This window comes from Muscardinus avellanarius (assembly GCF_963383645.1).
Source record: "Muscardinus avellanarius genome assembly, chromosome: 19".
NCBI lineage: Eukaryota > Metazoa > Chordata > Mammalia > Rodentia > Gliridae > Muscardinus > Muscardinus avellanarius.
In genome coordinates this window covers 10,952,902-11,024,990 of record NC_137805.1, presented here as the reverse complement: position 1 = coordinate 11,024,990, position 72,089 = coordinate 10,952,902, and positions in this window count along the sequence as shown.

Here is a 72,089-nt window from a genome sequence, read left to right as displayed (position 1 = left end):
TTGTTGTGTGTGAGGGACAGAAATAAGAGAGGCATCACAGGCAATAGAGGAGGTTCTAGCATCATCCCTGATGTCTGCCCATTTGGTGAGAGAAGCACTCCCCTAGCTTTGACAACCAAGAATGTCTCCAGACACTCGATCAATGTCCTCGGGATGGAGGGGTGTGGAAAACTGTTTTCGATTGAGAACATGGTCCTAAAGGATGTTCTCAGAAGAACTGGCCTGAGACTCAAAAAGTTTGTTTACTCAGCTAAAATTTTGAACTTTTCTTTTATGGCTTTTCTGACAAACTCGAAATTCATCATTCTCTATCTCTTAGTATTTTTTGCACTTATTTTATAATTATGTAAATAATTTACAGGTTTTGGTTGTCTTTAGTTTTAGTGTGTATCTGTAATATGTATTTTAATATGTATTAAATACTTTAATATTTTTAATATGCATTAAATATATATTTCATATGATTTCTTACCTTTTTTGGAGCTGAGAAGCTATTATAAATGCATTTCATCTAATTTCCAGGAGAGTGTATATAAGAAAGTACATCTTATTTAACCAGCAAACACCAAGTAGAAAACTATCCTTAGAAGATTTTTGCTTACTGACTGTGAACTTCGAAGTCAATTTGCCCAATACTGCCCAGCCAGATTCCTTCTACCCCCCACCCCAGCTATGGAAGTTGGTTAATTTTATTTGGCCAGCCTGGCCGCACTTGACTCCAGGATGACTCGGAAAGGTTTCATATTAGCACAATCTACCTATGTCATAGCCATAGGGAAAAATGGATGTGTCTATGTTGTTGGGAGTTTAGGAACAATAGATTGTGTCTGAGAGTGAGCAGAGGCGATTGGGTTGCAACCTGGTCTTAATTTGAGAAGTTAAATTACACAGCTCTAGAAGTAGCAGTAGGTAATGGAAAGAGAAGCACACTTAAAATATGAAAGGCCTTGGATGGGACTCTTTCCCGTTCTGCCCTGGGAAGTCCCTCTGAAGTCACGGGGAGGTCCCTGAGCCCAGCTGGGGCAGGAGCTGCCCCTAGGCTTCCATGAAGACATCCACTTGAGGGTGCTAAGTGGGGCCAGTGAACTCATTCCTAATAACCGGTCAACTCCTTTTAGTTCATTTTCCAGGGCAAGATTAGATCATGTTGGAAAACCTCACCAAATAACCTTATAAAAAGAGATGAACTCACTCCCAATTTTCATCAGGTTCTGAAGCAAAACCATAAAAACCACTATCCCACCTCAGGCTACTGGAAACAAATTTGCATTTCACTCGCAGGCACAGAAATATCTCTAGGCAAATATTTCAGTGAGAGAAGCGCATGTGTTTCTTGCTTTCTCTAGAAACCCACCTTGCCGGGCACTTGTTCTGGGGACCAGTCTGGCTCCTTGCCAATTAGGCTAGGCGGGCCTTTAAAGCAGCTCAACAAACTTACGTTCCCCGTTATGAAAGGCGTCATGGCTTTCAAATTCTTTCTTCAGATTAAGAACTGAACTGAGAGCCAGGCATGGTGGTGCATGCCTGTTAATCCCAGTACTTGGGAGGCTGAGACAGGAAGCTCACAAGTTCAAGGCCAGCCTCAGCAATGTAGTGAGACTCTCGGCAACCTAACAAGATCTTGTTTTGAAGTAAAAAATAAGAAGGGCTGGAATGTAGCTTGGAAGTAAGAAGCCCTTGTATTCAATCCTTAGTACAAAATAATAAAGAAGAAGGAGAAGGAGGAGGAGGAGGAGAAATAAAAGGAGAAGGAGGAGGAGGAGGAAGAGGAGGAGGAGGAGGAGAATTGAGTTTTTCAGTTATCTCCTGTCCAAGGTGTCTTCTTTAGGAAATAATTGTGGCTATTTTTCAATAGACAGAAAGTTCTTGTAAGCATAGCACTTACTGAATGTGGCAAAGGCCCTTGCCGGCTAGGTGCCGTGAGAGGGAGCGGTCCTGAAGGACAGGAGCACAGGGATCCTCAGGTTTCATTCATGTGACGAGCACCTTTTGAAACTTAACTTACATTTCATAAAATGCATCCATCCTAGGTGTACAGTTGAAGAGCTGCTGATGCGAACGCCTTCCCGCCCCACCTGGATTAGGAGGAATTGTTCCATAACTCCAGAAAATTCCTCTGTGCCTTTTCTGACCAGTCTTTAGTTTTCCCTCTAAAGTCAACCAGTGTTCTCAATTTTTATCATCTTAAGTTATATTGCCCTCTGGTTTGAATTGTATACAAGTTCTATCAACATAGTATGTATTATTTCTCTAGCCCTTATTTTTCAGCTCAGTATAATATTTGCAAGATTTTATATCATGGTACAATGTACATTTGTTGTCTTTATACTGCTTTTATTCATACTGTGTCATCTTATGACACTAACACAATTCATTCATTCTATTATTATTATTATTATTATTATTATTATTATTATTATTATTATTTGCGGTACCAGAGATGAATCCCAGGGGTATTCTACCTCCGAGCTACATCCCCAGCCCTATCTTTTATTCTTTATTTCGAAACAGGGTCTCACTGAGTTGCAAAGGGCCTCACTAAGTAGTAGCTGAGGGTTTCCATGAACCCGGATCCTCCTGTCTCAGCCTCCCGAATGCTGGGATTGCAAGCATTTGCCCCCACGCTAGGCCATTCTTCTATTTTGGCGGTTGAGCTTTCCTCTCATTTGGGAATACTTGTGAATAGTGTTTGCATGAATACTCATTTGCAAGCTATTTTGTGGGACATATGCCTTCATTGCTCCAGGGTAAATACCTACAGGTAAAATGACCAAATAATAGGGTAAATAAATATGTGCTTAATTTTATTAGAAAGCCAATGCATACATGGTGTATATGAATATGGGTCATGGGCCGTGGTGCATTTGATTATTTCTTATGCATTTTCTAATTCTCTCTCTTTGTCTCTCAATCTCTGCATCTCTGTCTCCTTTTTCTATCAGTCACGTTCAACTCTGCCTCAAGTTTTATTCTTTCTTTCTCTTTCTCTGTATACTATATTTTACTTATGAAGTTTAGCGAGTAATTTCAACCCTTCCCATACAAACTAGGAAGATAGAAACGTGGTAGTAGAAGCCCATAAATGTGAATTAGCAGCAAGCCATTGTTGAACTTTCGGAAGCTGGACTCCTGACCTTTCTGATTTTTTTTTTTTTCTTTTTTACAGTTTGTTTTTGCTGTTTCCTTGGGGGAATCACCTAAAATGGTTTTGACTCGCATATTACATAAAATTTCTCCAAAGATCTACTCTGCCAAGCCACACATAGCATGCTAATATTTTTCTCAAAAGACTTTAATATAGCAATCAGTCTTCTTAAAAAATAGCATGATTCCCACATTGAAAAGCATCATTGAAGCTTGTGGTAAATATAATTAAATAGGCCGGAACAGGTTTAAATGCTTAATGGCATGCTGGGCACACCAATATTTCCATTTCTAGGTGAGATTGGCTGATTGGACAAGTATATCTAACTTTGTGTAATTATCACATGCTGGAAAAGTTGTGGTTACATTGTATTTTTATAAATCAAACCATGTTGTAGAGGGGTGACTGGAGTTTGCTGTGTGAAGAAATCATCTGGTGAATTGTTATCAGTTTGTAATGGGTTTATATGTGTATTATTTTCCTTGTGGATGAATCTGGGCTATCATTACTGGGTTTATTTTAAAACTAGAGCACAATTGTAATTTACAAATTCTTAGGAGACATTATTTTCAGTGGAAAATAATGAAGGAACTGAAGTAATAAGCAGATGTTGAAAACAGAGAAAGTTCAAAATTACCTGTTTTACAGCTCTCTACAGCCCAGGTAGCGGCGAAAATAAAAATTAAAGATGATTTATCATTAACTTCTATCTTGTTTTTTTTCTCTCTCTCCCTCCCTTCCTTCCTTCCTTTTCTTCTTTCCTTCTTTCCTTCCTTCTTCCTCATAATGTGTTTTCTGAATTTTGGTCTCACCTTCCATGGTTTTTTTAAATAATTTTGTGAGGATTTCTCAAGATCTGCTTATGGAAGATTTCTCGCAAATTTCCTTTCTTGTCATCGTCCTTACTAGGGTTGGTTATCAAGATTATGCTGGTATCAAAAACTAGTTAGGAAATTAACTTTATGCTAATTTTCTTAAAGAGTTTGTCTTAAACTGGGCTTATTTCTTCCTTAAATATGTATAAAGTTTTCTGATAAAAAATATATGACCCTGCAATTTTTGAGGAAAAATTTTTAAACATATATTCAGTTTGTTTAACAAATATAGTAGTATTTAGATTTTAAAAAGTATTTTTAGTCATCTTATATGTTGTATTTTTTCGGTATTAGTACATTTTATATAAAAATTTAAAAGTGTTAAATAATACTTTTAATGAGTAAGAACAGTAGTTACCTTCTTTTTGTTTTTGATGTTGATAATTTGTGAATTTTCTTATAAATTGTATTGAGTTAGTCTTTTAAAGAAGTAGTTTATTGATTTTTGTTATTCAATTATTTTCTATTTTATTAACTTCTCTTTTTATCATTATTGCTTCTTATATTCTATTGTTTAATTTGTAATTATTTTTAACTATGTGGAATATAAGTTAAGATACTTTTCAACCATTTTTATTTTAAAAATATATGCAAAAAATCTGTAACTTTACCTCTTAATATGGTATTAACTGTAAAATTTACATATATTTTTTTTTGTGTCTTTGTGGTACTGGGGTTGGAACCCAGGGGCTTTCTACCTCCGGGTTATATTCTCAGACCTATTTTCTATTTTATTTGGAAACAGGGTCTCACTAAGTTGCTGAGAGCCTCACTAAGTAGCTGAGGCTGGCTTCGAACCCGTGCGATCCTCCTGTCTCAGCCTCCCAAGCGCTAGGATTACAAGCGTGCACCACCGCGCCTGGCTACATATATATCTTCAGTATAACTCATTTGAATATATTTTTAAGATTTTTTAAAATTTACTACATGACCTATAGAATAACTTAGAATATAACTTGATTTTCCAAAATTTACATATTTTGTCTTTTTTAAAAAATTTGTACTGATTTCAAACTTCATTACATTTTGGCCACAACATATTTATTTTAACTCATGAAATGCATGTACATTTATTAGAGGAACAAGATTCCTCTGTGTGTGTGTGTGTGTGTGTGTGTGTGTGTGTGTGTGTGTACATTTAGGTTACATTCATTAATCATGGTCAACTCTTCCGTATTTTTAGGCTACGTAATGGTCACATTCACATTTAGAATTGTTTTATTTTTTTAAATTTTTTTGAAGTACTGGGGGTGGAACCCAGGGGCTTTCTACTTCCAGGCTACATTCCCAGACCTATTTTATACTTTATTTGGAAACAGGGTCTCACTAAGTTGCTGAGGCTGGCTTTGAACCTGTGCAATCCTCCTGTCTTAGCCTCCCAAGCACGGGGATTACAAGCATGTGCCACCATGCCCATCTAGAATTGTTTTGTATTTCTGTAGTATCAGACTCTTTTAACCTTATAAAACATCCGTTTTCAGCCCAGAAACTTTTTCTTCGTAGGGTCTATTTTGTTTATTAGGATATCGAAGCCATCTTTCTTTTAATTTTGGTTTTTAGAATGTGTATTTTATTTGTACTTATTATAAACCTTCTTGTTCTTATAAGCAACATGTAGTATGGTATTATTACTGTTATTTTAAAATTTATTCTGATAATTTTGTTTGAATTATATTATTTGTTATTACAATGCATTAGTTATGTATTGTTGAGATAATAATATGCATTTTTGGTTTTTTTAAATCCACTAGAATTTATTATTTAATCTCTTAAGTTCTAGGATTTCCATTTAGTTTTTGATAAATTGTTAATATCTCCAAATTCTTCATTTTTAAATTCAATTTTCTTGAAAATATTAACCACAACATGTAAAAGTATTCAGAATTTTTTCTGACCTCTATTTTTTTTTTTGATCATTTGTTCTTATCCCATGATATGCTAAATAATTCTCGACTATATTCAGGAAAAGTATGAAGATAAATCGAGGTGATGTTAATTTCCTCCAAACAGAATTTATGTTCACCTCTAGCAAGCAGTAGGAAGAGATGTGGCTAAACGTTATCCAGGCTGGGATTGAGAGTCAAGCTGGGCTTCATCTTGGTAATGTTTTAATTTTATTATATTATTTTATTTCATTGTTTGTGTATTTGTGACCAGCATTAAAAACTAGGTTTTAACCTTTCAGGGGTCTCACCTGAAAGTCTGAGATGATTTCAACTCCCTTCCTCTTTGGCAAGCCCTGAGGTTTAAATTCTAGTATTTGCTCCTGGGAGACTACTAAAAGCATGACCCAGGGCAGAATCATTGAGGAGTGAGAGGACTTGACACATGGTAGGGAGAGGCAGAAACCTAGTGACCTTGAGCAGCAGGTAAAGGGGTAGAGCAGGAGCTAAGCCTGTGAGAGTTGGCAGGAGGAAATCATGGAGAGCCTAGCAGGTTACATTAAGAGTACAGATTGACTTGTAATGGAAAGCCACTCTAGGAGACATCTGGGTTGGTAAAGAATAAGACTGTATCCAGCAGGCCACTTTTATGGGTCTTACAATTATCCAGAAATTCTAATGATTTGGACTGTGTTAGAGATAGAAGCCACTGGAAGGAGATAGATCTTGGAGGAAGAACTGACAGGAGCTGAAGGCAGAAACTCCCAAGGTTATTCATTTGTTTACTCATTTCTTAGACGTTTGTGTATTCAATTTTTATGTTAAGCCTTCTGCTAAGCGATGGCAATGGATCTTAAGATAGTAAACAAATAAATATTCATCCAATTTTATTTTTAACTTGTTTTGAGAACTATGAAAGAAAAGTACTACGAATGAAAAATAGGGAGTTATGTGAAAATTTAGAGAACGTGAATCATGATCTCTAAGACAAGACCCAAAGGACATGAACAAGTTAGAAAACAGTAGAGGCCGGGTATGGTGGCACACACCTGGAATCCCAGTTTTTGGAAGTCTGGGATAAGAGGATCACAGGTTTGAGGCAAGCCTCCTCAGAAACTTAGTAAGACCCCAGCAATTTTTTTGTGTGTGTTTGTCGTGCTGGGGATGGAACCCACAGGCTTTTTACCTCCAGACCTATTTTCTATTTTATTTGGAAACAGGATCTCACTAAGCTGCTAAGAGCCTAACTAATTAGCTGAGACTGCCTTCAAACTGCATGATCCTCTTGTCTCAGCCTCCCAAGTACTGGAATTACAAGCGTGCGCCACCACGCCCAGCTCAGACCCCAGCAGTATGAAAATACCCTGTACAGACATCCTCAATAAGACCCCTAAAGCTCAGGATATAAAACCGAGAATCAATAAATACAATAGCATCAAACTTAAAAGCTTCTGCTCAGCAAAGAAAGTGATCAAAAGTCTGAAGAGAAAGCCTACAAAATGGCAAAACAAATCTTCACCAGCACCAGCTTCTCTTCTTATAGGGGACTAATATCTAGAAAAATGATAGAACTAAATAAATAGAAAGGACACCCCCCAAAAAAAAACAACAACAAAAATGAGGAACTAAATGGAATAGGCCCTTCTCAAAAGAAGCAATAGAAATGGCCAAGAAATATATGAAAAAATGTTCAACACAACTAGCAATCAGGAAAATGTAAATCAAAACTACACTGTGATTTCATTTCATTCCAGTTGAAATGTCAGTCGTCAGGAATATAAGCAGTTATAACTGCTAGCGAAGATACGAGGAAACAGGGACTCCTACACACTGTTGGCGATATTGTAAATTAATACAACCTCTATGGAGATCAGTGTGGAAGGTCTTCAAAAGGCTAAAAATAAAGCCACACAGGACCCAGCTATACCACTTTTTGGTATTTTCCTCAAATACTTAAAGTCAGAACACTATAGTGATACATGCGTACCCATGGTTTTAGTAGCAAAATTCACAAGGGCCAAATTGTGAAACCAACCTAGATGTCCATCAGCATATGAACAGATAAAGAAAATGTGGTATGCATACACAGTGAAGTTTTACTCAGCAATAAAGACAAACAAAATTATGTTATTTGCAGGAAAATGAATGAAACTTTAGAATATTATGCTGTTTTAGATCAGCCAATTAGAAAGTCAAGAGATAATAGGATATAAAATAACTTCAAATAAATGAGGAGAGATACCAGTAGAGTATTAGGAGGGGGGAGGAGATTGAGGAAGGCAAAAGTTCAAACAACGCTCCATCCAAATGAAGGTATCACTACCAACCTCACTAATATGTACATATGGTGAGGGAGGGAAAAGATCCAGGGCGGGTATACACAGGGAAATATACCAAGGGCTGTGTGCAGCTATGAATGTAACACTTTGAATTTCACTATGATGTGTAATTACAATACACCAATAGAGTATAAAAATAAAAGGACTGATGGTGTATCTCAGAGATAGAATGCTTCTGTTTCCATTACAATTCAGAAAGAAAGAAGGAAGAAAGAGAGGGAAGGAGGAAGGGAGGGAGGGAGGGAGGGAAGGAGAGAGAGAGAGAGAGAGAGAGAGAGAGAGGAAGAAAAAGACGAAGAAGGAAGAGTCAGGCAAGCAATAAAGAGTATCTAAATTTGGTTTCTTTTGGAAGTATATCCTGCAAGAAAGGTTCAAATGCTAGTAATTTTTGGGGGGTTGAATGTGCAAGAAAATACAAAATGGGGCATGTAGGCAAGGAGTCAATTGCAGGTCCATTATCAAGTACCTACCATTATGTTTAACTGGGACCTGCCTTGTGAAAAAAAGGTGGAAATTATTTAGAATACAGGCCTCAGGATTATATCATAATGGAGTAAGACATATCATTGTTTTTGTTGAGGACTGAACCTGGAGCGTTAACTTTCAAATCCTGAGGGTCAGAGTGAAATTCTCCCATTCTGAAGAAAGCTTTCCTATGGAGCAGCACATTCTGGAAGATGGAAGTCATATTGTCTCCAATGAGTAAAGGTGAAGGGATTTTGGTAAGTCATCAACAGCAGCTACTACTGAGGTTGAAAAAGGATCCCATGAATAATTGCTGCAAAGCTTTGAATTGGAACAAAGTTGTTGTAGTCTTGGAACGGAAATGTTGTAGTTTAGAAGGCAAAGGATACAGCCTGAAGAGAAATAGGCTGGACCACAGTAGAGGATGCTTTCAGCTGCATGCAAGAGAATCTAATACCAGTAACCAAAGATGACTTTTTCGTTTCACATAAAGGAAAGTGTGGAGCTAAGGACCTTAGAATGTTTATGGTCATTCTTTAATGCTGCCAAAGACTCAAATCCATTTTTCTGTGGATAGTGCTGTTGTTGATTTTAATGTGTCAGTTTGACTGGGTCATGAGGTGCTCAAATATTATTCTGGATGTGTTCTGGATGAACATAATATTTGAGTCAGTAGACTGGGCACCACAGATGACCATCCCTAAGATGAATGGGCCTCACTCAAGTGATTGAATGCCAGAGCAGAACAAAAAGGCTGAACAGAGAGTTTCTTCTTTGCCCCTGGGCTGAGATACTGGCTTTCTTCAAGGCCTGTTGGTTCAAAATGAAACAGTAGGGATTGAGCCTCTGGGTCTCCAGACTCTCTCTTCACCATTGGCTCTCCTGGTTGACAAGCCTTCAGATTTAGATCAGATCTAAATATTAGATGCCCTCCATCTCCAACTTGCCACAGGTCTTAGGATTTGTCAGTCTCTGTTACTGCATGAGTCTTTTCCTTCTAATAAACAAATATATCCATTTCCTTCTAATAAGTAAATACATTCATTTTACTCTTACATCTTATTTGTTATATTTCTCTGAATAACTCTGACCACTGCTTTTTGCATCCGGACATTATCCACCTGTATTCAACTGTTGAATGGCAGGCAGAGATCTGAACAGACTGTAATAACAACACCACCTCCTCCAGGAAGGGCTGCTATTCACCGAAGAGAGAACCAAAAGCCATGGATCCCTTCTCTTCTGATTTGTACGAAATCAGGTCAACCTACAAGTGGTTTTATAGTCTGTCGGCCCTTTAGGATCTATTTACTCCTCTGATGGTGTAGGAGGGGAAACACAAGCCTGGCCGTGGCTGCTGTCCAGGGGCACCTTGGGAAGGAGCCTGTGCGCTCTGCTGTGGCCAGTGATGGGCTAGAGCAGCAGCCAGGAGGGCCCTTCTGAATGCCCACAGCAGAGCTCTGGAGAAGCACCAGTGAGTCATAAGCATCCTGGAGGGCCGAGAGTCTACACGCATCGGTGCTTTTCGCGTGACTTCTGTTCCCATCTTCCCTATAAGCCAAGCAGCTTTTGTCTATATCATTCATCAGAAGTAAATGGCTCCAAGTGGTCGTGAAATTGACCTTGAACTTGTTTTTTGTCCTTATTGAAGGAGACAGTGAACTCTGCAAATTCATACCTCTAACAGGGGTTTTTGAGAGAATTTCAAGGACAGCCCACAGAATCTCTCCGATTGTTGTGTTTCTGAATTATTTTTTATTTTGTGTTATTTTTGGCACTGGGGATGGGGCCCACGACCATCCTACAGCTAAGCTGTACCCCCAGTCCTTTTTTGTTGTTGTTGTTATATTGAAACAGTTTTGCTAAGTTGCTGTGGGTGTTGCTAAATTTCTGAGGTTGGCCTTAAACTTCCTGTGATGCTCTTGTCTCAGATTCCTCCAAGCCTGGCTCCTGAATATCAATATTCAAACTACATACAGTGTGTGTGTGTGTGTGTGTGTGTGTGTGTGTGTGTGTGTGTGTGTGTGTGTTTGTATGTGTGTAACATTAACAGTGTTTTTGTGGGGAGGTTGGGTAGGTACTGGCGATTGAATCCATTGGCATTCTGCATCTCAGCCTTACTCCAAGTCCTATTGTTTTTTTTAATCTCACTAATCTGTGGCAGACCTCCGTAAATTGGTAAGTCTGGTTTTGATCCTTCTATCTCAGCCTCCCATGCACTAGGTTTACAGGTGTGTGCCACCACTCCTGGCTAATGTCAGGGTATTTTTTTTTTTTTTTTTTTGGCATTGGGGATGGAACTCAGGGGCATTCCACCTCCGAACTACACCCCCGGTCCTAGTTTTTTTATTCTTTATTTTGAACAGGGTCTCACTGAGTTGCAGAGGGCCTCCCTAAGTAGCTGAGGCTGTCCACAAACCGTGATCCTCCTGTCTCAGCCTCCCAAATGCTGAGATTACAAGTGTGCGCCACCACGCCCAGCTTATCGTCAGGGTAGTAAAGAGAATGTTATGTAGGAATCAATCTTGTAAACACAATGAACAATTATTATGAGGCTTCTGTCCAGAAATATACATGCATCTCAGGAGAACATTGGATTATTTATTATTATTGTAAGTTTCGTTTTCATTGCTGTCATATCTACTTATTTATTCCATGTGGGGGTTGAACCCAGGACCCTTGGACAAGCTGCACATGTGCTCTAAACACTGAGCTTTCTGTTCTTTCTTGTTATTTTAAGACAAAGGAAGTTTATTATTGCAGTCAAATGCCCCTAACAATGCTTAACAAATATGCAGTCTTATTCTTCTCAACTGTGTGCACATCTGGATGTGGGCTGGTGTACGCGCAATGTACATGGTCTTGTGTTTCTCTAGGTTATGTTCCTGCTGGGTATGGGTGCAGCCACCCTAAGATTCCACTGGCGGTTTAGCCTCAAGCGAGAATGTTTCCCAACTCTGCTTTTCCTGTTCCAGTCCTTAGAAGTGGGCGGGCAATTCCAGGCCTGTGAGACACGCTGACATTAATTTCTGGAAAATATCGAAAGCAATTGGTCCTGTTATATGAACCCGAGTGAGAGGAGCTCAGGAGAACATGGGAGCAAGCATAAAACCCATATAAAGGAAACTCAATCGACGATTGGGTGTTTCCAAAGAAGGAAGGTCAGGAAGGCGTCAGGGATGAGTTTGTAATAGTATGTCTACACAGACATGTATTTTCTTTACTCTTTCTTTTTTATTGCAGTACTGGAGATGGAACCCAGGGGTATTCTACCTCTGAGCTACACTCCTAAACCTATTTTTTTTTTTTTTACACAGTGTCTGACTGAGTTGCAAAGGGCCTCGCTAAGTAGCTGAGGCTGTCGGTGAACCGCAATCCTCCTGTCTCAGCCTACCCAATGCTTAGATTATAAGTGTGAGCCACCAGGCCCAACATTTCTTACTCTTTATCTAACTCACATATGCCCAATTTCCAAACCAAGATAACCTGACCCAAGCGAAGCCTGTGCCGTCTACTGTCCCAGCCCCTGCCACTCCGCCCATCTTGCTGCATTCTTTCAAAATTTATTTCATGCTGTTGAGCCACTAAGATAATGATAGAGAATAAACCTAATCAGCCTTGTTTAGAGAACCTAATTTGTGAAAATCCACGCATTCTATCAACGAAGAGTATGTATACAAATGCATTCCACTCAAATCACAATTTACCTACTATGTTTATAATGATAGGTATTCTCTGTCTGGTCAAAGTTGATTTTCAAACAGATAAGCTTTAATTTTATGGATTCTCTTAACAAGCTGCACTTCTTGCCCCGTTTCCTTGATTCTCTGTGCAGCATAATGAGTAACTTGATATCCACCTCATATTTTATGGGCATGTAATTCAGCCAGATCCAGATGCACGGGAGTTACTCCTGCTTGACTTCCCAACATCCCCTCCACAGCCTCAATTAGATGATTATTTAACAGCCAGTTGAATTCCCAGGCCAAGCCATCAAGGCCTGCATCTTTAATTGCCCAAACTGTTTGTTCTAACATGTGGCTTTTAAACATCCTGCTGGGTCAAGTTTAATTGAAAAAAGATGTCTGTCCCTATCCTGAGAAGACTTTACAGGATAGAGTACAAGCAGGGGTTGAATGAGATAACCCCCAAAATTCTAATGCACTAAACCCCAAATATCTACGTGTGTGTGTGTGTGTGTGTGTGTGTGTGTGTACTAAAGGGAGCCAGATTCTTTCCAGTTGGAAGGAGTTGGGAAACCAAATGAGTTGGCACAGGCCTATAATCCCAGTACTTGGGAAGCTGAGACAGGAGGATAGTTAGTTTGAGGCCAGCCTCAGCAACTTAGAGGGACCCTCAGCAACTTAGCGAAAACCAGTTCAAAAAAACAAAACAAGCCGGGCGTGGTGGAAATGCTTGTAATCCCCATGCTTGGGAGGCGGAGACAGGAGGATTGTGCAGGTTCGAAGCCACCTGTGCTGGCTTAGGAGACCCTGTTTCCAAATAAAAAAATATATAAAATAGGTCTGGGAGTGTAGCCCGGAGGTAGAAGGGCTTCCAGGAACCCCAGTACCACCAAAACAAAACAAAAAAAAAAAACCAAAAAAACAACCAAACAAAAAAGGGCGTAACTCTCCTTCTGAGACAGAGCTCAGAGGTAGAATGGCCTTGGGTTTCATCCCAAGTAACAAGTAAACTTTCTCCCCCCACTGTTGGGAGTTTTATTTCCTTTTGTACCAAGATCAACATTTGAATCATACTTTGAATTGATGAGGAGGTAAAATAAGTCTATGATGAGTTAAAAAATTACCTAACTTGTCCCGGTAGAAATAAATCTATAAGCACAGCCTAATACTGCAGATGTTGTCTTTCTAACCTCCACTAAATATGTGATCATCTCAAAGACAGATGTTAGCCTAATAGACACAGAGCATGAGAGAATTATAATCAAATGTCTGGCAGGTCAGATAAACCTGTTATTTTTTTTTTCTTTATGTTTTGATTCCGAAAATTTTAACTGAAACTATTTTGACAAGGTCTATGGCTTAGGTAATTACACCTCAAATTAATAAAGCAACTTACATTTCGTCTCTAGTTCTTCACTACTGTGTATCTACCCTATTTAACCTGGCCATGCTGGAGAGTTCTAGAGTCTCTTGCATGGTGTCCAGTGAAGCTTGGGCACTGAGATTCGTCAACGGCTGCCCCTAGAACACTTGATTCTCAATAAGCAGCCTTAGGGGAATTTAAGAAAAAGGCTTTTAATTCAATTTTTCTATCTTACAGCCTCTCCATTTCATGCTATATAAAATAAAACCCAGGCCAAATTCAATCCCAAGTACTTTTCAGAGGTATCTTAAAAATGTATTTAGAAAGCCCATATAATTTCCATTTTTTGATTCTTCTGTAATAGATTTCCCTCAGCTGCCCCATGCCCTGAGATCCACAGACCCCAGCCTCACATAGACTGAACCCAAGATCTCCAAATAACTGAGCAAATAAATCTTCTTTCCTCTAAATCGTGTGGTCCGTTGTTTGGGAGTACAGCAGTGAGAATGTTGATCAAAGCATATGCTTTTTATCTTTCTATTCTTCACTTTTGTGCTTAATCCCATGTATCATTTTATAAAAAAATAATAAAAATCAAAGTATTTTAAGCCAAATAAAGGCATGTCCATATGATAATATTATGTACCAGAAAGTTGTTCTGTTCTACAGTTGCTTTTTTGAAAATGTGCTGGGTTTAAATATTTGAAAAATATTTTTTATATGTATAGAATTGAGTTATATATACATAGGTATGTATATATAATAATCCAAATTATCTTCTCTGGTAGTATTTTATTTTGCACATGGCCTGTAATGCCCTGAGGATCAAAGTCTTATGGTTGTTCTCTGAGGGTTGAGAAAAGACCGGGAGAAAAACCAGATTCCTGGAAAGAGACACGCAAAGATGGTAATTTTCATATTCATATGTTCTATAGGTGTTCTTTTATTTTTTATCTTTAAATCATATAAAGTGATCTTAATTATTTCATTAACCTATTTTTCTGTCAAGAATAAAGTACATTTGATTATTTTTGCCCAAAGGCAAAGATGCAACATACAATTAGGATCACTTTTTCTAATATGAAATAGTGGTTTACTTATAATACTATAATGAAATAAAAACAGCTTTTATTTTATTTGTTAGGATATTATTATTATTATTATTATTATCATTGTTATTATTACTTTCAATAATGGGGGTTGAACCCAAGGGTGTTCTCTTAGCTATACCCCTAGCCCTACTTTAGTTTTTATTTTGAAACAAAGTCACACTAAAGCTGTTGAGAAGTAAATATTTAACTGTGTCTTGGTTCTTTGAGAAGTGGCAATACCTACCCTGGGATATAGAGAAGCAAATGAAAATGCTACCTAGCTGGAAGGCTATAATGGCATTCTTATGAAAGTTCTGGACAACTTCCAAAAAGACCTTGGAAAAGATAAAATAAAGACTTAAATAATATTTATCAGTTATTCCCTTATGTGAAAGAAAACCAAATAAGCAGAAATTAAGCCATTTCAAAGTCACTTAAACTGAACTCTCAAAGGCACAAGGAAAGATCTTTAATCCTAGTGCCCATCAGACATACTTCCTCTGCAAACCTGAAGAAACACTTTTGTCTTTAACTTCATTTTCCTGGGTTTTGAAAGGAGAAGGACTGGATTTTGTTTCCTCAAAGACCTTGAAGAGATTGATTGCCCAGTGGTTTCTAAAGACCTTTGAAAACCAGAGGGCTGAAATGTAACATACTATACGTTTCCCTGCCTTGATCATGACACATCTATTAATTTCTCTGTAATTCATTTTCCACTACATTTTGCTCTTTAACCCACTGGTTATTATTATTATTTTTTTTTTTATTTGAGATGTGTTTTCCTGAGAAAGGGACAGAGCAATCCTCTGCTCAGTACTTTTTTTTTTTTTCCGGTGGTACTGGGGTTCCTGGAAGCCCTTCTACCTCCGGGCTACACTCCCAGACCTATTTTTATATTTTTTATTTGGAAACAGGGTCTCCTAAGCCAGCGCGCGCGGCTGGCTTCGAACCTGCGCAATCCTCCTGTCTCTGCCTCCCAAGCGCGGGGATTACAAGTGTGCGCCACCACGCCTGGCGTGCTGCTCAGTACTTTGAATGGGACCACTGGGCTTGGGCCATTTTCTAAAACATGCTACTGACTTCTATTTCTTTTTTCTTCTTTTAAATTTTTCTTTATTTCTCCTCCTCTCTCCTCCTCATCCTCTTCTTTCTCTTTCTCCTTCCCCATTTTATGAAATATTTCAAACACAAAGAAAATTAGGACAATGTGAAACTTCCCATGCCTGCAGTCATGACGCAGATGTCACAAGGAACAATGTTCACCTGGATCTTCTTCAGATCTATATTTATTGAAAATAAAATGCTGCCTACAGATGAAGCCTACGGGCCTCTCCTGATTCCCACTGGCCTCCTTCCAGAGCTAAGCTCTGCCTTCAAAACTATGTCTCTCTTCCAATGAGGTTTTAAATTCAATGTGATTATATCAGGGAGTTTAAAATGTACATAAATGGTATGGTACCAAATAAATCATCTCTAACTCGCTTTTAATTCAACAGTAATATATATCAAAGTTTAACTCATATGCTGCAGATAAACTTGGTTTGCTCATATGAGTGCATATTGTTTCCCTGGATGTGCTAGAATTCATCTTCTTTCCATCTTGATAGCTATTTATATTTTCATAAAATTTCACTATTAAAAGCACTATAATGAAAACAGTTGTGAACATGTATACGTTTCTCTAGCATGTCCCTTTGCAGAGAAGTTCTTGAGTCATACGCAACGTATATTCAACGAATTTAAATTATTTTTCAGAGAGGTTATAGTGCTATCAGATTATTGGATTCAGTTTCTCTGATTCTTAAGATTGTTATTTTCTTTATTGTCGCACATCTGGGAGATATTATATAGTGCCTTATGTTTTATGTTTTTTTTTTTGATCCTGAGGTAAATTTGCATATACCAACAATCACCCTGCTGAGTATACAGCTTTATGAATTTTCTGAAAAATCCATGCACTTGTATAAACACCACCACAATCAAATATAGATATAAATAAAAATATAAAGCGTGGTGGTACACGCTTGTAATCCCAGGACATGGGTGGCTGAGAAAGGAGGATCGTGGTTCAGGGACAGCCTCAGCTACTACTTAGTGAGGCCCTTTGCAACTCAGTGAGACCCTGTTTCAAAATAAAGAATAGAAAAATAGGGCTGAGGGTGTAGTGTGGAAGTAGAATGCCCCCGGGTTCCATCCCCAGTATCAATTATATATATGTAACATGTCCATCATCTCAGGAAGTTTCCGTTTGCCGCTTTATACCCAAATCCTCTCCAGTCTTAGAATGGCTTATCAAGTTTTCAAATAAAATGTATTTATAACCTTACTGGGCAAAGATCTTGATATCTTTTTGTATCTGTGCTCTGAGTTTTCCGTTCATGTCATGCATCCAGATAGAATCCATTTGCATATAAATACTAATAATAAATAAATGCAGTACACTAATGTTTTGATCTATGACATATCTCATATACAATTGTTGTCCCATAAATTCTGACACCTTGTGACCCCACGGCCATCTTGATTCATTTATACAACACTATCATTTTTCATAACAAAATCATCTAAGATGCATTTCTCAGAAGATATTCCTGTCATTAACAAATGTATGACTAATTAAAATGCATATATATGCATATAAATGCATATATAATATATGCATATATAATTAAAACCCTGATTATATATATGTGTGTGTGTGTGTGTATATATATATATATATATATATATATATATATATATATATATATATCAGGGTTTGAATTAAAATTTGGTTGAGTTTGATGGTGCATACCTGTAATCCCAGTACTTGGGAGGCTGAGATAGGAGGATCACAGGTTTGAGGTCAGCTTCAGCAATTTTACTGAGGCTTTAACAACTTAATGAGGACGTGTTTTAGAAAATGCAGCTGAGATGAGCTTTGAGATACCATCTAAGAGTTTTCCAAAAATTATTTAATTTTCTGAGCTAAACAGCTAATGATTGGCAGTGAGTCAAAGTTATTATCTAGAAACCATGTTTCTTTTTTCTCCTACCCTTGAACTATTTTTCTTTTTTCACCCTCAAAAACATTGTTTTAGGATGCAACATGACTGACAAACATTCAGGCAAGATGTTTATATGCAGGATATAGAGAATACTGTCTGCAGCCAGTTCTCTTGTCAAGAAAGTGATAAAAAGCCACCTTTGCTCATGCTTCAGTTTTCTTGGTTAGAATTAGCTGTCTGTGTCTGTGAGCAGGTGCCAGAGAACATGACCTCCAAGCCTTCTTGGAAGATAAATAAATGCACAGAATAATGTGGAGAAGTAAATATGACACGCCACTAATATACTCAAGCTGTTTTTATTTGTTTTTTTAACCAAGTTTTAGATTTCCCCATGTATAAAAATATTTGAGCCGGCATGGTGGCGCACGCTTGTAATCCCCGCGCTTGGGAGGCGGAGACAGGAGGATGGCGCTGCTTCGGAGCCGGCCTCGCTGGCTTCAGAGACCCTGTTTCCAAATAAAAAAATATAAAATAGGTCTGGGAGTGTAGCCCGGAGGTAGAAGGACTTCCAGGAACCCCAGTATCACCACCAAAAAAAAAAAAAAATGTGTGAAAGTGTTGCTTAATTTATAAGATATATTCTTACATAGTTTACATTAGTTTTCTGGTACCAGTAAACTATTATTACATTGAAAAATTAATATTCATATTTACTGAACTAATACACTATGCTAAATTATCTGAAGAAAATCTTGAGTTTTTTAACCACTCTCTAACGTAATAACAATTTTATTCTTTAATAACTATTAGTCTTTATTTTTTCTTCCTTCGCACGTTCTTTAGTTCCTTTGTTTTCTCTCTTTTCAAGTAATGATCGCAGCCAAATTTATCTTGTTCTTCACTTTAAAGGAAACAATTATAAAATGACTCAAAGCCCGGCATTCTCTTTATGTTTTCATAGATATTATTTGTCCGGTGAAAGAAATAACTTGTAGCTGGAGATGGTGGTACTCGCCTGAAATTCCAGTACTTGGGAGGCTGAAAGAGGAGGATCGCAGGCTTGAGGCTCTTCTCAGCAATTTAGAGAGGCTCTTAAGAACCTAGATGCTATTTCAAAATAAAAAATGAAGGTAGAAAGCCCCTGGATTCAATCCCCAGTACCACAATAAACAAACAAACAAACAAATCAATAAATCAATAAATAAGAAAAAAATAACACGTGTGTTCTTTTGCTAATAGCTTTTGACATGCATAGGGGCTAAAATGTATCAAATCATTTTCGGTGTTCATTGTATTAATCACATGAATTTTCATCTTTCAGTCAAAAAGATTAGATCAATACATTTTTCACTACCGTCATTTCTGCATTTACATCTTTATGATAATTATTTATCAATAAATAACATTTTTAATGCAGTTTGTTAATATTTTAATAATTTTGTGCTTTTGTTCCTCAGCAACTAGGTCCAGCCAATCAGAGCTTCTTTTTTTTAACCCTTTGTATATCTCTCAAACACATTTATATATTTCCCTCATTTTATCTAGAAATGCTATATACAGGGTCATTTTATGAGATTTTTTTTGTTAAATCTTTTATTACCTGAGATGTTTTCATTAGCTTGCTTTACATTTTCAATTATTTAGCCTTTGTAGGAAAAAAAAGGCTACTTCAGCAGAATTATCTAGACTTTACGAGACACCTCCTCCAAGTTCTCTGATTCGGATTGTATGGAATCCATTTATAGTTCCATGAATGGTACATAACTGGTAGCGACTCAACGTAATTCTATTTATTGGCATATAAACTCTGTCCTGTATGGTAGGAGTTCAGTTGACTTTCCTTCCCATGATGAAAAACCCTTTCTCTGCATTTTATACATTTATTTTAGTATTTTTTTAATCTATGAACCTGTTTTTTGCATTCTAAAGTCATTATAGCGTCTTTATATTTCTCTGATTAATTCAATGAACACTTAGTCATGATTTACCTTTTTCTTTTGTAGAACAATATCATTTGACAGCTTTTGCTCTTGTGTGTACTATGTTCTCGAGTCTTATTGTTTTTCTCCCCATATTGGGTAGGTGGATTCTTTAGTTCATTATTGCAGATTTTATTGGAGGTTCCCCCAAAGGCTCACGTATTGAAAACCAGGTGACCAGCAGGTGGCAGTGTTGGGAGGTCGTATAAATTGAGGGGCTGGGGCCCAGCTGGAAGAGATGGGTCCCTGAGGCTACACCTTTGAGCCCCTGACCCTCTGCCTCCTGTCTGCCCTGAGATGAATCCCTCTGTTCACCATGTACGTCAGCCATGATGTTCTGGGCCTGATGTTGTGCCTCCCTTTGGGCCCAGAAGCAATGGAGTCAGGTGATCACACAATGGAATCTCTGAAACCGTGAGCAAAGAGCAGTTTTCCCTCGACTACTACGCTAATTTTTCACGTATTTTGCGCCACAGTGATAAACTGCTGGTTAACACAATGGTGCTTTCTGTTTTTTATTTTATTACAATTGGTTCAATTCAAATTGACTTAATTGTGCCAGTTCTTGTCATTCTATGCCTCCAGCTTGATGTGTCTTCTGTCTTTCCTCTTAGGAATATGATTTTTTGTTTGGTTTGAACCTTCTAATTTGCTATTGCCTTATGCACAACTGCCTTTATGGTAAAATTTCTATCTACCTTGGACTGGAAAGGACTTTATGGAATACTTTATTTGTATTTGTTAGGGCATGGGTATTTTTTTTTTTTTTTCGTTTTGTGGTACTGGAGATTGAATCTAGGGGGATTCTACTACGAAGCCATATTCATAGCCATGTTTATTTTTTATTTTGAAACAACGTCTAACTCGGTTGCTGAGAGTCTGGCTAAGCTGTCCAGTCTGGTTGCAAGCCCTTCAGCTTCTTGTCTGAGCCTCCCATGTACAAATGGATACCACCACGCTCAGCTCTGGGTACCTTTCTTTTCTGGTTCTGAACAGGTAATAATCCTGAAGCTTTGGCTTATGGTTCCAATATGTGAATATGGTGCTGGCCTAGGACGTCCATTTCTCGCAGGATAAGATGGTGATCCTGGGTTGGTTACATGTTTTCTTATTGCTTCTCAGATATATCCATCAAGGTTTATTTTAAGGATCAGAAAAGAGTTTAATACGGTGAATTAGAATGGAAGAATCGATGAAGTAGATTGTAGACATGGCCCCAGATCAACAAAGTCACACTCTGCATAACGTCAGTTCTGTGGTAGACTCAAGAACCCAGCTCCACATCCCCTGCTGCTTCCGTCCCTGCATCTCCACTCCTTGTAAACTGTTGGACAGACACTGGACGGACTGCGGCTGCAGAGCATCCCATGACCCCACAGCCTTCCCTACAGAAGAGGCTGAAAAATAACTCCAACTCTTACCATTCAGTCTCCTAGCAGTGCATCATTTGAATAAATTTTCCTTCAGACCCCTAACGGCACCGAAGTGTAAAAACTGTAGTTATTTTTCTTTTATATTTGGCTTGTTTTAACTTTCTCTGGGCATCGCCAATTAGAATAAGAGTGTGACAGAGCTTAAGTAATTCTGTGTGTGTGTGTGTGTGTGTGTGTGTGTGTGTGTGTGTATGTGTTAGGAAGTGGGTGATACTGAGGATGAAAACGAGGGGCCTTTTACCTCTGAGCTATACCCACAGGCCTACTTTTTTGGAAACAGGGTCTCACTAAGTTGCAGAGGGTCTCACTAAGTGATTGAGGCTGTCTGTGAACCTGTGATCCTCCTGTCTTAGCCTTTCAAGTTCTGAGATTACAGATGTGCACCCACCCTTATGCCTGGCTTGAGTAATTCAATCAATAGGGGCCACAGCTGGACTAAGAGGAGAACTTTATTTCGAAGAATTGGTTCTAGCTGGCCACTTCTCAGGTATCAATGGGAAAGTGCCATGTGAATCATCTTGAAAGCAGATGATAATTTTGAGTCAGAAGCAGATTTATTGGGGGCAACACTTCTTAAATGGAAAGAGGAAGAACAAATTGGGTGAGTGAGCAACAGGATTTCAAAAGAGATCTCATAAAGTCTCTTCTCAGGAGACAGGAAGGGCCAGGGCAATGACAGCCCATTGAGGATGTCTACATTACATAGAGAAGGCCAGGCCCTTGTGTTGCAGGCTGACTCAGTGGTTGTCTGGGTGTATCTCTAGGCTCTCAAGCTCAGAAAACCTGATAGAGTCAGTATTTTGAGTTAGAAGACATAATAGTGGTGACTGAGAGAGGGGTGTGAAGAGGAATCTTAGAGCCACAAAGAGTGTAGTTTAAGCAGAATGTGTCAGGAATGGGGACTTGGTAAATTCGAGCTCGTTTATTCTCGCTTCTCTTTCTTATGTCCTCTTTTTTCTAATTGTTGAAAAAGCTAAGCTATTCAGTAGTATTGTAAAAAGATGAGCTGTGGTATTGTGGTTTGGAGGTGTTGCTGATGCGATAGTATTAAGAGGCAGGATCTTTGACGGCAGGAGGTTGGGTCATGAGGGTTCCTCCCTGGGGAAGGAGTTCAAGTCTACCTGTTAGAGTCCTCCCCCGGCCTTCCGTCCACTTGCATATCCACCTTGTACCCGGGACATTGTCATCTTTCTCCCCTTGGTTGATGTAGCAACGGGTACCATCCTGGAGGTAAGGAGCCACCCACAGCAGAGGACTCAACCCGCTGGCACCTTCATCTTGCACTTCCCAAACTTCACAACAATGCAAAAACTCTTTTTTTTGTCCTTAGAATTATTTATTCAGTCATGAGTATTCTACTTTTCTGTTTCTGTGGATTTTCCTATTATAGACATTTTGTGAAAGTTAAACATATACTCTCTGATCTTCTGTGACTCTTTTTTTTTTTTTTTTTTTTTTGCCGTACTGAGGATGGGACCCAGGGCCATTCTACCTCTGAGCTACACCCCCAGGTCTATTTTTTATTCTTTTCATTTTGGAAACAGAGTCTCACTGAGTTGCAAAGTGCCTCGCTAAATAGCTGAGGCTGTCTGTGAACCACGATCCTCCGGTCTGCCTCCACACCCAGCCGGCCTTTTTTATTTAGCATCTTTGTGTGTGTGTGTGCGCGCGCGCACGCGCGTGTGCCTGTGTGTAGTACTAGGGGTGGGACCTAGGGACATTCTATCTCTGGACTATACCCCAGCCCCATTTTTTAAATTTTTGATTAAAAACAGGATTCAGCTTAGTTTCTGATAGCCTCATTCACTTGCTGAGGCTAACTTCAAATCTACGATCCTTGAGTCTCAGCCTCTCAAATACTGGGATTATAGGCGTGTGCCCCCACGCCCAGTCATTTTGCATCTTCTAAAGGTGCATTATGAGGTTGCATGTATTAATACTTGATTCATTTTTATTACCAAGTCATATTCCATTCAATGAATATATCGTGGTTTCATTATGCAGTTATCATCTGTTGGAAATTTAGATTGCCCCTGATTTGGGGGCTATTATGAATAATGCTGCTGTAAACATTGGTATAGTAAAATGAAATAATAGTGGCATAAAATTTTTGTGTAGTCACATATTTTTCTTTCTCTTGGGTATATAACTGGGAGGTTGGATTACTAAGTCGTAATGGTAAATTATATCATTCATCAAATGAGTTCATATCAAATCACCATGTCATTGCTTTTGAGAAAGTGCCAAGTTGTTTTCCAGAGTGTCTACGACATTTCACATTTACACCAGCAATGTGCGGGCTTTCGATTTCTTCGTCTCCTCTTTCTGTCTCTCAGTTCTGTTATGCCATTCCAGTGAATGTAAAAGAGGACTTCATGTTACTTCAATTTGCATTTCCTTGATATCTAGCGATGTCGAGCATCTTGTCATATGCTTAGTGGAATGTATTCCAGTGTACAGAATTACATCCTACTATATAGCTGCAATGGAGGAAAGTAAAATAAAGAGAAAGGTCAGGTTTGGAATCAGAGAAGGTAGACTCATCAGAAATTAGAAGCACAAGTTTGAAGGAGTCTTCTAGGATGTAGAGTTCCATCATACCAAGGCATGATTTCCTTGCAGTATGACTGTCAAATAGCTGTTTCTGTTATATTTCAATGTAAATCAATAACCTAAAGTATGCTTGGAGGTGTTCCTGAGGTATGGCTGGAACACCAAAAGTGTTCCTAAGCTTCCACTTCTATAAAATAAGTGAGAATTTTGTGGCATATTATAGTACTTGATAATTCAAAAAGTTTTATTGGGAGCCAGGTGTAATCCTAGTTATTCAAGAGGCTAAGGCAGGAGGATCACAAGTCCAAGGCCAGCATAGGCCTCTTAGTAAGATCCTGTCTCAAATATATATATATATATATATATATATATATATATATATATATATATATATATGAAGGATTGTGAATATTGCTCAGTGATAGAGTTCTTGCCTAGCATGTGTCAGACCTTGTGCTACACTCCTACTACAATAAGCAACATAAAAAGCTTTTGGTTATTTTTAACTTTTATTTTTTTACTTTTTCATTTTTTAGTGGTACTGGAGATGGAACCCAGGGGCCTTCTACCTCCGGGCTACACTCCCAGACCTATTTTATATTTTATTTGGAAACAGGGTCTCTTAAGCCAGCTGATGCTGACTACAAACCTGTGCCATCCTCCTGTCTCCGCCCCCCAAGCGCGGGGATTACAAGCGTGCGCCACCACGCCTGGCTAACCAATACTTTTAAATAAGATTAAAAAAAAATGGTATTCTGGACATGAGAGCACATTTTGAAATATTTTCTGTGTAACTCAGGTTAAGAAATTACCTGAACTTTCTCTATTGCTTTAATGCATCCTTGAACTAGGGGAAAGTGATTTGTGTATTTTCTGTCATTGGTCTAGCTGGAATTACAGAATTTTCTCAATTGGGGGGTATTGTTAAGAGCACAGTTATCATCAGCCTCCTCAGCAGCAGCAACATAATTTTGGGCCTAGAGATTATGTGCTTCATAATTTATCAAAATTGATTGTGGGCTGCTAATTACAAAACAATGATAATTTGTCTTACTCTAGGGAAAAGAAGTTTGAGCTGACTAAATTATTTCTCAATATTGGAGGTTTTGCTGCAAGTGTGGATTGTAAGCGGCTTGCTCCTTTGCGTATGGTGTTGTGTGTGTGTTGTTCATATATTTATATGTATTTCTATATATGGCTTTGCACACCTTCACTGAGAATTATCCTTTGCTGAATAAAATTTTATGGACCTTGAAATTTTCCATTTCTCTCACTCCCTTTTCACCTGGTTTCCTGTTCAATGACCTGATGTGCGTGACCAGGTGTGTGTGGTTTTCTGGTTACATTCACTTGTCATGCAGAATTTTGGACAGTGGTATGTTTTGTGGGCTGATCCATATAACTCTAGTCTTTATGCAAAATAGTTAATATTTATGCAAAATAATTAAATACATTGGCTTGGTCCTTACCAGCTCTTTCCTCTTAGTTTTACTGGATATTTTAATCACTTACTTAAGGTGTTTGGTGATATATCTCTGCAATGGCTTAGTTTTGGAAAAATATCAGAAAACAGGTTTTATGCAAGCCAATAAAAGGAAGGAAAAATATAATTTAAGAGAAATTTAAACAACTGATAGCATAATAGCAGGAGTCAACGAAAAAAGGGAAGCCAGCATATTTCCTTTGAAAATTTTTACTACTTCTATGTTGTAGGGAAAAAAAGTAAAACATCTGTTTATTACTTAGAGTGTATTTTTGTTTAAAAGAAATCGTTTTGTCTGAATTTCACCTAGGGACATTTAGCTGCTTCTGCCTGACTTTATATGAATCAGAGCTTCCTCTTTTTTTTAACTAAAGATGTCTAGATTCTCAAATCATTTGTGTAAATGAACTTTTATGGCTGATTTTCATGTGTGTTGTATAATGAACCTACTGTAGAAATTATCTTTTATATTTCTCACTCTCTTATCTTAGGTACACTCCCATTGTCTAAAATTATCTTTCCTATTTCTCACTCTCTTATTTTCTCAGGTACACTTCCCTTGTCTACTACTGCAGCATACAAATAAATCAATTTAGTAAGAGGCACAGAAAAGAGAGGACATCTGGTCAAATCACAAAGTCTAGAATTGTCCTCCATACTCTTCTACTGGATATTATACACTTTTGTGCCTCTAAAAACACTCTGCGTTTGATTACATATTATCCAGTGAATTGGTTAAGCTTATTGTTATTTTTCCTTAGGAGAATTCTTATGTCTTCATTGTATGTGTTTATCTTTTCTTTTATTAAGCTGGAAATCACTCCAAGGAACTTGGTCCTTCCTGTGGTTAAAAGAATCAGCACTTTTGTGAGCTATGAGCTGCTTCTGTGTTGTGATGAATGACAGCTAGCAAGTGTAGTTTTTCTAATTTTGGGCTAAGCTGGTGGATTCCAGACATTATCCTATGTGTGATCTCCTCCTGATGTCCCTATCTCCATGTGTCCCATCTTGGATGCTCTTTGGTAAGAAGAGAAATAGGTGATCTTATGCGGAACTAATTCCTTCAAGTTTGAGAATGCAGTCACAAAAGTTCAGTAGTTTTGAGTGCAAAAAAAAATTACATTAATGAGAACGGGAGGAAAAGATTGAGGTCAGCTTGAGCAAAGGTCTAGATGCTTGCTTTAATCATAGTATTTCTGGTAAGCCTTTGAACTCATTCAGTATGTGACTGCATATATCATGGTGGGTACGAGATGCATAACATTTCTTTTTCAAACCCCTAACTGTTAAGGCAGTATACATGTGACTCTCATCTAACAAGTGTAGGAAGCACAAAACATCAATAAGTGGTCTTGAAAATGGAAATTTCTCTCAAAGGTGATTTCAAGCAAATTTCAGCATGTTTTAAGTTATGTTTTTACCCCTGTTTTATTGTTGCTCATCCAAATCCTCACTTACTTGCTGGTTCTCATCTTTCCTAGAATGTTCATATGTTATAGTAAGTAAAATGCCTGGTTAAAACAAACAACCCAATCAAGAAATGGGCAAATGAACTGAATAGACACTTCACAAAAGAAGAGATACAAAGGGCCAAGAGATACATGAAAAGATGCTCTTCATCACTGGCCATCAGGGAGATGCAAATCAAAACAACACTGAGATTCCATCTAACCCCAGTCAGAGTGGCAAGCATAAAGACATCAAACAACAACAAATGCTGGTGAGGATGTGGGGAAAGAGGAACTCTTTTACACTGTTGGTGGGAGTGCAAACTAGTTCAGCCACTATGGAGATCTGTGTGGAGATTCCTAAGAAAGGTGGGAATAGATCCACCATATGATCCAGCTATACCACTCCTGGGTATCTTTCCAAAGGGGTTGAATTCAGAGAAATACAGCAACATATGCATACCTATGTTCATAGCAGCACAATTTGTAATAGCCAAAATATGGAACCAACCCAGACCACCATCAACAGATGAATGGATAGCAAAACTGTGGGAAATACACACAATGGAATTCTATTCAGCCATAAAGAAGAACAAAATTATATCATTTGCAAGAAGATGGAAAGCCCTGGAGAGCATTATGTCAAGTGAGATCAGCCAAGCACAGAAGGAGAAGGTACATATGTTTCCTCTAATATGCCCAAACTAGGGAACACAGAGGATACCAGTGGGACTCCAGATAATGGAGGGGAAATACCAGCAAAGTTTGAATGGAAAGATAGGAGAGGAGGAAGGCTGATCTTGATTAATGAGGGTCTACATCTGAACATGTGTAAAATTATGAATAAGACATGGTTAACCTGGACAACCATTGGTGGGAGGGGGGAAGGGAAAACGGGGGTGGGGGGGAGAGGGCACCAAATATAGTTTAAATATATACTATTTATGTTCAATAAAAAAATTGTTAAAAAAATGCCTGGTTAACCAAAGCTACTAATCCAAGAGGAAGACTTTCAGGAGAAAGCAGTTCTAAAATGAGTTAGAAACAGAATGAGCAAAAACTCTTTACTGGCTGAGCAATTTTTTGGGCCACAACTTCTGGAAGCAACACATAACCAAATTTATAACTTTGCAAGGTTTGGCTTTAGAGCAATACACATCTATTAGTAAAGCTGTGAGGCTGGCGATCAGGTGATCCTCGGCATATAGGCGTGTCAGTCCCAGAGGTGAGATTGTATGCCCCGAACTCCATATAACAACATGAAATGAATCACTAATATTTTAAATTGTTTTGCCCCAATTTAGAATAGCTACTGACTGTCTTCTCAGTCAAGGATATTCTAAAAGCAATGATAATAATAATAATAACAACAACAATGATCACTTTTGGGGAAGAGGTGAGGTGAGTCATCCCAAAATAAATTGCAAAGAAGTAATTTATTAACCAACTTCCTTTTTAATTTTTAATCACTTTGTCGTGAAATATAAGTAGCATGTTTTTTGCCATGCTCATCAGTTTTGAGTAACCATTTCAGCTGCAGTCTGTGTCTTCACATTGCTGCATAAACATCATTGCCAAGGTTTTCATCTCCCCCACCTTGCACCAGGTTAACCACAGCTCACTGGTATTCTCTTCCACCAGCCCCTGGAAATACCCGGCTTCCTACTTTCTGTCCTGTGAATTTGACTCCTCTAGACACTCTGTATAAGTACGATCCTACTTATCATTTATTAAAAAACATTTATTAAAAAATAAATGTTTGCCCTTTTCTTCACTGAGCCTAATATCTTTAAGGTTTATCTATGTTGTAATATATGTCCGAATTCTTCAAAGGCTGAGTAAGATTCTATTGTATGCCTATGTCACATTTTGCTTATCCATTTATTTTTCTCCAAAGTCATCTTGTGCCTATCTGTTGGTTAATATGAGTAATGCTATATGAACTTCATTTTGAAAGGAGAAACCCTCACCCAAAGAATTATCACTTCAGCCCAGTGTTTCATGGTGTATTTGGGGACCATGGAGGAACTGAGCTCTAGACACAGTGTATTGAAACCACAGATAATGTTTAGATGGTCTATAAATATGCCTTGTCATGCAGAATATCTACTCTCTCGGGTGGCTAACTTGTATTCTCTTCTCTGTCATGCTTTTTGTAATTATTAAATACATCTAGTTAGGGCTGTTCCATGCAGGTGTTGCTCCTGATTTGTGATACATACCTTTCTTGTTCATCATTTTGAAGTGTTTGATGGAACTGAGATTTGTATGATCTTTCCCAGAAGGCAGAGCCAAGTATTAATTGGGCATGCTTCATTGGTGTTTCTGGAGCTACTAACTGTGTCTGTTTAAAAGTGAAAGGTCATTGCCTTATCTTCTGGAATACAGTGATGTATGCTCTATTCACCTGTGATTTTATGGCAAAAGAACTCTGATCCAGGGATTTGGGGTTTTATCAGGTCCTCCTCAATAGGATGCCTTTTAATTGCTTGACATAAATTACTCCTTGAGGTATGGTGCTATTCTCAAGTGTCCAGCCAAGCCCCCTGGCCAGCCCTACTCGAAGCCACAGTAAAATTGGCATCCATCAGTAGAGAAGGAAAGCTAACATCCAGACCCCAGAGAGGTAATTTGGTCCAGAATGCAATCCAGCGATGTTTATGTTTCAGATAAAGTGCTTACAACACTCTTGCTGGCCTTTTGACCCCATTCCCTTGTTCATGTGCTTCTAGAGGAAAGTGATACTTAACTCAAATCTTCACTTTTATTAGCTTTCAGAGTTAACTGGGAGTCCAGTCTAACATTATCTCTGCTATAAACATCCTGTTACAATCATATCTCGCATACCTTGGGGAAAATGATTAAGTATACTTCATCATGGGAACAGAGGGAGGGATCATAATTCCTCCTTCTTCCCTCCCTCCCTTCTCTTTCCTTTTCCCTTGATTGTTTCTTCTTTTCTTTCCTGGTCCCTCTCTCCTTCCTTTTCCATCTTGTATTCTTTTACTCTCTCTCCCTTCTGCCATCTTTCCCTCTTTTCCCCTTCCTTTCTTTCGTTCCTTCTTTCCTCTCTCCCTCGTTCCTGGTTTTTCTTTTCAAATTCATGAGTGTATAGGTTGTAAATTCAAGACAATGTATTTTCATAATTTGTAGTATAAAAAGAATATTCTTCTCCTAACAATAATATTTAGTCCGCTGATACTTCGTGTCCTTTGGCAGTTTCGTGAGCTTTTGTTTATGACACTCCCTATCTGTGGAGTGTTCTCTTTATTTACTTTTATATAGCTAATAACTGTCATCCTTTCTAGTCATGTTGGAAAATATGGTCTAGGCAAATTTTAATTTCAGATGCCATTTGCTCTGTAAACGATTCTTTAATCTGTGTCCAGTGAGTACTAGACCTACTGCTGGAGCTCTCCTCCCATGCTGTTTTGCCACCAAAGGATCCATGTGGGGCCTAGTGGGAGGTCCTAGGTCGATTGAGAGCATAGTATTGAATGGGATTAAGGTCTTTCTTGTTGGTTAATTCTCCTATAGGGATGCTTATAAACGCCAGAACCTGGCTGCACCCATTCTCTCTTTAGCTTTCTGAATTCCTTGCTGCTGAATGTTCTTCCACTACTGCCATCCACCATGGTGCAACACAGCTGAAGACACCCTCACCAGAACTCAGATGATGTAGATGAGCCCTTTTACCTCCCAAGCTGTAAGCTAAACAAGCCTCTTTCATTTTTAAAGAAACTTGCCTAGGGTATTCTGTGATAGTAATGAAAAGGTGACTAATGCATGTGTTTTGTCCTTTTTCCTCTGAATATGGTACTTGCATGTTTACTTGACTTTTTGTCAGCAGGCTACAGACTACAGGCAAGGGTTGTGTGATGTTCTATTGTGTATCTTCCATATTTAGTAGGGTGCCTGCCATCTGGGAGGTAGTGAATAAATATGCATTAAATAGCTTAGAAAAAATAGGAACTGTACACATCATCAAAGGGATCTGATATTATCATCATATTAGAAAGTTATGGAGCTTCTCCTTGCCAAAGATTATGTTATAAATATAGTTTCTAATCTTGAAAATGCTTGAAAGAGAATTGCCCCTAAAATAAAAATAGGAAAACTGAGATTGAAGGAGGCAAACCATTATTAATTAAAAGTAAACACAAAAGCAAGGAATGGAAGAAGGACAGAGCTCACCAGGATTTATTACTAACATGTTCCTCTAATAAAAGGCCTTAATTCACCAGGCGTGGTGGCGCACGCTTGTAATCCCTGTGCTTGGGAGGCTGAGCCTCACAGGTTCGAAGCCAGCCTCAGCTATTTAGTGAGGCTCTTAGCAACTTAGTGAGACCCTGTTTTCAAATAAAATATAAAATGGGTCTGGGAGTATAGCCCAAAGGTAGAAAACCTCTGGGTTCCACCCCCAGTACCACCAAAAATAAATAAATAAATAGCCTTGATTCATCATGGGGATGAGTCCCTTATGACCCAAATATCTCATAAAGGTCTCACCTCCCAGGACTATCACAGTGGCAGTGAAGTTTTGCATGGAATTTCCAACCCTAGCACTGAAAATCAAATGCACTTTTTAATTGTGAGTGTTGTCAATTGCAACAACAATGTATTACAGTTGCATTATGACAATTTGATATCCCCATGTTTCTCAAGTTAAATGTCATTAACTGATTCTAACACTTGGAATGGAGGATATCCTGTTAGGTGAAATTAACAATCTCGAACCCAACTCATTCTGAGGCTCTTAGCAGTAGAAATGGCCTGTTATCTGACATTCAAGAAGATTGGTTTTCCCCAGCCTGAAAACCAGATGATAAATGTAATTGGATTAGATGCCTTATTAAGTGATGTTTAATCTCTTCAGGTAAACCCTCTGATAAAATCAGGATTAGTTTAAGCATTTCTCCTTAGACCTGAGCCCAGTGTTAAACTTCCTCAGTGGAGAGTACCGGAGGGACATCATGGGAGAATGAGGCTAACTTCAGTTTGGGGAGAGTGGGTTTGTCAGTGGGTATGTGAAGGCAGCACACCAGAACACAATATGGCAAATGTGCCTGCCTCTGGCCCAGCAATTTCATTTCTACTTATCTACCAAAGAGAAATGAGTACATGCTTCTACAAAATACCTTGCACCAAAATGTTCACAACTGTTTCATTCATAAAAAGCCAAGTAGTAAAGAAAACAAAATAAATACCCATCAATGAAATGGAAAGCCAAGCCACGATTCCTACGAGGAAATGTAACAGAGCAAACCAGTGAAACTAGAGAACAAACTAGTGATATATGTACAGTGGACTGAATATTAGTGGCCCTTATTGCAGATTCCCTGTTAAAATCCAGCCTCCCAAGGCAATGGTATTAAGAGGTGGGGCCTTTCCAAGGTGACTGAGTTGTGAGGATACAGCCCTCATGCAGGAAATCAGTGCCCAGGTAAAAGGCTCTCAAGGCCTTGCTCCTCCTGCCAGGTCAAGATATAGCGAGGTGGCGCCATCTATGAGCGAGGAAGAATACCTTCACCGGACTCAGAATTTGCTGGCACCTTCGTCCTGGACTCGTCAGCCTCCAGATCTGGGAGAAATAAACTATTGTTGCTTATAGACCACTTAGTCTATGGTATTTTCAGTGGAATAAAGCAATATAAAATGGCATGAATAAGTTAATTTAAAAAATTAACATTTAGTGACAAGTATGCCAGTCATTAAACTTGACATACTGAAGGATTCCACCCATCCAATGTTGGAGAACAAGCCCAACCAAGCAACAATGACCAGAAGTAGAATCGTGGGTACCTGAGGCTGAGAGCAGTTTAGAGGTTGATTAGGAAGGGTCATGAGAGACCTTTCTGGGACCCTAGAAATGTGCTTTATCAGAATGACAAACCATATATATATATATATATATATATATATATATATATATATATAGTGTCTCAGTAGAGCTATACACATACTTATGCACTATATATGTATATATTATTATCATCTAAATAAGTGAATGAGTAGATAAATTCATGCATACTTACTTAGCATCAATATAAAATACTTGCTAATTGCTTTCTACTACTACTGCTAATTGTTATCTTTAATTTTACTGCTCATTGTGTTTTTTCATACTGGATGCCAAATGTGTATGTCATAGCTTTAATTAGGAGTGGGATATCATAGAGTGAAAAGATGATGATAGCCTATAGCATTTACTATGATTTCTGGCTGCCCACTGTGGTTGAAGCCAGGCTCAGCTCTTTGCTGGCTCTGTGAATTTTAGCAAGCAACCCTAAATTTTCTCATCCTTCATTCTCATTACTAATATATGTCTAAGAATTGCACATCCCATAATTTTTAAAAAAATTATAGCATATTAAAATACCCTGTAGTATTATTTATTATTTTTATTTTCATAATTTAAATCCTAGTAATTATTGGCAGACTATTTTATGTAGCTGCAAGTTAGATTTTAGTATTTATTATATATCTATAGTCCTGCCTAATTTTTTTTTTTTTTTTTTTTTGGTGGTACTGGGGTTCCTGGAAACTCTTCTACCTCCAGGCTACACTCCAAACCCTATTTTTATACTTTTTTATTTGGAAAAGGTATCTTAAGCCAGTGTGGCTGGCTTCGAACCTGCGCGATCCTCCTGTCTCCGCCTCCCAAGCACCCCAAGCGCGGGGATTACAAGCATGCGCCACCATGTCTGGCTAAGTAGTTTTTAATATTATTGTACTTACGAGTTTTGTAAAAAAATCACTTTTATATTAACTTATCTTATTTTTATTACTATTAGTGTTTATTCTGGTGATTAGTTCTAAAGGTTATTGTTACTATAAACACTATTGGTATGATCTTTTAAGAAATTAAAAGCTTATTATAATAAGATAGAGGTGTTTGAGATAAGAATTTTACTGTATCTATGGTGATAACCATTTATTTTGTACATAATCTAACATTTAGTAAATCCTAACATGATAAATCAGTATCACATCAATAAATTAACATATTTGGCAAACAAATCCTACTTGTTGGGCCTGTAACATGCCCAAACTTTCCATTTGATAATCAAGAAGACTGCAATATGCCAGTAATTATGCTTCATGAAATACACCAGTGGTTTCTAAAATAGAAGTCTCAAATAAGATAGTTATTGTATCCAGAAAAGGGTTTTCTACCTGGGTCAGAAATTCTTTCCCTTGCTGCACCAGACTTTGTGTGATGACAAGATGGCAGCTTTTGGACTCCTACACATTTCTGTGGAGTCAGATTATTTTTCCTCCAGGATTGTAGTTGTTTGAATGCAGCTCAAAATTAATACCACTCCTGTGTGCTTCTAACGCTCTGAATTTTCCTTTCTTCTTTTCCCATTTTGATGTTAATGGAATTTTATCCAGTGCTTTACTTCCACAGTAAATTACAAAATTCTGACTTAAAATCCAGCCGCAGATTAATCTGGAGGGGTTCTGGATTAAATTTCCTGTTGAACGCATAATTGAAATTTTAGTTCTATAGAAGTACTTAGACCAGTGAGTCACATGAAAAACAGGATGAATTGTAAACTACGTTAAAAAAACAAATTTCAAATAAGTTTATTTTCACAGAATGAAAACTAATGAGAATGAAAACTAATGAGGAAAGTTTAGGTAAAATAGTCCTGGAGACTGAGCCCAGGGGCATTTTACCACTGAGCCACATCTTCTGTCTCCCACCCTTTTTTTTTGCGGGTCTGGGGATGGAACTCAGGTGCATCCTACCTCCGAGATACACCCCTTGCCCTATTTTTTATTCTTTATTTTGAAACAGGGTCTCACTGAGTTGCGGAGAGCTTCACGAAGTAGCTGGGGCTGTCTGCAAACCGCAATCCTCCTATCTCAGGCTCCCAAATGCTGAAATTACAATGGCACACCACAACAACTGGCCCCCACACCCTTTTTAATTTTGAAACAGGACCTAGCTAAGTTAGTACATGTTGGCCTCACACTTAAGATTCTCTTATCTCAGCCTCCCAAGTACTTGTTTTACAGATATGCACCACTGTGCCCTGCTTGGAATTATTTTTTATACTATAAATTGTATGAAAAATTATAAAATCAGATTGTGTACATAACTATCTGTACAGTTGTTCATTTAGGAAGGCATTGCCTGGCCACCCACAGTGGGATTCGGGGATACATGAGGGGTATGTTTATTATTTGGTGAAAAATGAAGGCGGGGATATAACTGGAAGTGAGCAAATATAATATCATAGGTATAATTTTATAATACATATTTAACATATGATACTATATGTACATGTATGTTTATTTGCACATACTGATGTCCTTTTTGAGAAACATGGCATTATGAAAATAGTATTTTATATAACGTTGAAAATCACATTGTGTATAACCACAAGGAAACTAGCACGAAGCCTTCATTGACGGTCACTCCACAGAGCATCTTACGTTCCCTAGAAATAACAATTTGACAAATACAAGAAAAGTTAAGGATTAGTGAGCACTAAAAGAGAATAGAGTCATGTCAGTTACGATATGAAGTGAATGATCCTGGGTTGATCTTGTATCGCTGGGAGAAAGAAAAAGCAATATTGGGACATTTGGCAAAAGACTTTGGATTTTATATTTCATAATAGTATTATAATTGTCAAATTTTCTAATTTTGATCATTGCTTCACGATTACGTAAGAAAACCATTTTGTTCTTAGAAAACACATACTAAAATATTCAAAGATGACGAGTACTGGTGTATGTTTGTGGATCAAACACATAAGACATAAGAAGAAGTCCAGAATATGTATACCCACCTTGACAGTGATCCCGGTATCCACACCTATACCTATCTTTAGAGAGGAAAAGAAATAATGGAAAAACATGATAAAATAGTAACAATTTGCTATGCTAAATAAAAAGTATCTGGCAATTCACTGTATTCTTCTTGCAACTCTTTGTGTAAATTTATTTTAACAAATGGCTTTTGTTAAACAATGAAATTGAGAAATAGTTTCCTTACATGCGGTAGGCATAGCTAACATCACAAACCTGTTCATGAAACAAAAAAAATTGCCATGTGATACATTCATCAAATTGTTTTAGCTAAATGTTCTTAGAATGGCTGATTAACAAGAGCAGTGGTGTTTCTAAGACTACTCCCCCAAAAGTGTCTCACCAGCAGTGTTTATAAAATCTTCAATGATACATCTACAGGAGTTTGAAAGGGCTGTTAAAGTTCAAGTATAAAATTCTAAAAGTGGTTGTTGTCCACCTTGACCAATATAACAATAGTCGGGTTGGGCTTCTCAAATTCTGAAATGCTTCTGGGACTCATATGACCTATTCAAACAGTTTTTATCGTCAAGTTGGATTGAATTTACCTTGGAGTTATCCTCGTACTTGCCCAGTGTAGACTCGACAACAAATTTCTGATTGATGTTGATTTATAATTAAGGTATTTCTGCTTTGTGGCTATGAGAAAGCAGTCTTTAAATCAACGTATTTTGTATTATAGTGACCTTTCTCTCTGTTCCTCTTCTCTTTCCTTCGGTGTCTGTTCTAATGTCAGCACCTGCTCTTTGCACATGGGTAAAAGTTTATTTGAAATGTGTCTGTCACTTCATGCTTTCTGGTGTTTGGTGAAAATAGGTTCCACATATGACCCTTGCCCGTGTCCCTGAGATGTTGTAGCCTTTGCAGTTAAGGGTAATTGAAAGTAGAACACACTTTGTTCTGTACAGTTAAAAAATGGGCTCCTTTGTTTGGCCAAACTTCATGAACTTCCGTTTACTTCAGTGGCAAATGAAACATTTATGTAAGAAAGAAATATTGTCTTCGATGGAAAATGCATTCCATGTGTGGTATATTTCACGTGATGACAAATTTTTCTTGAGCTTATACTATTTTTATTCACAGTGTGAATACAGAATTTTTTTTTCCCCCCCAGGGATTGGTATTTGAAGGCAACCATTATTTTGCATTTATGGGAAGAGATGATAAATGTTAAATATTTTTTTTAGAGTTAAATATCATTTTTAACTCAAGTTACCAAAAATACATCCACCTTTTTTTATATGAATTATCTTTTAAGTTAAAAAAATTATATGCCAGATTTCGTAAAATACAAGAGCCAAAGCTGAGAAATGGATCCACGGGTCTTGACGGCTCATCAGGGCTGTGTCCTTCGTCTTTGGCGTAGCCTTACTTTGTAAGTGCCATTACGTGCACCAGGGTTCAGGGAGAATATGTTTAGTGGCATCTCAAAGTGGTTTTGCATACTTACTATTTGGAGAATTTCTGAGCTTTGGGACAGAGTCCTAAAAACTGCCATTTGCAGTGAGAAATCTTATAGTTATGTGTGTCCCGGAAAGATGAGGCGATATGAGTTAGCATGAAATATATCTGTGAGTTGTCATCAAATAGAGCTGCAGAACATGCAAAAGGTAGAGAAAAAGGAGAGATATAACAGACCCATTCGGAGACTCTGATGAACTTTGCGGGTTATCCCATCAGAAGAATGTGTGGGCGTGCGTGTGCGCACACGCGTGACTGTTAGAGGACTTCCCTGATCCCTAAGGACTATCTATGGGCCGTGTGCTTAGACTCTCAGCAGGTGACAGTGCACTGGCTAATGGTCTGGAGAGGCCTCTGGCCTTTCAACCTTCTGTTTGCACTCCTTTCTTCTTAATGAAGCATTACCATCTTCCCAGTCCTTGTAAGAAGCCAACCCCTAGCCCTTTGGGACTTTATTAAGTACAGTAATTCCATTGCCTTAAACATAAACCCTTTGACACATCCCCTGACACTAATCCATCCCTTGCAGAGCTAGGGGCCTGAGCAGCCACAGCATGTTTTCATTATAAAGCTCTGGGCTTCCTCTTGTCTAGAGCTTTAAGTATTGAGATCCTGTAAGTTCAGCCACGGAACGAAAACTGCATTGCAATCCTGGGCCCAGCTGCTCTAAGTGAGGACAGCGTCCTGCGCTTACCAAGCTGTATCTAGAAAATCTTGAATTCAATAGCTGCTGCTCCCCTTGTTAATTCTCCACCCTCCACTAAGAGATCCTGGACCTCTTATCCGAATTATTTTAGTGTATATCTGGAAGGTTGAACACCATTATCCAGAGAGGGCTTAGCATTTATTTAAATTCAGCCATCAGGTGGGGAAGTGGCCCATGGTATGGATTCTGTGTGTGTTCCAAACAGCGTTCCCACTGAACTGTCTGTGCCCTGAGGGTGTGGTGCCACCCCAAGGGTTCCTCAAAGCCCGTGGAAGCAGAGGTCTCTCTCCGAAGCTCCAGAGACATGCACAGCCTTGGACTCTGCACTGATCCAGATCCCACTGCGTCCGTCTGCATTCTCCTTAAGTCCTCTGAACTCTAAGACGCTCTGGTTAGAGAGACTCAGTTGATACCTCTGAATTCCTTTGCCTCTGATGTAGGGACCCAAGAGACTTATTTTTAAACCATACAACTTACCATACAATGCTATTGCTCAACACAAAAGTTATTGCGATAAATGGAATTGTTTTCTTAGTAACTAAGTTAAAATTCATTTGGGAAATTCCTGTATTTCTTATGTTGAAATGTTAAATAGAATGAAAATATTTTTTCCACTAGTCGTAAGTCTTTATGAAGGATCTGAAAATCCAGGCCCTTAAGAGAGTCCCAGTGATGGGACGTTGCTGTGAGCGTGCCCTCGCTCAGTGCCAGCAGGAGAGTCTTGTTTGTATATGTTCTATATGAAAAGAGGGGACACCATGCAGCCAGGGGGCTCACCTAGCACAGCACTCAGGGCCAGCGAGAGGCCAAGGAGTGCACCTAGCACAGCACTCAGGGCCACACCCAGGGCTGTTTTGCCACCTTTGTTCCTTCTCCTCTTCCCATGATTCCTTACAGAAGACAATTTACAGAAATAAGAAGACTGAAATTTCAAGCTGTTCATGGTGGGCACGCCTGTGATCCCAGTACTTGGAGGCCTGAGACAGGAGGATCACAGGTTCAAGACCACTCTCAGCAACTTAATGAGTCTATGAGCAGCCCAGGAGACCCTGTTGAGGGAGAAGGCCCCTGGCTTCAGTCCCCGGCAACACACACACACACACACACACACACACACACACACACACACACACACAGGGATTTCAAGCAGCTGTCTAGCATAGGGCTTCTAAATCTCAAAACTGTTGACTTTTAAGATTGAATGATGATAATGATGAAGAAGAAGATGATGATATGGTGATTTGTACTGGGAATTGAACCCTGAGTCCAGAGTCATTGTACTTCCGAGCCATACTCCCAGTCCTTTTTGATTTTTTGTTTTGAAACATTCTCTCTTAGTTGCTGAGAGTTTCATGCTGAGCCTGTCCTCAAACTTGCAATCCTCCCGTCTCAGCCTCCAAAGTGCTGGGATTACAGGCAAGCGCTATTGTGCCTAGTGAAACTGGCTCATTCTTTATTGTGAGGGTCCATCCCCACCGAATGCCAGCATCTCAGCCAGCCCCTCAGCGCCACTCCACCTTGTCCTTTCCTTCCAATGCAACAACAAAAATGTCTCCAGACTCTGGAATAAGTATCCCCTGAAGGGCAAAATAGCCTCCAGTTGAGAACCACTGACTTAGAAATGTGCACGTATAGTTTGACTTTTCCCAGTTTGACTATTCCGTTTCAATATGGTCGTCCTCGTCAGCCTATTGGTCCTGAGTAACCAAGGCTTTATGCCTTCCACGCTTGATGTCTGTTCATTTGTTTCTACTTTCTAAGAGTTCCATATCATCACAGAAATAAAAGAGGGAACATTCAGCATCAGGTTAACTGTCTTGACAGGTGTTTCGCGGGTTTATACTTTTCCGTAGTGGCTGGCTCCAGGGAGTCAGCGAGATGTTCTCATGGTGGAAGGTCATCAGGCGCTTGAGCCAACCATGCCCTCTTCTGCTTCCCAGCTGTGTGCTCTCGGGGAAGTTACCTTGACTTGTTTTCAATGCAAAAGGGAGTTCTATCTGATAAAGCGGTTTTGAGAATTAGATGGCATGTCCCATCGGTTCTAGTTAGAATCAGCACAGAGAAGCCCAATAGTTGCTGATTACTGCTACCCCCTTTGGGTTTTCTCTCTACCCCAGGATCTTGTCAGAAACAGAGGGAGGCTCAGGCTCCCTACCTTAATGCACATTCTGTACTTACATATGATACTGTGGCTTATGGATTTTGCTCAGAATAAGGGTTTAGCTTATATTTGACATATCTCAATTGTATCACATATTCAATTTCTATCATGAAGGTGAGAATATAGTGAATGGATTAATTGTTAAAATCAGCTGCCCATGATTCAACTCAAAAGGATAAAACAATGAATGGAACAAACCTTATGAAAGAAGGTTGTTTCAGGGGGAGGATTTGGATTGCAGGGAGTAAGTTAAGGGATCCCAGGGAAGCTTCTGGGGGGTTGTTCATGTTGTATTTTTATTTTTAACCTGGAAGCTATTCACATGAAGATGTGTGAAAACCCTTTGAGCTGTTTACTTATGATTTAGACCTTTATATGTCAGTAAAATATCAAACATACACACAGATCAATTATTAAAAAAAAAGAAAAACCCTGTTTCACCGCAAAGAGTATTGTTTTGAGGCAGAGACTCCCAGAAGTCCTGCACTTTGAGTACTTTGTTGAAATTTTCTTGTGTAATTTGTAGATTTTGTTGTCTTAAATGGCTTTAAAAACTATTGTTCATAGGAGATATTATGTCCATTTATTTCAGATAAAGGAAAATAGGTTTACTTTATATCTGAATTCAAAACAAAGTAGTTGTATATTTTAACATTCAAAATTGGGATTTCCCAATGTGCCACATCACTAAGGCAAACCCTTCCAGCCCAACAGACGCCAGGCCGCTGACTGGTGATCTGTGTATAGTATATAAACATGTAAAAATAGGTTGTATTTTACTCTATGTGTGATGCTAATCAATGAACACTTTATTTTACAGAGAAAACTTATCTCTGAACTTTACTATGTATCTGTTTATTTTATTATTTTTAATAAACAAGGGGGGTTTAAATGCTATGCAGTCATTAGCAGAACATTTTTTTAGTGTTCTGCCCGCCTTATAACTATCGGAAAGGACCTGGCAAGAAATAGAGAAACTCTGACGTGTATCCAAGTAAAGTAGCTTAGCTAAAGAAAGGGACTCTGTGGCTCTTCTTTTCACGGTCATGACTGGTTTTTAAGACTGGAACTCGTTTTTAGATTATCCTTGCCTCTGTGACTTTGCCACCGGCCCCTGACTTGGAGGCCCTGGCTTGGTTTGCATGGTGAATTCACCCACCCACAGTAGAAATCGCCTCTCCTCCCTGTCCCCGAAGCTCCCACAGATATCCTCCCTTTGTGTCTTCTGCAGCAAAGAGAAATGCATTGAAGGGTGGGTCACTCCTGTCTATCCAGCTTCAGGCCTTTATGTTGTTTAATATACAATTATTTCAATATAGAAACTGGATTTATTGCCAGACTATTTTTAAACATGTTTTAACTCTCATATAAACAAACTGTCCAACTTAAGTTTTTCATAAAATTAAACTTTCTTAACGTCAAATTTGTCTCTTGCAATGATGTGATGAGTTGCCAAATAATTGAGATTATTTTAAAATGTTTTGCTTATATTATTGCTTTCTAATTAAAATTTACATTCAATGTGTGTGTGTTTCCTTAACTCAATATAAGGTGGATATTTCTGTCATTTTACATGGTTTCTTACTAAGATTTTATATAGAAATTATAAAATGTTTCCCTAAATATAATTTGTAGAATTCATATTCTAGAAAATCCTGATTTCATAAGCCCTGCCTGCGCTTATGTTAGAAATATGGGAAGGAGCATGAGGATGGGTTATTATTTGCTGGTTTACATTAACATAGCCGGACACGAGCCTATCTTATTTTTAATCCCGTCATAATATGGACAAGTACTAGTTGGATGACTTCAGCTGTATCTTTAACTTCTCGTGCTATTGTTAATGAGAAAAGTATAAAACGAAATTACAGGTCCTCCATTTTTATAATGGGGCAATTTTATAGCTGTCACAGAAGTTGTGTTTCACACTTACCATGTTTACAGTGGTACGTGGGCACTAAGGTTTATGAGTTTTTCATTGGCTTTTCCCTCCTTAGCTAGAGAGTTGACATAGTAATGATTTTTTCTTTCTTGCAAAGTTGTCAAAATAAGTAGAATACACAGGCAAAGACAAAGAAATTTAAATCCCAGGAGAAGAAGGGATGGCACTTATTTTATAAGCATGCATGGTGAATAAAAAAGCTAGGTTGTGGATTGCCGTATAAGTCCAAACCTCTTTCAAGCCAAGAGTTTCAACTTGTCACCTTATCCCCCGCCCACAATGGCCTCTGATGAGTCAGTCTGGTTCACAGGGGATCCATGCCTCTTTGTTGCAACTTCCTTGTTTCATATGGAAGAACCAAAGAGCAGAGAACAAAAGGGAAGAAGTAGGCCATCAAGCAGGTGAAGGATAGATGGAAGGAGACGTTGCACCCCGCTTAAACCCTCAGTAAGACAAGCAGTCTATAAAGTGGTTTAGAGTAAGCTGGATGTGGTGGTACACACCTGTAATCCTAGTACTTGGGAAGCTGAGACAGTAGAATTACAGGTTTAAGGCCATGCTCAGCAACTTAGCGAGACTGTCAGCAATTTAGTGAGAGCCGGTCTCAAAATTAAAACTTAAAAAATAGGGCTCGGGGTGTAGCTCAGAGGTAGAATGGCCCTGAGTTCAATCCCCAGTACCATACACATACACACACACAAAAGGTTTACAGTAGACTACTTGTGAAAACTTAGCAGAATGTGCTAAGTTTTTCAGGGAAAAACTTCTGTCCATTTTTCAGGGAGTATAATTGTGCAGGACAATAGAGAAAGCATGATTCATAGTTCAACAAAAGCATTCTTCAATGGCATGAAAAGGGTGCTTCTGATAGTAAGACCAAAATGACCTGGTCTTTTAAAAATTACGTTCACACTTAAGAACAGAAGATTTTAATTTCCATTTTTTATAACTTGATATTATATGTATTGATATATAATATCAATATAGGCAATATTGATTAATTTCACCCATAAATAGAAATCATTGCCCACTTCCGAGTTGATGATACAGGTGAAAATTCATTAATGTTGTTCCTCTTCTGAATCAAAGCCATGGTGCTCCCCCCAAAGAGGATGGGGGCTTGGCATGAAGGATTCTCATTGGTCTAGCCAAACAAAATTGCCTTTTTTGTTACATTCCAGGAGTGCTAAGCCAGGCCTTTTCAATGCCTTCCCACAGAGGAAGACAGAGGACAGAGTGTTTCGTAAGGACTTGAACTCGGTTTGCCTTGGGTTCGAAGGCTCAGTACCAGCGTGGTCCCGGAGTGGAGGGTGGGGCTCTGGTGACGGTACCACTCAGGTCTTTCTTTCTTCTGCTCCCTCAGTCTTTTGAAGAGTTCTCATAAATGCTATAAACAAACATGGGCACAAAGCATAACTGCAGAGCTCTAAGGAGACTCAAATAACAGAATAAACACCAAAGGGAGAATGTGAGACAGCCACCATACTGAAGTTAGATACCTTGGGTGAAATTAAATTGTCAAGGGGAGACATGTCTTGGGGGGGGGATTGGAAGATTATTTCTCAGTTTGACATCAAAACTGTGAAGAGATCAGGATTCCGGCTGCGGACACATCCATCCCATTAAAAATGTCCACACTGGTGAGATGTGGATATGCATTTGCCCGCAGAACTAAAGAAAGAAAACACCAGAACAAATGTCTACAAACCGCCATGTCAAGCTAGAGTCTTGGCAGGGAGAATATTGCTAATACATACACCCAATGACAAATCCTTCTCTGGTGGGACCGTGCCAGTTGCAAGGTGAGTGTGTATGGCATCCCCGGGAATATTCCCTTCTAGACCCCTTCGTTCTGTCCGTTCTCAGTTCAGAGCTTCCTCATCCCTGAGAGAGGTGATGTTGCATTTTATCTCTAAAACTAAGTGCCAGCGTAAAAGCAGCGAGGCCGACATGAGATGAACGTTCGTCCTGCATTCAGCTCCTTGGCCATGACCTGCTCACGTTTGGACCGCTCATGGTCTGCGGCCCGCCAGCCCCTGGAGCTATCTCTGTGAAGCTCAGTAACCTCTGTCTCCTCCTGCCAAAAGGCTTCTCAGTTCTCTGCTACTCTTGAATGACACTCTGTCATTATACTATATTTAGGCCATGAAAGTTGTAATTAGCTTTGTTCTGCTGCAAACTGACCCGCCTTGTATGCCATATAAAAGGTAATAAAGTAGGTAGGCAGATAGAAAAACCAGAGCAAGCCTCATCTGCAAGAAAACGCCATGAGTTCCCAACTGAAGAGAGGGAGCTTCTGTGACTTCAGAAACGGAGGAAGAAGGCGATCCGGAGCTATCTAAGAAGCCACACCTAGCTATGGCTTGCTTGCAAGAGGAGTTTGAGTCAACCCCACCCCCAATTATACCCCATTTCACCCCACTCTCACCCACTGCAGGGCCTGATCTGTAATTTAATACTATTTGGTGGAAGCTGTTTTTAATACCGTGTCTCATCTACCTTTAAGAAACAAGCTTTCTCTAATAAAAAGTATGCCGTTAGAACTTATTATACAGTGTTTGTGCAATGTCACTGGAGTCTCTGCCATCTATAGTTTTATGACACAGACTTGTGTGTTTGCAGGAACTGATGTGGCCTATGAAAAAGAAAGCTGGTAGGAAAGTACAAAAACATGAAATCAGCTGTGCCTGTCGCCACCACGAGGAGATGTTAGCCCCTGTCATTCTCCAGCTCGGGTATAAATACTTTAAAGCTAAATCCTTCTGTTGCATCTTTCACGGGTTTCCAGTAGTTACTGGCCAACTGTAGGCTATTAATAAGGCCTCATTGAGTCATGAAGGAGATGGACTTAGGGGTGAAAGAAACACTTTTGTGGTACTGGGGGTGGAACCCAGGGGCTTCTACCTCCAGGCTCTACTCCCAGACATATTTTATATTTTATTTGGAAACAGGGTCTCACTAAGTAGCTGAGAGCCTCACTAAGTAGCTGAGGCTGGTTTCGAACCTGTGGGATCCTCCTGTCTCAGCCTCTCCAGCGCGGGGATTACAAACATGCGCCAACACGCCCAGCAGAAAAACTTTTTTGAAGACTCAACCTAAACATTTTTTCATATGTCAAGTATGTTTCATTATCAACTTGTTTTTAAATTATTTTATTGGTGCATTGTAGTCGTACATCTTAATAGGGTACAAGATGGTGGAGGCATGCATGCACACATCACCCAATTAGCCCTTACCCAGTTCCCGTCCCATTCCCTTCCTCTCCCTCTTTCTCATGTTTGGTCATCATCAGCTCTTGACAGTGATTTTCAATGTCACAAATGACTTTGTAGACCCCTTTATATCCGTCAAATTGATCAATGGGTTGATGTTAAAACAATAGACTTCGAAGCATAAGAAAAGATTTCCAAAGAGAAATAAATAGAAACTGTGTGTCTACAGAATTAGAAAAAGGATGAAGAAAAAAAGAAAAAAGATTCAAAGCAAATAATAAAGTATGTTGATAAACTGGGCCTTGGAACATTACAGTGAAGTTGAGGGTCACAAGTTCACAGTTCTCATGTTGGCTTCAGGAATGGGCCAAGAGATGATGTTAATTTTTGTGTTTTGTGGATAATGGGAGATGGGAGGTGAGGTGACTGAGGAGGGGCTACTCATCTAACTTCAAGAAGAGTCCTTGAAGAGAACAAAACAGAACAAAAACAAAAACAAAACAGTGCTGTCATAGAGACAAGAGGCAAAGACCTGGACACCTGGTAGATACAGAATATTTTTTTTTGTCTTCTTACTGGTTTATATGTTGTGACTTGATTTAGAAGCAAGAGGTTATTCAAGGGACACATTCAATTCACACCTTGTAATCAGGTGGCTTTGGAGAGTTTACATGGATATTTTTGCATTGATTTTTAAGTTCTATCTGAAGAACTCTTTGAAGTGGAGGATGTTCAAATTTATTTTTCAAATATGTAAACTAAGTAAGGTCAAATAGTTTGATTGGTCAAATTCTTAACTAGTTAAAAGCAGATCCAAGCCTGGTGTGGTGGCACACACTGGTAATCCCCACGCTTGGGAGGCTGAGACAGGAGGATCGCACAGGTTTGAAGCCAGCCTCAGCTACTTAGTGAGACTCTGGGCAACTTAGTGAGACACTGTTTCCAAATAAAATATATATAAAAAAATTGGTCTGGGAATATAGTCCAGAGGTAGAATGTCCCTGGGTTCTACCCCCAGTACCACCAAAAAATAAAAAAAAAGGAGATCAAGATTCAAACCTAGATCTGCCTCTCAGTTTAATATTCATTGAATTCCATTACTTATTGGCTTGAAAAGGGCTTAAATGTCTTGAAGGGAAACTAGGTATCAAAGATATTTATACTTTTCAATAGGATTCTTAAATGAACTAGTTATAATCATGGCAGAAATTCATCTGCGTTTATATAACCATAGTGTGCAAACTCCCAAGAGTAACAAAACCTGTATTATTTCTCCTCCTTCTTCTCCTCTTCCCGCGCCTCTTATTTTATTTTGAAACAGGGTCTCACTTAGTTACAGAGGACCTCACTAAGTTGCTGAGGCTGGCCATAAGCACGTGATCTTCTTACCTCAGCCTTCTAAGTACTAGAATTGCAAACATGCAACACCATGCCTAATCTTTTTTACTTCTTGAGCAGCATTAAAAGACAAAAATATTCAATTCCCTTCTTTTAGCCACTGATTAGAAACCATGGTGTTCAGTGCAGATAAAGTGCTTATTAAAGGAAATCTTAATGCTGTACCTTTGAGAGATTAAGGGTACAACAGAGGTACCGGATGGTGTCTAAAACCAACATTTTGTTTTTGTAACAGAAAGTATGCAAACTTCTAGCATAAATCTCCTAATGATAATTTAGTAGGTTCATGTATTATGATAAAAATATTTTGGGGTGGAGGGATAAGGGGCTTGGGTTGTACTTTCCTTTCTAAAAATTACAATCTCTTATTTTGGATACTGAATCATGGTTTAGTCTATAAGCAAAAGAGAAAAAATAGGGCATAAGAAAGATTTAATTTCATATGGTGCTTAGCCTTGAATTTTACATTTGTGGAATTTCTTAAATTAATGTGTAATTTTTCAATGTAAAATTTTCTCTTATGCTATAGCACTATAACAAAAAATCCAGTTATACGTGTTTGTATTATTTATAACAAATGAACAAATGTCATGCCTTCATTTGCTTCCTCGAACTTAAGTTTTTTCATATTCAAAACCAAGCATTTGGATACTTTGACATTTTATAATTGATGACAGAGAATGAAAAAAAAACACAAGTCTCTCTCTCTCTCTCTCTCTCTCTCTCTCTCTCTCTCTCTCTCTTTCTCTCTCTCTCTCTCTCTCTCTCTCTCTCTCTCTCTCTCTCTCTCTCTCTCTCTCTCTCATAATTCTATCCTGACTCGACATAGATATTTTTACACCCTCCCCCATCTTGGAATTTCCCAAACTGTTTTTGCTACTGTGATAAGACCCAAGTTAGTGAGTTTAAATGTGGAAGAAATTCTCTTCAGGAAGAAGTGGAAGGTGTGAGTTAAAGACAAATGGGCCAGAGGAGAGAGAGAACACTGCGGATGCTCTTTGCTTGACAAAGTGTCGGCGAAGCAGCCTACGTACCATTTTCAATAAGAGGAAGCCAGTCCAGCCAGACTGTGTCGCCCAGCTCAGATTTCAGTATTGTACAGTTTCTACTTCACGAGTACAAATGGAATATAAAATCTCTTGAAAGCGACACACTGTCACATGTTTGTATTTCATGTATTGATGCAACCGAGGAATACTTTGAGCCCAAGGCCAAAGAAAATCAACTTGAAGCATGGGAGGGGAGCTTGGAAAATCAGATGACCAGGTCCCACACAAGACAAATCAGCTTTGAGATGAAATCTCCTTGTGATCATTATGAGCATTCCATTAGCTGGCTTTCTCGCTTTGACACAAAATTCTCACAGGTGGTTCTAATTAGACATAAGTAGTGACAGTGGCCAGTTTGACTAAATCCAGATCCCAGCCAAGAGTAATGGAAGAAAGTCTCAGCTGGCCTTCTTGAAAAATGGAATCTATATTGAGACAGTTTAAGGAAATGACGCCTACAGTGAGATGTGAAAACCATAGCTGAGCGCCTTTGTGCTTTCTTTGGGGAGTGAAAAATGGTATAAAACACCTAATGCCATGTTCCTTGCTGCCCATATTAAATTGCAAGTTTCTCAAGGAAAGCTTGTATTCCTCTCTTGTGGCCAAACTCTGTCCATTTTGGTATGTAGTAGGGGAAAGAAAAGCCATGTATGTAAAATATATTGTCCGTAACTTTTATTCTTTTATTAGACAAGTTGAATGGCTATTTGAAAATCTTGTCAAGTCACTTACTAAATAACTCACTGTGTTCACAGAAACTCTTACCACCTTGAGTTTATTTGCTGTACAAAAAAAGGTGATCTTTTCTTTTTTAAGAGTTTCCCCAGGCCGGGCGTGGTGGCACGCGCTTGTAATCCCTGTGCTTGGGAGGCAGAGACAGGAGGATCTCACTGGTTCGAAGCCAGCGGCGTGCGCTGGCTTAGGAGACCCTGTTTCCAAATAAAAATATAAAAATAGGTCTGGGAGTGTAGCCCGGAGGAAGAAGGGCTTCCAGGAACCCCAGTACCACACACAAAAAAAGAGTTTCCTCAAATCAACAGGTTATTAACACTTATATCACTCAGCTTTCATGTTCTAAGAAAATAAAATGCCATCTTAGACCTGTTTTATTTCTTGTTAACTTATCCTACTGTTGTATAAATTAAACATACTTTTTCCTTTGTAGTTCACAGCCAGCCTTAGCTAGTGAGGCCCTTTGCAACTCATTGAGACCCTATTTAAAAATAAAGACTAAAAAATAGAGCTGGGGATGTAGCTTGGAAATAGAATGCCCCTGGGTTCCATCCCCAGTACTGCAAAAATGGTGGTGGTGGTGGGGGGTCTTACTTAATTAAGAAATGTCTAAAAAAGGATCCATGCGGCTACTTAATGGGCATGCCGAGTGGCTTTCCTCTCCTCTAAACAGACCCAATGCATGGAGTTGTGTCACCACATTAGGACACCCAACGGGATTGAGTGAACTTGAAACCCAATCCACACACTTCCCACCAAGCCTTCCCCATCCCACTTCCTGGCAGGGGTGGGGAAGGGGGCCGCATCTGCCTGGAAGAAGTGGCAAGTTTTGTAATTTGCAGAAGCTAGGTTTGCCACACCCTATGCATAAGTCATTTTTGGCAAACCCAACCAAAAAGAAAAAAGGGTTTCTTATGTCATTATTTACTTCTTTTTGCCTACCCGCTAAATCCCCAAACATGTAATTATCAAAGAATCTGAGCATTTAAAGGTTTTCCCCAGAAATATGATATGGCAGGATATATCATCAGCCACTGATATTTATGGTTTTGTACATGTAGAGATTCAGCGAACTGAGACAGGGATGCTTTTGGCTGACCAATTGAATGCATATTGATAGATTTAAGGTTGAGAGAGAGGAGACAGAAAGAAACACTGAGGGAAGCCACTATTACCATTCTCCATATGCTCTTAACTAACGGTGACGATCTAGTCTCTAGAATACAAGGTGAATATACTTGCAACTGTTAGTGTTTTTATAATTTCGAATTGATCTCAAGTGAACATTTCTGGCAGTTCTTTTCAACTCTTCTTATTTGCAGACATGAAATTATTTTCTCTTATCAGTGCAAAAATAGCAGTTTTCTTTTATTGGTGATTAGATGCTTGATGAGGGCTTATCTCCCATAGAAAGAGGGCTACGATGTCAATCTGGCCCTTTTAACCAGTAGTGACTAAGTTAGATATCCCTGTTCTCTGCTTTGGGGAACGCCTTTGATCCTAGCAGGAGATTCTCTGATAATGAAAGCTGTCCTGGAGAGAACTACCAGTCTCAGAAGGTAGAAAATATTATCCAGTTTGCTTATGTTACAGCCAATTCAAGGAATGCCAGGAGGTCTGAGAGTAGCAGAACAGCCGGCAACTTATTTCCCAAGCATTCCCAATTCAGGGGAGGTGGTTGATAGACAGAAGAACTAATTGTCCTGGGATAGCTGGAGCATATAGAGAATATTGCAGGTGAAACTCAAGATTTGAAACTTTCAGACAGGAATAATTTTGAGCCAACTACATTCTTAGCTGCAATGTGAAGGCGATAACCTAATTAACAGTGCACCCTAGGGGAAACCTCAGAGCCTGACTTGATTCACCTCCATCCGGTGTATTTCACTCAGTGCCCCCTGACAAATAAGAGATAGTTCCCATCAGCTGATTTTGGAACAAGCTCTCTCAGCCAGGAGTCTTGGGGAACTAAGATGTTCTATTCATAATAAAGGAACCAGAGCTCAGGTATGGTGATGCACATCTGTAATCTCAGCACTTTGGAGGCTGAGACAGTAGGATTTCAGGTTCTAAGTCAGCCTCAGCAATTTAGTGAGGCTTCAGCAATTAGAAAGACCTGTTTCATAATAAGAAAAATGAGATAGGGCTGAGAGTGTAGCTCAGAGGTATAACAGCCCTCGGTTCAATCCCCAGTACCACATACACACACATAATGAAGCTGCTGGTGATGGAGGAGCCCAGGCCATGTGGTTCCTTCTCTTTCTACTCCCCCCCCTCCTATCTTTTATCTTGTCCTTTCCTCTGGTTGCAGCTTCCTGTCTTATTTTCTTGTCTGTCTCTTGTCAGTGGCAGTAACTACAAGAGTTCCTAGACCACGTGGCAGCCCTTGTTATCCTCACCACCCTCAGAGAGCTGTGTTAAGCCTCTCCTCTGGTCTGGACGAGCTGGGAGGTCTACTGACAGAGACCATCCTTCTCATACCCCGCTGTCCCCACCTGCTGTGGCTATTCATTCCTTCTTTTGTGGATATTTCATTACTTCTTTTTGTGGAGTTCTAGTCTTATATACAACTTTTAATCACATCTGTTCAGTTTTTTTCTCTTCTTTTGGGCTGAAAAATAGTGTTTGGGGGCTTCTACTTTTTCTTTTGAATTTTCTATTGTCTCAGTAGAGATGGGGAATGGGCTCCAGTTTAGTAGTATAATCCTAGACCTACCCTCAATCTTATTTAATTGCTCACGCTGATGCTTTTATAAAGTTAACCATGAGGATTTTTCCCCCCTCAGTTTGAGATGGGTTCACCTGAAATACTATAAACTTAGCCTAAGTTTGAGGGAGAGGGGAAGGAATGGAATGGGAATTGGGAAAGGGCTAAATGAGTGATGTGCATATGTATGCCTCTACCATCTTGTATTCCGTTAAGATGTATGACCACAAAGCACCAATAAAATTAAAAAAAAATAAAAATAAAAACATACAAAAGAGCAGTGATCTGTGGTGGTGCATGCCTAAAATCCCAGTACTTGGGAGGTTGAGAGAAGTAATGCAGATCTGAGGACAGCTTCAGCAAGTAGTAAGAATCCCAGCAACCTAGGAAGACTCTGTTTCAAAATAAAAATAAAAATAGGGCTGAGGGATATAGCTCAGAGGTATAATGTCCCTGGGTTCAATACCAGTGCCGCACACACACAAAATAGAACACAATAAGCCAGGTGTGGTGGCGCACCCTTGTAATCCCCTCGCATGGGGGGCTGAGACAGCAAGATCCCACAGGTTCGAAGCCAGCCTCAGCTACTTAGTGAGGCTCTCAGCAACTTAGTGAGACCCTGTTTCCAAATAAAATATAAAATATGTCTGGGAGTAGAGCTTGGAGGTAGAAGCCCCTGGGTTCCACCCCCAGTACCACCAAAAAAAGAAAAAGAACACAATAAATTACTATTGTTAATATAAAAGTGCAGTTAACTAGATAAGATCCCCAAATGAGATAATTGAAATCCTTTTCTCACGGCATGCTTGGTGATGAGAACATGAAAATTTGGGAGTGTGCCTAACTTTGCAATATTTCTTTCACTTCTAATGTGGTATGCAATTCTATATCTTAATTGTATTTTTGTGTGTGTGTGTTACTGGGGATGGAACCCAGGGGCATTTTACCTCTGAGCTACATCCCCAGACCTATCTTATTCAGGGTCTCACTAAGTTGTGGAGGGCCTCACAGATTGCTGATGCTGGTTGCAAACCTGTGATCCTCCTGTCTCAGCCTCCCAAGTACTAAAATTACAAGTGTGCCTAGCTTAAATGTGTATATTTCATTTTAATTTTTCTACAAAAGATGAGATGCCTCATGAATATTTCAATATAAAGACGTTTTTCTGTAGTTGACAGCAGCAATGATTTAAACAAATTATATATGTGTGTATATATATATGTGTGTGTGTGTGTGTGTATATATATATATATATATATATATATATATATATATGTATGTATATTCATTGGTAAGGTGATCCTAATTCTAAATCAGAAAGGAAAAGGTAGGGCAAGTCATTGGTCTCTTTGTCCTAGGTCTCATTGGTTGAGAAGTGATTGCTGGATAGTCCTGGAGTCCTGGTGATGTCAAATACCCTACACTCGGTAGAGATAACTTGTGAGCATTATTCAGGAGAGTATGAGTATTTACTCAGTAGAGAATTTAGTATATGATGAAACTAACTCCATGAATGAAGCCATGTGCCTTGTGCTGAGGGTCCAGCTTTACCAATGTTGGAAATGACTCAGAATGCACCTTCTTAGGCATCATCTTCAAGGAATAAATAAGTGAAAATCCCAAAACAGGTAGAGTATCTTAAAGCCATAATGGAAAACCCCCTGCTCCCAAATGGGCAGGACAGAGTCAGAGGTTGGAGAGCAGGGTTATGAGCTCAACCGAAGACGGGCACATAGAGACAGCAGTGTATACTTTCTCCTGGTCATTCATTTTCCTTTCCTAAGTGTGCACAAGCTCCATCCATCTCTCCTCTTGACCTGTGACCTCTGTCTCTTGTCATCGAGCCAAGCCACAACCAGAACTTTAAACTTACTTGGAAAATGGGGCAAAGTTTCATTTCTTCTTTCTCTGTTTTCCTTTTTGTCTCTGTGGTAGAAGTCAATTTGAAGGATAGCTCATTTTCTTAGAAGATAAGAAGACTGTAAATACCCAAATACCTAGTCTCATAGTTAATATAGAAACCTGTTATAAAGGAAGGATGGAGAAACATGTTCCTTGGTTCTCAGATAAAATAATTTTGCAACTCTGTGTGATTGAAGGGTCACTAAATCAACATTGAAAGCTGTGAAAGAAGAAGTATAATTCTTTCTCAGAGATGAATGTCTCAAGAAAACAGAATAAATTTCTAAAACTTATAACCAGTGCATGTAACACTTCTGCGTTCCCCCAAATGCTCCATATACTATATGAAAGGAGAGCCTGGTGTCCTGGCTTGTGTCAGAGTTTAAGCTCTTTAAGGGCTGCATTGTGTTTCCAACCCCAAGAACATTGCTGGATAAGGGGGGAATGCTTCATAAATTCTAACTAATAAACAAAGAACTAAATGCTCACTGAAAGTATTGAATGCTCTAACTGGTTCCAAGATTTGGGTAAACAAATTATATGTATAGAATCTAAGGGAAGGACTTTACAGTGTGAAACATGAGAACTCAATATGAGAGTCTGTGAAGGATGCAGAAATCCTACACAACAATAAAATCAAATGCGAAGCTATCTTTTTGACGAATCTATTTTGAATGTAGAAATGACTTGCTTTTTAGTAACAAGGGGTTAATTTTGGCTCATAAAAATTTTGGTTAATTTGGTTCATAAAAATAAGAGTTTGGAATACACGTCTTTTCAGTGATTTTTCCATTAACTTTCCAGAGTCGCCCCGCAGCCTGTGTGCTATATGATTTTGGAAGTCTGTATATTCTTTCTGGACTAGCCTTTCCAATTAGGCAGATGCCTGATGAGGAGCAGATAATCTTAATAATACTCAGACTTAATATAATCCCTTTTAATAGAGAAAGGCTCTTTGAAGATAAGTGAGAGGGATAATAATTCTTGGCATTATTATTGTTCAGGAAATTTCAGTTCTTTCCTAAAAAAACCTGAAAATACTCTGAGGCTTACAGTGACTTCAATGCACAGATGAAAACCCCTGTTTGGAAGCTGGTTTTTCTCACAGTTCCTCTACGTTGACCCTTCTAACAATTCTACTGTTTAGCCGTAGGCTCTCTGTGCTGTAGAGCATGTTTAAAAGACACTTCAGCCTGATAAATCAAGTGTTGCAATAAAGCATTACGTGTGACACCCTCCTCTGGGGGGGTTACAAGTACTCTTTTGAACGCTCACTCGTGGCCAAGTGTTTTGTCAAGTACTGTACTCCTTTGCTTCCACATCAAGACCCCTGCTCACTGTACCTTAGCAGAGAACACCATGTTCAGAGACAATGATAAATGGCTTACAGAATGAACAGTATGCCACTTAGAGCCAGGTCATCTCTACACTGCAAATTTAAATCTGTTTGGACTCAAAGTTCAATGGAACAGAACCTTACTGTTGACCTGCCAGAACTTCAGAATATTTCATTTATTTCCTTTGTGGAATACCCACAAGTCATTTGTATCCAATGGGATAAATAAATTCTAGGAATGGACCTTGAAATAGACCATGGATCTTCAGTTTCTGTTTATCAGTAAAATAAACTATCAGGCAAATTATGTGTCAGATAATTCTCTTAAACTTCTGATGCTCCTCTTTTAAACAAGTGCAGAAGAAGCAGAAGAATACAGAAACAAAAATGTTTTATAATATAGTCCTATAGGTTTAGTAATATATTAGGCTATAATATATAGAAAATCTATAGAAAGATAGAATAGTGCAATATAGAAATATAGTATAGAAATGCCAACTATACATGAAGAAATGTTGCTGTTTCAGAGGTAACTGTACTTTCTGATTAATGGTTTGAATCTCAATTTGTAATAAAGTGTATATATGCACATCACGTTTCCTTATTTACCCTGAATCTTTAAATAAGGGAGAGACCTCTTCAATGAACAGTTCTACAAAATAAGTTTAAAAAATAGCTATGATTCTATAGCACCATCAATTCTTCTGTTTTTTTTCTTCCAACATATAATATCATAGCTACAAACACGATATGACCATCGAGTACCAAAGAAGGAAGGAATGCACATGGTAAAGTTCATTTCATGGAGCCAGTTTCCAGCCACTGATGGACATGTGGGGTTGTCATCCTCTGGCATGTGAGAGATTCACCTCCTCTCTTTTAATTCTACAACAGGAACTCCTTGTCCCTGTTCCTTAGAACATCATTGATCTTTTTATACTTTCTTTGATTGTAGCGGGAGCTTCCTCTGTAACTAAATGTTCTTTTTCTAAGCAGTTCTCCATCCTTTGTCTTTAGACTAAAAGCACTTCTGATGTGGCTTATGATGAAGTAAGAGTTGTGGGTGTTAGGTCATAACCACCCTAGTACACAGTACCACAGATGCATTGCATTCAGGAGATAGGTATTTCTGAATCCACGTACTGCTATTGTAGACCATTTAAAGTGGGGGCTCTAGAAACCTCCTGGCTGTTTCCCAAAGAATAAAAGATCAGATGAAAATGAGATGCAATTCATGTTCCACCAGAACCACAGAGAGGAAGTGGGGAAATACGTTTCTGGAGGCTTGAGAGGAGTAGGTGCTGATCTTCATAGCTCTGACAAGTAAATGTGGATGAGGAGGCAACTGCTGCCTCTCATAACCTCTGGATGGCTGGCAAATGGATGCTCCCTATTGGTCTTGAACCTCAGATGGGTACGGTAGCTGTCAGTGAAGTTTAATACAGGGCTTTGTAAGATCTCGCAAATGGTGGCTCCTTTAGATGGGGAGTGAATGAGTTAAATATCCCTCTTACTCTTAACCAACTAATATGGGAGGATAGAATCAGTTTATAACTTCACAGGAAGTGAGTTCTAAATGAGTGTCAAGATCAAAACGACTCAACCTGCCCACTTCCCACAGGTCAGTAATTCAAAACCAGCTGCCTTTCTGGACTCTGCCATCAGATAGATGCAAGAGGTAATTTGGGGTGACTCATGAGAGAGTAACGACATCCTCCTTGATAAAGACAAGACTTCAGCCTCCAAAATTCATCCCGATCTCAATCATTGTCATTATTCCAACAACTAGAATTAGTAGAATGTGGGTAATGACTAACTGAAGACCGTAAGGACCTCAGTCATCCAGGAAACTTGGGAAGGTAAAAATAGTGTCTAAGTAGTGAGACATTGAAGTCTAAAACGTCTGAACACAGCACACGCCACGGCTAACCAAGAATAAATCTCCTAAATATTATTCTTCCTGAAAAAGTGCCAGCATAATTCTCTGGATTACTTTTGTTGGATATATGACTATTTTGACTATGATTTACTAAGTCTTTAGATATTTTAGATACTTTTGGTGGGGCTGGATGACAAACGTCTCATCGGGTTCTACCAGCAAGTGATTGGACATTTATAAGACTAAAATGTCCCAGTTTATAACCATAGAATATGTGTTCTTCCAGAAATTGATCTGTGGCAAAGGGAAGGTCTTAGGTTTTTCAGAAACTAAATTTCTTTTAAAATATGGGCTCTGCTGGGGTTTAACATATTCTTAACTTATAGGATTATTGGTATGGTGCAGTATGCACTTTTTTCTCTTTTTTAATTAAAAATTGTTTTTGAAACTAGTTCTTACTAAGTTGCTGAGGCTGACCTTGAACCTGTAATCCTTTTGTCTCAGCCTCCCAAGTACTGAGATGGCAGGTACACACCATCACACCGGGATATACTTCTTTACTCAGTGCCAGCATGTTCATTTTAGCGACTTCTTTATTGCAATAGACAACGGCACTAAGATGATTTAACATCTGACTTAAGTCAATATGAGACATTTGGAATTTTCAATCATTTGACTCATTTAATAATAGGATGGGAAAGATGAAGGCAGCTAGAAATGAGGGTCACAGACATGGGTAATAGGCTTTTTTATATTTTTGTAAGTTATTTTTGGATGTTTCTCCTCTGATGACAAAATAGAAGAAGCCAACGAGGGCAATGATTCACTTCCTGGGCTGTCATCTGCCACCCTGTCACCTTCGACAGTCATACACACGTAGATTTGTGTCTTCAGTTCCCAGGTGGTTTTCCACGGGGCTTAGCTTGTTTTAGTATCTCTCAGGTAATCTGTGTGTGGATAAAGGATGGTTACTGGAGATTGAATCCAGTAACCTTCAGATTACGTCCAAACTATACTCCCAGCCCTTTTTACTTTATTTTAGTTTTTGCTTGTTTTGAAACAGTTTTCTGAGAGTCTCGCAAAATTGTCGAGGCTAGTCTTAAACCTACGATCCTCTTGTCTCAGCCTCCCAATTCCTGGGATTACAGGTGTGTACTCATATCCTGGCACTCAGGCCATCTTTAAAAGAAAGAATAATTGGATTGTAGAAGACGTGCCACTTAGAGGGTGTTGGCTGCAAGAAAAGACATCACGAGTAAACCTATATCCTCCTTCTCTGCACCAGGCTCAGTGGTACAAGCTATCTCCAGTTAGATGACAGTCCATCTGTGTGTGCCTGCCTCTTTTTCCTGTGCTTAGGCAGTTAGATAACACTCTCTAAAGACCTGCCAGTCAGCAGGACAATCAGCTGGGAGTTGTCACTTGCATTATGATAATGATATTTGCAAGTCTGGCTTGGGCTGCTTCTAAGCCAGCGGGACTGTGGGTGGTCAGTGTCCTCTGGATTTTGAAGTCTTATCATTGTCAGCCTGGCTGAGATAAAGTTCACTCCTCACCTTTTGAAGTTTTGGACAGGGACTCACAGGAATCATTTGTTGGGAAGCTTCCTGGAGACCTTTACATGCATTGACATTCAGAAGCTTGCTTCTAAAGCCCAAGAGGCCACATCAGAACAAAAGAGGAAGAGATGATGGATAATTCTTACGCTTTTTCACTTAACTTTAATGAAGGTTAAAATTCAAAAAAACTAGCATTTGATGATTTAGAAGTCTATAGTAGTTCGAGGTTTCAGTTTTTATAGATGACCTGTGTAATTCCCCATTTAATGTTTAAAATTACATTTTCTGTACTGGCGATTAATCCTAGGAGGGTTCTACCTCCATGCTATACCCTCCGGCACATGTAAAAATAAAATAAGTTCTTGACTTTGGGTCTAAGTTGCTTGCCTCCGACCTGCAATCTTCATATCTTAGCCTCCCAAGTACTGGGATTACAGGCATGTGCTATGGTACCTGGCTAAAAATTATATAATTTTGAAAGTATGAAGGAGAAATATTTCTACTGATATAAATTTGTATAAAGTTATGTGTGAATACTTACACATATACATATTTGCAGAGTAAGACTAAGTATATTTTAATAATTTTAAATCCCAGAATATTGCATTTCTAGTTGTAAATTCTTAAACTAAAGATTATTCTTGCATGTATTTTTTAAAAATTCATCAAATTGAAGGTTTCTGAGAAAGTTCTAGAATTAAGCCCTTCAGTAGATAAGAAAAGAATACAGATAAGACGACTGGGAATCATTTCCAAAGATCAATTAATATAATTTAAAGGGTCAGAAATTAGAGGATGGATCAGATTCAAGATCACAAGGTAAACCAGGCATGGTGGCACACGTTTGTAATCCCAGCATTTGGGAGACTGAGACCAGAGGACCGTGGTTCATGGACAGTCTCAGCTACTTAGTGAGGCTCTTTGCAACTCAATGAGACCCTGTTTCAAAATAAAGAATAAAAACTAGGGCAGGGGGTGTAGCTTGGAGGTTGAATGTCCCTGGGTTCCATCCCCAGACCCCTCCACACACACACAAAGTAACAATTTCATAAAACTTTGGAAATAACAATAAGGTAAAATTGCATTTCAAATTGGATAGCAAATGAAACAACTGAACTATATTAGTAAAATTAATTTTAGTAGCATTTATGGAGGCAAATCTGACCAACAACTAATTGGAATGATTTAGGAATTAAAATGTTTGTCTCTGGGTAACCATGACTTATAATGCTCCCTTAGAAACAGGGCCAACCTTGTCCACACAAGGGACTCTGAGCCACCCTTCCCTCTATTCCACCTTGATATTGCCCACAATTCTCCTAGACATTGAGGAGGATTTCATCTTCAACTCCAAATACCATTATTAAAAGAAAATATGCAGTGAGTCTGTTTGAAGTTTTGAGGTCAGGGAAAAGGGCCTAGCTCTTTGACGGGAGTCAGAAGCAAGCTATATGACAAATACACACTTTAATTTGTCTTCCATTTTAAATCAGTTCCCAAACAAACCCTAATTCTTATGTCTGTTTTACTTTTAATTTGTTGGAATTAAAACCAACTGTCTATTTTATTTGTATTAGTGAATATATGTGTATAAATAAATGAACAAGGAAACTAAAGTTTTTTTTTTAATGATTGCAGCATTTTAGATATTCTGTGAGCTCCTTTTCCACATGAAATGTCCACTTAACCCTTGCTATAATTGTCTGAAGTTTACAGATGAGAAAGTTATTTGAGTGAATTATCTAAGTTCAAAAATCTAATTAATGGAATAACTGGTATTCCAACCTTAGCCTATTCAACCCTGGGCCTATTCAGAGCTCTGCGACATACATTTTATTTCAAATTTGTATTATTTTCTTAGTGTAAGCATCCCCCAAGCTTCCTGGCGTGTTATTTTTCATTTGACTTTGAATGATGTGATGGAAGATAAGCTAAAATATCAATCTATTGAAAGGTGCTTGACTTCCTTTTAGACACAGTAGGAAAATGAACTGTGTGCATGATTTCACAAAAACTTGCAATAAAAGGAGGAATTTACATACCCTACTTCTAACAGGTATGGAAGGAACAATAGATGATTTGGATACGAAAAGACTCAAAATGGAGGTTTTACAGATACGTGTCAAAATCTGAAATTGAGTACAAATTGATTTATCTACTATATGACTGGCCAGATTCAGAATAAAATCTAATAAAAAAAAAATAAGTGAACTCAGGCATGGTTGCACAGACGGCCTCAGCTACTTAGTGAGGCCCTTTGCAACTCAGTGAGACTCTGTTTCAAAATAAAGAATAAAAAATAGGACTGAGGATGTAGCTCAGAGGTAGAATGCCCCTGAGTTCCATCCCTAGTAACACACACACACACACTCACACACACACACACACACACACACATACACACACACATGAATTAAGTATACAATACTTGTATTAAACTAATATATTTCAAGAAATATCATTTCTAAAATAATTTTGACTTGCCAGGTATCTAAATGGTAGTGCTTGGTGCTCACTGGTGAGAGCAATCGACTTGTATCACAGGTGTCCACTAAGTGTTCTTTGGTGTTTGACCTGGAGTTCATCCCAATCCTTGCCATTGTCCCGCCTCCTTGTTCTTCCTCTGCTGGTCTGGGGAAGCCTCCTGCTTCATCTCTGACAATCTAGGCTTTCCTTCTCTGTGTAGGAATGAATTCAGGGGGGAGAAGGAAATTGTCAGCCTTACCCACCTTATGTAGAAATATGACCACCTCTAGAGGCTGACAGTGACCACATGAAGCACCTGATAACCTTGATTTGCATGAAGTATGCCTGGTTCCTCAGAAAAAGGGAGGAGGCAGGGACCCCTCCCCAGCCACAGAGGTAGAGCTATCACTTCCACAGTCCTTTGTAAACCTCTGTTTCTTGTGAAACGCATTCACAATGATGTAAAATGCTTCAAAACCATGGCTAGTCCTCACCTTCAATGCTATTGCATACATATGTATGTATTCATTTACGCTTTCATTCACTTGGCACCAACTGTTGCTTCAGCTGAGAAAAACAAAAGTCTTCTACTTTCATCATCTTATTATTCAGATATTTACCGGCTGGTCTGAGGATGCCAAGGAAAGTTGTTTGGACTTACTGTCAATCACCATTATTTATCACCTAGAAGAGTCTTCCAGGCCTTAGAGTGAAGTCTTTAGAAGATGTGCTTCTCTGGAAAATGCCTTTTGCTGGCCATGCTATACCAATAAAAAGCTCTCTCCAATTGGAGGATTCTTTTTGTCTTTGAAAAGATGAACACTTCCACCTTTCGGATGGTTTCTACCCCTACGACCACAGTGTGTCTATTTAGAGTGAGCTGTTTCCAAAGGTTCAGTGTTTTCTTGTCACTTAATTCCATTCATAGTTGGCCAGAGTTACTGTAGTTCCAATCAATCATAATTATAAGCAGGATATTTACGTGGACTTGGGAAAAGTAATTTAATTGGTATCATTACTTGATGCTGGTCGCCATTTCTAACCTAGGACTCATAAGACAACAGTGGAGCTAAATATATCATTCTGAGCTGGGTGTTGGGTGGCACAGGCTCTTTAGATGTATGTATATTCTACCAGCTTCACCCAAGTGCCAAAGGGACCACTTTGCTCCCATTAGGCAAGGATTTCTTTGGTGCAGACTGACTTCCTTGAGAAAAAAAAAAGTGTGTTCTCATCATTTAAACATGGAAGACTATGTCTAGAACAGAACACTTAGTGACTCTGAAAGATATTTTAAGGGGAAACTTATTGCCCCTCACAGCTTCACTCTTGACCAAAGCAAAAACCAAAACCCCATGGAATTAAAAAATCAAAGCTTTTTTTTTCTTCTTGTTTTTCATGGATCACTCTTTTTCTTTCCAAGTGTAACAAAGCAGAGTTAACAGTGCAAACACCAGCCCAAGGAAGGCTTGAGTCACAGCAGTGTGGCTGCAGTTCCTCTAAGGTAGAGGCTGCCCCTTTCAGCCACATTCCTGCAGCTCCTCTGGACAGCTATTAGCTGCCCCTTCATGAACCACCCATGGGTCATATCTATGATCTGCCATCAGCTCTTTTGTTCTCAAACGTCTGAGAACAAATTGTCCCAAAGAAGAGATAGCTATTTATCAACTGATATAAATATGCATAAGAATTCTAGCATTATAGAGCCATGATACTTAATACAAAGTCATGAGCCACACGAGTCTACTATGCACTGGATATATATATATGACTAGTCTAATTGAGGAGTACTGTAAATATGTCCTGCACATCAAATTTCAATCTTCTAGTATGGAAAAAATAATGAAAACTATGTTTTTACATTCATTGTGTTACAATGATTGTATTTTAGATGCGTGGAATTAAATATAATATTTTATTAAAATTAATTTTACTTTCCACTCTTAATGACTAGTAGGAAATGCAAATTTACATACGTGGCTCACCTTAGGTTTCTACCGGATGGTGTCATTCTAGAGAGCTTGCAATGTAGCCAGCCAAAAATTAAAGCCCTTGGAAGCATCTAGCTCAAGGGTGACACAGAACCTTTTCCATTCACAAACTCTATGGGGCTCAAAACAGCTCAGGGACCTCTGGATACGGGCTTTATATGAATTTATTTCAAGTCAGTGGTTCTTGGTAAGCCCCTGGGGCTCAATGCTGATCAGCTCTCTGTGAAGATAGCATTCTGGTTCCTACAATTTTGGCCAGGGAGAGCATCATTTTCGTTTTCTTTCTGTTCAACACAATGTCATTTAAGCGAAGGCAATTGCTCGTGTCTGGTGAAGACTGCCAAGCTTTTATTTGAAAATTTGAAACAGCCACATAAATCACAGGCTTTTATTGTCCTGAGGGGAATATACCATTCTTTTCTGAAATGTGTTGTATGATGTAAAATTCTGTTGAAATAATAGTTGGTAAGAGCTAAAAGAAAGACTCCGTGGGTGCAGTGCTGCACAATTCTGTGAGCTTTACTACTGTCAGTTGGTAGAAGAGGCAGAAATAGATTACATAGAAAAGAACCAAGACAGTCATCTCAAACCAGAAACTTCTTAATGCCCTTCTCCACCTGTGTGACATCCATTTGGTCAACAAAACCTTACCTTCGCCACTAAAATAAAGGACATCTGCACACAGAGACTTGTTTTACTGCCAAGGCTCCTACTTAAATGCCATCTTTGCTTTCCTATGTCACTGCAGTAGCGTCTCCTCAGATTTTTCCATATACTCCAGCACAAAAAGCTTAAGTAATTTTGTAAAATCCTAAACCCTGTAATGTCATTTATCATATTTACACCTGCTTAGACTTCACCAGTTCTTATTGAGCTAAACAAGGTGTGTAGACCTGGACCCTTGCCTGTCTCTAACACTCCACCACCCATTATCATTTCTGCTTCCCCAATAAGGTCTGAACCACATCAGTATGCTTTTGATTTCAAGAGTACACCAACCCTGTTTGTGCCCCTGGGCCTTTGGGTCTTTGCACTTCTGTCCCCCCGCCTGCCCTCTTTCCCCAGCTTTTCATATGGCTCAGTACCTTCTTGTCACTCAGCCCAAGGTTTTCCTCTCAAGAGATGCCTCTTAGGATCACCCATCTGTAGCAGTCAGTCACTTTCTTGTCCACCACTCTGATTCGACCTTGCTAGTTCATTTCTTTGCCTGTTTACCATCTATTCCCCACCAACCACATAACACACTCTAGTCCACTTGAAGAAAAAACCCCAGGTGCTTTATCTCTCTAGCATACTATCAGCAAATAGATCAGAGCCTCTGTGTGCAATATACCCCAAGCAATTGTCTGTGAAATGGATGAAAACGAAAGTAGTCTGTAATTGAGCCTTGACTAACTTCGATGTGCACAAGCTTCTCTTAGACTGAAGAAGCCATGCTTTTCCATCTTCTGCCTCCTCATCACGAGCTCATGAGCTCCTCCCAGAGGAAATCTCATGCCCGGAAACTGCAACGTGCAGAGATTTTGTGCAAGAATAGATGTCTAACTTCAAAATGGATGGTGTGCAGGTCAGGGGGGGATGAAGACCCTGGTTTTCTCTGGACCTAAGTCTTCCATTAGAAGCACTCAGAATCTCTGTGACTAGTGCCCTCCTGCCTAGGAAGGGACTGAGTCTGAGTCTCCACAGTGTGAGTAAAGGTGCTCTAATATATTAGTCTCTGTTCCAATGCTTGGGAGGAGTGCAAGGCTGAGGACTCTTGTCTTGCCCAGGAAACCTTCTGTTTTGTTTTGGTACTGGGGATTGACCCCGGGGACATCCCACTGCTGAACTATGTACACAGCCTTATTTTATTTTTGAAACAGGAGCTCACTAAGCTGCTGAGAGCCTTGCTAAGTTGCTGAGGCTTTCCTTGAACCTGTGATCCTCCTGTCTCAGCCTCCCAAGTAATGGAATGACTAAGCTACGGCCCTGTCTCTGATTGTCAGTTCAGTGGCAAATTGTCAAACAGATGTAAAGCTCATGGCATCCAGGTGAGTAAGTAAAGGATTCAGGCTGATCCTCTCTCTCTCTTCTGACCATGCACAGTTTCTGAATCTTCTTGTTTCCCACGCAAGCCCAAGGGGGGGAAATAAAAATTAATAGGCAGGTAAGTCAACAATTGCAAGCATGTTTTATTTGATATGAATACTTTTAATGAAGGTATATATGATAAGCCATTATTGTTACTTTGCCCAATTAATATTGAATGCTTTTCATTGTTTTAAAAGACTTCTTTAGTGTATTTTAAAGAACTTCCTTAAGGGATTATTTTATCGCACAGCAAAGAATTTTTTATACTTTTCATAGCTAACTTTCTTTTTGCACCTAATAAGTTAAAATTTGAAGATATAATACCAGTGTCAGTCATTATGGGCATGTGGGAATCAAAAACAGAAAAGAGATTAGTAAAGTTATAAAATTCAATAAACTCTATTTGCATATTCTTACTTGAGCTAGATGCTATATATCTCATTTATATATAGTAATATATAGTATCTACATATATAGTATAGTATAGTATCTCTATATAGTAATGTAGTATACTATATATAGCAATATTTTAATTCTAATTTTACTTGTGATTTACTTTTGAATAATTCAATCAAAAATTCCATATGCTATATTTGCATACATTCAAATTTACTTGTGAATCACTGTTTTACTATTTCTGAAAGCACCTGTATTGTATTTCTGCAGCATCATTTTCTCCTAATTTAGTAAACCTTTTCACTGTGTTCTGCTGATAGTATTCAGTGATTTCACAACGCAGACTTTTTATTAACAGAAAATGCCTGCCAATAAAATCAAAGGAAAAAGAAATCTTACAATATGAATGAAGTTGGCATTAATTTTTTTAGATTACTGAAAAAATAGCAAAGATGAGAATCATATATTTTTATTCAGATTCCCAGACGAAGACAGGGAATCGGATTTCTAAGAGGAGAAACAGGATTTTTAGCTTGAGAATGTAAGCCAAATTTAGCAACATCTTTCTTAAAATATAAGGAATGTAAAAAATGTATCTTGTTCTAGGCAACATGTTGATTAAGTATGAAGAAAACTTCTGGGATATTTGTAGATCTTGAAATGTTTGGTACACATGAAGAATTTAACTACCTCTCAATTAAAAGACAAAAAAGTGCATAAAAAGAAAAAATTGAAGGGAAAGGGATGCACTCTCAAATTCTAAGGTGATTCTGGTGTGTGTGTGTGTGTGTGTGTGTGTGTGTGTGTGTTTTAATGGGCACCAATAGTGGAGACTGTTTTCAAGTTACAGATAGATTCATGTAACAAAAGCTAAAACCAACCAACACTTATCAACAACAAGAGCCTCTGTCCAATACAAATGTATTTGTCACTATTTTGTATATTGGTTTACAACTGAGAATGAAGCTAAAGAAGGTTATTTTTGGCTTCAGTCTCATGTTGCATTTCTGAAGAGCCTATTCTGTCACCTGGTGAAGAATATTCTAGCACCCTCGGGCTGAAATAAAATAGATATACAGTTACCACAAACTCCCCCCAAAAATGTGCCTCTGAAAAGAAAAAAATAGTGACAAGGACTGCATCCCATAGACATTCCCCAGAAACTCATCTGTGGCGCAAAATGTGGTCTGACCCAGCTGGGCACTGGGCTGGCCGTGACCACCAGCCTTTCTGGCTGAACTACACTCCAAAGTAGGGCTAACCCTCACACAAAATTGCCAACCAGGGCCCACTTGGTTATAGAACCAATTTAGCCTCTGTACACTTGATGTATGAAGAATTTCCTCTTGGGACTAAATTATAGGTCTCCTTGAAGTTGCTCTTTCGTGATCTGTTATTTGGAGGTAATTTTCCAAACGGGCTGGAACACATGGCCATGAGCTAGAAAAGGATTCACCAGGAACAGCTGCTGTGTGCTGACCAGCACTTCCTACTCCGCTCATCCTCTCCTGGGCCTCCTACACCTCTGCCCCTGCCTCCCCAGGAAAAAGGTCCAGCCAACGGAGCCGGACTTCACGTGAAATATTTCCTTTCCTTCTTAATGAAACCACAAAAATCGTGTCTGCCCACCTTTTTCTGTACCCAGCTTTCCAGAAATGGCACATGCTGTCCTAACACGTTCTGTGCGGAAGGACAGATGAGCAGGCCTTTCCCCAGCCTCCACGTGGCTGATTACAACCTCCTGTTGGATCCTGATTCCCCCCTCCTCTGTTGGCTGGAAGATAAGCTTCTGATCTTCTCTGGGCTTTTTGAACTGGTAGAAGCTGTGTAAACACAAGCCACAGGTTAGTCAGATCCTATTTGACCCAGAGCCTGCTGAGTGCACAGAGATTACATTCGAAGACTCCCTTGTCTAATCAAGCACTGGTGACCTATTGTGGGGTAGTTGCTGACGAGGTCAAACAGCAAAGGGTTTTAGACCAACCTGTTGCAGCTGATCACTTGCTGATAAACGAGGGACAGCTAGTTATTAATGAGCCAGCTTCCCTAAAGAGCTTTCCCTTCATAAGACACTCAGATTGTGCAGCCTTTCTCAGAATTTCTCATTTGATTTCAGGACTCTGGAGAAGTTTTCATCTTGAAAATTCACAGGAATTGTCCTATGATAAAGAGTAACAGAAATAGTCCTAATTATGGCAACTCATTTTTTTTTTATGGTCTTTGTACAGCTGTCCTCCTTCACATGATTTCAGAACAGATATGCTATGCATACCTATTCCTCCTGTTTGGATTATTGACTTTTCTAGATCCTGGACGGTAGATGAGGGTCACTCTGAATATTCACAGTGGGCTGGGGTGTGGTGTTGAAGACAGAAGGGGACACTCCAAGAAAGAGCACTTAAGACCTGGACCAAGCTACTGAGTATAATTGTGATCATGCAGCCAGTATCCGCGGAACAGCAGGATGTCAATAACATTCCCAAGGTCCTGCGGTCATAAAGTGCAAGGTCTGAAAGATGGCCCCAAGTCCCCTTGGCATTAGGCTTGTCCATTCCAGGGAGCTGACCATCTTTTCAGTGGATCTGAAAGAATCTGGAGGCCTCCAGGAGGGACAGAATTTGGTGGAGGTAGATTCTTTCTCTCAATGTGATAAAGAACTTTGAGCCTATATTCCTTAGGAAAGTTATCAAAGTAACCCTCCCCATCAATATCAGGCCTGTGCATATGTTGTCCCTAAGCCTGTTTGTCTGGCCAACTCGTATTTCTAGCAGCAGCATCCATTCCTGAAAGTACTTGGAGAAATGTATCTGGAGTTCTTCTGGAGTACAATCCCTCCAACAGAAATCAGTTCAGGTTCTTGGTCAGAGTGAGAGTCTCTCAGATACCTGGCCACAGTTAGCACCTTTGGGCCCATTAGAATCAATGAAATAAAATATGTGCTTTTGTTGAAATAAAGCACATGATTTGCCTATCACAGACACAGTTGCCCCTCCCCTCTAGCCTTGAGTCTGAAAACCCAGGCTGGAGCCCCTCCTGCTTTCTCAACACCATCTGGAGCCATCTGTTTGTATCTGAAAATCGGAAGGAGATCGGGTCCTGTGATGGTGTTGGAATCTTGATCAAGCTTTATGTAAACCTGCTTTGTACTTCATTTAAAGAATTTGGTCCAGGCATGGTGGTGCATGCCTATAATCCCAGTTCTTGGGAGAACGAGATAAGAGGATTGCAGGTTCTACAGCAGCCTCAGCAACTTAGTGAGACTTTCAGTAACCTAGTGAGAACCTGTTTCCAAACAAAAAATAAAAAGGATTGGGAGTGTAGCTTGGAGATAGATGTCGCTGGGTTCAATCCCAGAACCACACACACACACACACACACACACACACACACACACTAAATAAATAAATAAATAAATAAATAAATAAATAAATAAGACAAAGAGCGAGAGCAAGATGGTGGAAGCATCAGGCTTCAAAATTAGCATAACGGCTGAACATGATGACGCAGCACTTAGGAGGCTGAGATAGGGGGGTCACGGGTTCAAAGGCAACCTCAGCAATTTAGCAAGACCTTCAGCAACCTAGTGAGATCCTGTTTCAAAAAAAAAAAAAAAAGAAACTAAGAAAAGACTAAAAGTGTATAAGTGTATCTCAGAGATGGTATGCTCCTGAGTTTCATTCTCAGTACCAAAAGAAAAGTGTTTTAGATGTTTTCAAACTTAAAATCTTAAGATATTAAATATTAATATCTTGCCAGATCCATGCACCTAACAAGAGATACTCTAAGACTATAGCAATGTCTCCCAAGCCATTTCCTTACCCGGGGAATCACACAGATTTCTAAGTCAGAGAGAAGCACTGAAAAAGAGAGGCCACATATTTTTATAAACATTTTTTTTCTTCATGAGCCAAGGCTGAAGTGTGATAATTCTAAACTGGCACCTCTTGTAAAACCTTTCAACATTGTCTCTTAATTCACTTTCTAGTTAGAAATTGGTCAGATCAAAAGTTGTAAGTATTTCTGTTCATCGTCCCCCCAAAAGAGAGGCAAACTCTCTAATGAAGACATACTTTGGTGCTTTTAACTTTTGCTTGAGACAATTCTGCAGTTTTACATGCACTCTGGTGACATTTTCAGCCAATATTCTTTCAGTCTCATGTTAAATAATTTTCCATACTTTTAGAAACTATATGTAAGTTCACAATTCTCATGAATATTTAATATTTTGGGATAGAAAAATTGCCTTCTCTTTCTCTCTTTTTTAACATCAGAGGGTCTAGCTCCTAACTTTATAGACACGTTTCTGACCTTGAAGTTCTATTTTTTTTTTTTGGAACTGGGGATGGAATCCCACAGCATTCTACTGCCAATCTAAATCCCCATTTACTCCCTTTTAAAATAAGGTCATGATAAGTTACTGAGGGTCTTACTAAGTTGTTGAGGCTGGCCTAGAACCTGGGACCCTTCTGTTTTAGCCTCCCAAGTACTGTCATTATAGGTGGGTGCCACCACGTCCAGCTCTCCTTGAACTTCTCTGTCATTAACTTACGGTTATAGACCCCCAAAGTAGCTTTAGGATTAAGTCAGAGGCTACATTGGCTCTGAATATAAAAGGAAGTTCATTCCTCTTTCTTGCTATACTCTTTTCAGTGTGAGGGAGATTATGTGCTAAACGTGCTTTTCTCCCTTAAAGATAACTTGTTTTTCAATCAAACCAAACCAAACAAAACACAATGTGTGTCTGGTATATTGGACTATTTGATAGCATCATGTGCATTTCAAGCCCAATAAAAAGATTTTATTTATACAGAGTTTCAGAGTGTACAGAATCCTTTCTTATGACTTACCTCATTTATTCCTCTTTTTAACCCTATAAAGTTAATGTTACAATCATTTCCATTTTAGAGATAAATATTTGGAGGTTTAGGAATTACATCTTTTGCTCCAATTTCCCCAACCTGTACAATGGGGAGACTGTATTGTAAGCTCAAGGACTGTGATCAGAGTTTGTACTTTTTAAAGTTTCACCTAGCTTATTTGGTACCTGGGAATCTGTAGAGAGGAGGAGTTGAAGAAATAAGATGAGCTCCATGTTGCTTCTTTGCTCTGGGTTAAAGTGAGCTCATTGTCTAAAAGTCTGAGAACGGCCTGTAATGTTTTCTGTTCTTAGTTATCCCTTCTGGGAACCGCAGGAATTTTGATTTTCCTGACCATTTGTCCTCCATCGAGCCCAAATGTTTAAAGGACATTATTTTTATATGCCAATGATTGCAGTATTTGCATGTGCAAATTGTGTAATTACTTAACTACCCAAATTGTGCATGCAACTAAGGTAATTATGAACTTGGAAAATTGCTTTAAGAATCTGACCCTGGAAAAATTATGATAGCAGAAAATGAGTGTTGGGTGGGAATTTCTTCAGGGCTGATTTTGCTGTTGTCTCTGTTGTTCAGTAAAACCTAAGTTATGTTGATGAAGTTGTCTTCTTTGCCTCTGTTTGGACATTTAAAGGATGAACATAGTATTTGCTCTATTTCCAATGGGTCATGTGAGGGAATTGGAGATAATACATACAAGTGGTTTAGAAAAGAAACAACCAAACATTTAAAAGAGTCATATTATTTTTAAGTGGACTCATTACCCCTACTTTTGGGATAAGTACAAATCATTATTTTTATAGGAGTCTTTGGTTCATCTATCCAGAAACAATATGTCTTAATGTGATTAAAAAGCAGTAAAAAATAAAGTAAGGTTGTGAAAATATAAAATCACATTAGTGTTTTCTATACCTTGGGTGTATAGCAATTTCTCATTTGATTCTCTTGGCAATTCTATCTAGCATAGAGAGAAGGAAATCCTAGCCACAGTTACACATGGCGACACTGAAGCTCACTAAATTTGAAAGACCTGTACCAGTTTCATGAGAGGTTTTTCTTGTTGTTGTTGTTGTTTGTTGTAGTTTGTTTATTTGTTTGTTTTTGTGTTTTGGCATACTGGTGATTGAACCCAGGGCATTCTACCTCTTAGTTATACCCCTACCCTTTTCATTTTTTTTTTGTTTCTGAACAGAGTTTTGCTGGGATGCTGACAATCTCACTAAGTTGCTGAGGCTGGTCTAAAATCTGTGATACTCCTGTCTCATCCTCCCATGTACTTAGTTTACAAAGTGCACTACCATGCCAGGAAATTACATGAGTTTTTAAAAAGAAGATTGAGAATCTATCTCTGGCATATGTCTGATTTCAGTTATCTCTTTTAATAGCTTGGCTATTCCTGTCAAAGAGACGAAATTGCCTTGTGAATAGTGGTTGAGATATAATACTAAATGCATTTCGAAATTTACCTGCTTCTAGAAAATTTGGTGAAGATAATAATTTGTCTTGAAATAATTTAAAGATTTACTGTTGCATTATATGTAAGGAAAGGCGTTAAAATAAACTTACTCTTAAGAAGATTAAGGATCTTAAAATGTACTTAAGCACAAACAAATCAATGGATTGTGACTGTACTTTGTGCATTTGTTAAGACAGATTAAAAAGTGTGTGTTTATGTGAGAGAGAGAGAGAGAGAGAGAGAGAGAGAGAGAGAGAGAGAGAGGGGGGGGGGGAGGAAGGGAGAGAGAGAGAGAGAGAGAGAGAGAGAGAGAGAGAGAGAGAGATCCAGCTCTGTGAGTCACTAGCTTAGGTTCCTGTTACACTAAGAAACTCTCATTACTCTCCAAGTTTCCTGTAACTCATTTAAATTTACCTCCCAACTGTTTGCGACAGCAAGGTGACTACTGTAATGAAGAGCGTGTTATCTGATAAGAGAATGTATTCATTGAAATAGATCTGTAAGTAATAGTCCCATTAGGTACCCGAGGTTTGAGTTGTTCCAAGGGTTCTAAAGAACATGAAAGATGAGAGGAATTTGAAGTCTCTGGATCCAAATGGTGTTGTGAAGGTGATTTTGGCAATGTCTGACAAGAGCAGAAGACTGCCATTGATTTTGACTCTACATTCTGTTCTCTAACCACGGGGTGTTCCTTTCTCTTTGTATTAGCACAGATGACTCAAACAGAAAAGGATCAGAGAGATCTTGGACATTAAAATGAGGGCTTTGCAAAGAATATGGGCCACTAAGGCATCTATACCCAATGACTTAGCAGGAAGTAGAATCACTGTGTCCTTTTAGAGCCACAATATGTCTGAAAGTGGGTTATTCCTCCTAATTATTGCTGATTAGGGAAAGCATCTGGTTTTAATTTTCTGTGATATTTCTCTGTGCATGCCGTGTTGCAAATACCGATCCCACTCTTGACGGCCCGAGTTGTGGCCTGGCTACCCGGTGGACTGATCCAGACCTCGCTGGCTCAAGCAGGGGCCTTGCCTCGTGGGAGGCCCCGATTCTGGTCTTGCTGGCTCCGACAGTGGCCTAACCCCTCAGCTGGCTTTGATCCCAGCCTCGGAGGCTCCAGAACCGGCCTTCCTCACGGCAGGCTCCAATGCTAGCCAATGGCCCCGGCATTGGCCTAACCCCTCGGTAGGCGTTGTCCCACGTTCTTGAGGGTGCGTGGTGGTAGCCTTCTGC